The sequence below is a fragment of the Triticum aestivum genome, chromosome 6A (genome assembly GCF_018294505.1).
Source record: "Triticum aestivum cultivar Chinese Spring chromosome 6A, IWGSC CS RefSeq v2.1, whole genome shotgun sequence".
Lineage (NCBI taxonomy): Eukaryota > Viridiplantae > Streptophyta > Magnoliopsida > Poales > Poaceae > Triticum > Triticum aestivum.
Genome location: NC_057809.1, coordinates 591,325,525 through 591,397,613, shown reverse-complemented (window position 1 = coordinate 591,397,613; position 72,089 = coordinate 591,325,525). Strand labels below are relative to the sequence as shown.

At 44.6% G+C, this 72,089-nt stretch overlaps 2 protein-coding genes across 3 annotated transcripts; one reads left to right on the top strand and one right to left on the bottom strand.

Moving 5' to 3' along the window:
- The first annotated feature begins 44,419 nt into the window (after positions 1-44,419).
- On the top strand, positions 44,420-48,707 carry LOC123128772 (DEAD-box ATP-dependent RNA helicase 1). Of its 2 annotated transcripts, none has more exons than XR_006463414.1 (9): positions 44,420-44,881; positions 45,208-45,442; positions 45,653-45,907; positions 46,414-46,565; positions 46,666-46,843; positions 46,961-47,148; positions 47,417-47,580; positions 47,992-48,097; positions 48,222-48,315. XR_006463414.1 is itself a non-coding variant. In XM_044548869.1 (9 exons), exons 1-9 carry the CDS (start codon positions 44,742-44,744, stop codon positions 48,341-48,343), a joined length of 1,581 nt encoding a protein of 526 aa, XP_044404804.1. In that variant the 5' UTR covers positions 44,431-44,741; the 3' UTR covers positions 48,344-48,707. The 2 variants fall into 2 exon arrangements, 1 of the variants encoding a protein (XP_044404804.1); XM_044548869.1 differs by having other exon boundaries at positions 44,431-44,881; positions 47,417-47,621; positions 48,222-48,707.
- Positions 48,708-49,270: 563 nt separating this feature from the next.
- LOC123128771 (transcription factor LRL3) lies at positions 49,271-53,076 on the bottom strand. Its single transcript, XM_044548868.1, has 6 exons — positions 52,476-53,076; positions 52,266-52,376; positions 51,896-51,961; positions 50,861-50,926; positions 50,663-50,731; positions 49,271-49,817 (listed from the first exon to the last, which is right to left on the bottom strand). The coding sequence occupies exons 1-6, from the start codon at positions 52,884-52,886 to the stop codon at positions 49,473-49,475; spliced, it is 1,068 nt and encodes a 355-aa protein (XP_044404803.1). The 5' UTR covers positions 52,887-53,076; the 3' UTR covers positions 49,271-49,472.
- Positions 53,077-72,089: the final 19,013 nt, after the last annotated feature.

Sequence of the window (72,089 nt, the reverse complement as noted above, 5' to 3'; positions counted from 1 at the left end):
TCAGTCTGGGGATGGTAGGCTGTACTGAAGGCCAGTTGAGTTCCCAGAGCCTGTTGTAAATGATCCCAGAATCTCGAGACGAACTGAGTGCCTCTGTCGGATATTATAGTCTTCGGGACTCCATGCAGACAAACTATACGGGAGAGATAAATCCTGGCGAGCCTCTGAGTGTTGTAGGTTGTCTTCACTGGAATGAAATGTGCCACCTTGGTTAATCTATCGGTGATGACCCATATGGCATCATTCCCGTGTCGTGGACCGAGGTAGTCCGACAATGAAATCCATCCCTATTTCATCCCATTTCCACTCAGGTATTTTGTTTGGTTGCAGTAGTCCGGCTGGTTTTGATGCTCAACTTTTATGCGTTGACAAGAATCGCAACATGCAACGAATGTGGCTATGTCCCTCTTCATACCGTGCCACCAAAATCTTTCCTGAATATCCTTATACATTTTGGTTCCTCCAGGGTGGATCGAATATGGGGCGGTGTGGGCTTCAGCTAGAATTTGCTGTTTGAGTTCCTCTATGTTTGGCACGCAGAGTCTGTCCCCGTACCATAATATTCCTCCATCGTCTATGACGAACTCCGAGGCCTTGCCCATACTCACCTTTCTTTTAATTCCTTCAATGCTGGGGTGACCAGGCTGAGCTTCTTTAATTCTCTCCACAAGGTCGGGCTGTATTTCCAAGTTTGATATGGTGCCTTCCGCGATCATTAACATGTTGAGTTTGGCAAATTCTTGTTGGAATTCAGGTCTCAAGCTTTGCAGACTGTTTTCGTCGGAGCTGGGGTTCCGACTAAGAGCATCGGCCACTACATTTGCTTTTCCTGGATGATAGTGGATACCAACATCATAATCCTTTACCAATTCCAACCAGCGTCGTTGCCGTAAGTTTAGTTCTGGCTGTGTGAAAATATATTTGAGACTTTTATGGTCCGTGTATATTTCACATCGATTTCCAAGTAAGAAATGCCTCCATTCCTTGAGTGCATGAATGACTGCTGCCATTTCTAAGTCATGAGTGGGATAATTTTCCTCATGCTTGCGAAGTTGCCTTGAAGCGTATGCGACAACCTTGCCTTCTTGCATCAACACGCACCCGAGGCCTTTTCGGGATGCGTCACAATATACTTCAAAATTCTTGTGTATGTCTGGCACAATTAATACCGGTGCTGTCGTTAATTTCCGTTTTAGCTCTTGGAAACTTTTCTCGCAGGCTTCTGTCCATTCAAACTTCTTGTCCTTCTTGAGTAACTGCGTCATTGGCTTGGCTAGGGTGGAGAATCCTTCAATAAATCTGCGGTAATATCCTGCCATTCCCAAGAAACTTCGTATGTCCGTTACGCTGGCTGGTGACTTCCAGCCAAGTATGGCCCTGACTTTCTCCGGGTCCACTGCGATACCGTCTTGGGTCAGCACGTGGCCTAGAAAGCCTACTTGTCTTAGCCAAAATTCGCACTTGCTGAACTTGGCATACAATTGATGTTTCCTGAGTTCTCCTAGCACAATCCTGAGATGTTCCGCGTGCTCTTCTGGTGTCTTGGAGTATATCAGAATATCGTCGATAAATACCACAACGAACTTGTCCATAAACTTCATAAATACTTTGTTCATGAGGTGAACAAAATATGCGGGGGCGTTCGTTAATCCAAAAGGCATAACTGTGAACTCATATAGTCCATATCTGGAGGTGAAGGCTGTTTTGGGGATATCTTCTGTTCGCACTTTTAATTGATGGTATCCTGACCTTAAGTCAATCTTTGAGAATACCTTGGCCTGAGCGAGCTGATCAAATAAATCATTTATCCGCGGCATCGGGTATTTGTTCTTGACTGTGACCATGTTAAGTGCTCGGTAGTCTATGCACAATCTCAGTGTTCCATCCTTCTTTTTGGCAAATAAAATTGGTGATCCCCAAGGTGAGGAGCTGGCTCGAATGTATCCCTTGTCCAGTAATTCCTTTATTTGTTTCTTCAACTCAATCAACTCGGATGGTGCCATTCTGTATGGTTTCTTGTATATGGGGGTGGTTCCTGGTGCTAGCTCAATGCTGAATTCTATCTCTCGGTCTGGTGGCATGCCTGGTAGTTCTTCGGGAAATACGTCTGGAAATTCACATACTACTGGAACCTTGTTTAGCTCAGAAACGTCCACCTTATTCAATCTCGGTTGCCGGGGTATTTTTCTTTCTTTGGCTGATACTCTTATTGTCTTCCCGTGGTGGTGTGTGAGAATTACGGTCCGGTTGAAACAGTCAATAAAACCTTTGTTGGTTGTTAACCAGTCCATCCCTAGGATGACATCCAGTCCTTTATTTTCCAATACAATAAGATTGGCGTGAAACTTCAATCCTTCAAACTCAATAACCACATCCTGACAGTAATTCTGAGTGACTTGCTGAATCCCAGGGGACTTGATGATCATGGATTTCTCCAAAGGAAGCATCGAAAAATTATTTTGCAAAGCAAAACTTTTCGAAATGAAAGAGTGAGAAGCTCCAGAATCAAACAAAACCATTGCAGGTATTGTGTTGACAGGAAACGTACCGAGTACGATATCCGGAGCATTTTGTGCTTCTTCTTTGGTCACGTGGTTTAGATGACCCTTCCTGTGGTTGTTGTTGGGGTTGAAATTGTTGCGCTTGGGCGCTGAATTATTGCCACCGTTGTTTGGCTTCGGGGTCGAGTTCCTTGGCTTGGGGCACTGTTTGGCATAGTGCCCTTCTTCTCCACAAGCGTAGCAAGTAACGCCTGGGCGATATGTGAACTCCTTGTCCCTTGCATGGAAATTCTTGGTTGGGCGTGAGACGTTTGTCGTAGGTTTGTGTGTCCCACCTTTCTGAAAATCTGTCTTGCTTCGGTGGTTGCGCGCAAGAGTAGTCTGGTCTCTTTTTCGCTTGCGGAAATCCTCCAAGCTACGTCTCTCATTTTCCAGAGTAATGGCTTTGTCCACTAGTGTCTTAAAATCTGGAAAAGTGTGCACGACCAGTTGGCATTTAAGCGCGGGCGCCAGACCGTCAAGGAATTTCTCCATCTTCTTGCTTTCAGTCATACGTTCTTCATTGGCGTAGCGAGACAATAGAGTAAATTGACCGTTGTATTCTGACACTGTCATGTTCCTTTGTTTGAGGTCATCGAACTCTTTCTTCTTGATTTTCATAATACTCTTAGGAATGTGTGCACCACGGAAACCTTCCTTGAAATCATCCCAGGTTATATCATTTTCGTTGGGGTGCATGTGCAGAAAATTCTCCCACCATGATGCAGCTGCTCCTGTGAGATAGTGCGGAGCATATAGTACTTTCTCGAGGTCTGAACATTTTGCAATAATTAATTTTCTCTCCATATCTCGAAGCCAATCCTCGGCTTCAAGAGGCTTGTCAGTATGAGAAAATGTTTGGGGACGTGTCTTCTGTAGCTCAGATAACTTGGAATGCTGCTGATACTGTCCATGGTGATTTCCCATGTTGATGACTTGGTTCATCATTTCCCGATGTTGTTGCTGACTCTGCTCATAAAGGCGACACATTTGTGAAAGTGCTGATTCACTGTCCTGTTGGCTTGACTGTCCCTGTGCGAACTTGTTGCTGGGTTGTGTATCATAATTTTCCTCTGGTGGAGTTGGCATGGAGCGAGTCCAAGGACGAGACATTTTTCACTCTGGGGATATATTTTGTAAAACCCATAAGAAAAGCGAAAAGAGTCGCAAAAACAATTCCATAAATGCACAAAGCTGGCAAATAAATTAAATAACCAAGCTTACTTAAGAAAAACAAATCGATTTGCGCGCGGAGAAGGACTGCTCATTACATATCTTACACGCGGGCGGTAATTATACAATACATCACTCAGGATATGCGTACATAATCTTGACATGTTATTTATGGCTAGTGCACTCCTCCAGATCCTACATGATGCGCAAACAGGCTACTTCTCACAACCTATGTACAAATAAACATATCATACAAAGCGGTACATTGCATGGCGGCTAAGCGTACTCAGGCGGAGATGTTGACGACCTCCTTTGCCCTGCCGAGGGTGAGGCGTAGCGAGGCTGGGGACTCGACTTCCTCCTCGCTAATAGGCTCCATACGTGTAGTGTTGCGCCGAGTAGATGGAGCGGGTGCCAGGGGCGGAACAACACGAACAGGAGTGGGCGCGCAGGGTGGTGCAGTGCGCGCTGGAGTGGGCGCAATGACTTGGTTGAATTCTTCGGTAGAAGGCAGGCGACGAGTAGGTGCATAAGATGCTGAGGACGAGACAAAAGTCAGTGGCGGTGCGGTGGGTAGGAGCTCCCTCCTGTTGGCGGCACAGCCATGGACTGAGTCCATGCGGGCAGCTACGAAGTCGTCCACCAGGTTGTCGAAGGCTGCCTCCAGGGCCCAGAGATACTCAATAAGCATCTCAAAAGCCTCGTCTCGTTCTCCTCTGGGGCAGGAGAATGCGTAGTGACAGGTGTAAGGCACATGGCATGGAAGATAACGGTAACGACGAGTCTTCATCACGGGGAGGACATCCCTGAGACGAGCTATCGCCTCGCGGGCTGCCATCTGCATAGCATGCCTCTCCGTAGGCATGGCTCTTCCCAAGAACCGGAAGCGGCGTAACTCACCACGCCCTCCATTGAACTGCACCGCGGCCTGGTGCATGGTCAGACTGTCGTTGACTCGGTGCTGGCAGAGTGTGAAGACTGGGCGCACAGATGGCCCCATCGCGACCTGAACGATGAAGGAGAGAAGCTTGACGAACCCATCGGGCACGTTGGCGAAGGTCTGAGACTCGCAGCTGTTGTCGGCCATCTACAAAAGTAGGCAAAAATTCTGAATGGTCAGATCATAAATTTATGCTGACTGTCAGAAAATGACTACAATTGCAAAAAAAAATATAAATAGGCTCTATCATGCTAATAACCAATTAGCGATCGCACCTAGTGGCTTCCTACAGTCAGCCTGGCTCTGGTACCAAGCTTGTCACGACCGGTTTTCCAATAAAAATGTTTATTGAGAAACCAATCTTTTGAGTCCAGTATGAGAAAAATCCTCCTTACCGGTAGACAAATTCTTGATACAATAAGCCAGTAGCATAAAATATATTACAGGGTCGAGCTACGGTTGCTCAACCAAATTATTACAAGCACGCCAATAATTATACATAATGGCGGACATGACACAGTGGTGTGGAGGCATACTACTGACTCGAGGATAGGGTGGTGGTGGAAAAACACAGCGGGGAGTGAGATACATGACTCTAAAACTGGCATCTCATCGAGCGTCGAGGTGAGGCTCGATGAATTTATTTGGTAGCGGAAGCGGATATAATACAGTGACCAAATCCAGGCTCGGACGAGACTGACTGGGATTCCTCTAGGCGTCGGACTCGCTATCAAATTCTTCATCCATGAGATCGCCTTCGTCAGCATCTGGCCAAATCAACAAGCCAGGTGAGTACTTGAAAGTACTCGCAAGACAGTTCGGACGTAAGATATAACAAATGCATGCATGGATGCGTCATGATTAATTTTAACAGTGGCACATTAATTCGTAAAAACAAGACAGGTGAAAAGGGGGTCGGCGGTAGTCCGCTCGAAAACCCAACAAAATAACTGTAAACCCAATCGGGTGTCTGAAGCGACACCTCGATAGGAAGATAAATAAATAACACACGCCGCAGTCGGGCATCTAGGCGACACCACATAAAGGGCTTTTAAAAGAAATGCCACAGTCGGGCGTCTGAGCGACGCCACATAAAGGGCTTTAAAAGAATTGCCACAGTCGGGCGTCTGAGCGACGTCACATAAAGGGCTTTAAAAGAAATGCCACAGTCGGGCGTCTGAGCGACGCCACATAAAGGGCTTTAAAAGAAATGCCACAGTCGGGACGTCTGAGCGACATCACATAAAGGGCTTTAAAAGAAAATGCCACAGTCGGACGTCTGAGCGACATCACAGAAAGGGCTTTCATTGAAAGTAAATATAACAATGCCACAGTCGGACGTCTGAGCGACATCACAGAAAGGGCTTTTATTGAAAGTAAATAATAACAATGCCACAGTCGGACGTCTGAGCGACATCACAGAAAGGGCTTTTAATGAAAGTAAATAATACTCATAATCAATATTCAATTCATGAAGATAAACGGGTTAGTCCATCCACAGGAATAAACATTTAACCGGACTTAGCACTCATGTGATTCACCGGAGTCTCTGTCATCAAAACTGACATTTGTCAGGATAAGATAATACCGAACTTGGACATGGAATAGATGATTCAAAGGAATATATGACTCTGCAGAGTTTGTACGAAAATTTTTCCCACAGCCAACGGATTTCCGTAGTCACGAAGGACTAGTTCCGTTTACGGTATTTCGGAAGAAAACACAGCTAACCAGTACACACCCATCCTACCTCTCGATGCTAGGAATCACCCTAGACATCGTCCAAGAAAAACTTTTGAGACGGGGAGATCACAATCTCGAATAGCATGGGATCAAATTTATATACGCGCGCTCTAAGGGGTGCCCCCCTCTCGGTCCCAACCGGAAACACCCATGCCCCCTGACCGGATGACTGGCTTTAATCCAGGGCCATGGAACCATCATCACGGCCTCTCCTTTTTGGTGTGTACCAGGAAAGCGGTTTACAACTTACTAAGCCATATTCCTTGCGGAAAACATGTGGTAGTACAGGGAAGGAAGAATGGAAGGAACTGGAATGATACGGGTTGACACTGAAGTCATATAGCCTGGCATAAGACTGGCATGCTACAACACTGCCATCTTACCCATCCTCATGCCAACACATGGCCATGCATACTCACATCCATCCACTCATGGATTTTCGAAACTCACTTGCCTCATCGTTGCATGTAACATGACATTCGTCGGTATGTTCATCAACATGCCATAAACTACTTAATGCAAACATGCCAAAACAATCATCATATCAAAAGTTCAAACATGCTTGCCTGGTTCAGAGTAGTCGGAGCCTAGCTCGGTGAAGTTCGCGGTCCCGTCACCTCCTTCGGTATCTATGGTATAAAGGAAATATACGCGCTATCGTGAATACCGTGAGGTGCACAAAATTATGCCAAATATTTTTCAAATAAATATGATAAAAAAACTAGACAAAAATTTGAAGAGGACAGAAAAAGAATCACTCAAAAATTCCTTTCTGTTAAAAAGTTATAAGGGTTTTAACCCAAGGACCCATCTGTAATGAAACAGAAAACTTCCAGGGGCTAACTTATAAAAACAGAAAACGATTCGATAAAGAATACGCCGGCCCAGAGGGGTGACGTACTTTGGCAGAAGACGTTTTCAGAAAACGTTTCACTTAGAAAGGACAGAGAGGCTGACAGGCGGGTCCCGCCCGTCAGGTTTGAATATTCAAACGGGGCGGCAGAGCTCGACGGTGCCTGATAGCCGCGGTGGTCACCGGCGGCGATCCACGACGAGGCAGGGAGATCGGAGGGTACCTCCGTGTTCAGGGCGCCATTCCGCGTCGGTTGGTGGTGGTGGTGGTCGCCGGCGAGTACCACGTCGACGGCGAGTCTTGCTCCGGCGGACGGCGGTTCGGGTGGTCGAGGGCCTCGTCGGAGAGAGCTGCGAAGGCCAAATTGACGCTGGGGTTAGCTCACTGGGTGCGAGAGGAGGCTATAGACGAGATTAGGGCGCCGGGGACGGCCTCACCGGAGCGAATCGAGCTGGTGGCCGAGGCAGATCGGTGCGGCCGGAGTTGGGGGAGGAGACCTCCTCGAGGTCCTCCTGGTGGCTTGGCAGGGTCCTGGAGAGCTGCAGTGAAGGTGTGTGCTCGTGAGCGAGCTCGGGGTCCTTTTTATAGGCGATCCGAGGCGGTGGCCGTGAACGGGGATCTCCGGCAAAGGTTACGGCGGCGCAGAGCTTGGTCGGGGAGGTTTAGGGAGTTGGGCGTCATCGTGGAGGTCCACCGGTTCCATTTGGGTGCTAAACGAGCTTGGATTGGGTGCTTTGGGCGAGCTCGACGGAATGGGGCGGCGCGGGCCCGTCGGCGGCAGGGAGCACGTTCCGTGCTTGCCGGGCCACGGCGACGGTGCCACGGGCGTGCGCTGGCATGGCAGGGACACGCGGAGAGCCAGGGGACGTTGGGCGGCGCCGGGTGGCGTGGCGAGCGGGCTCGGGCCCTCGCTGGCCGCCACGGGAGGCGCAGCCACAACAGAAGCTTCCAATGCCGGCGAGGCTCGTCGCCACCGACGCCAGGAATTGGCCAAGCGTGCGTGCGGTGCTCTGGCCAGGGAGGAGAGGCCGTGCGCAACGCGCCAGGGGGCACTGGTGATGGATGACAAGTCACTGACGAAAAACGACATCGACTGAATTCTGAAAATCTGAATTTTTCTGAAAGTCTACGGAAACAGTGCCGGCCAAGGTGTTCGACGAAATGATTTTGGCATCTAGGGATTTTCCTTGAGCTGAAACTTGGTGGGGTGGCCTCTCATTGCACCAGGAGGCTGCCTTAATTTTGTGGAATTTTTGGAGAAGTGTAGATATGAATTTCACCAAATTTGCAAATCTGGTCCAAACTTGCAGTGAGTGAAATTTGAAATTTTTGAAAAGAAGAAGAGTGGATCAAGATGGTTCTAGGTTGTGGGTACTAAAGACAATCCAGGGGAGTTGGTTTGAGGATAAAAACTCAAAGGCAATGAGGTACTTGCTTTGAAAATCACTTAAGCTCAAAATAATTGGCAGAAATGATTTGAGAGATAAAATAATTGAAATAAAATCCAAAACTTGTTTGGACTTGTTGAGACAGAGAATTTAGATTGCTCAAAGGTGGAGGGAGGGATTTTGAGAAGATTTACTATAGGAGACATGGTAAAACCATGGGTGGTTTCAAGATAAGAAAAACCTAAAAATTCATAGAGTTCTTTTTATAAGAAAAAGAATAATCTCCAAAAATATACTTTGAGAAGGGAACCATTAGAGAAAGAGTTTTTAAATGATCAAACACCATAGTTTGAAGAGGATACAAAAATAAAATTCCTTGCCAAAGAAGTTTTTAAGAGGAAGGTTTTCTGGAAAAAAATTAAATGGCCTCTTTTCAAAAACCAACAAAGTTTTTGCTGAAAGACCAAATAAAAATTTTGGAGTGTCACATGTTCCTAGAGAAAACTAAGTTGAAAGATATTAGTAGCAATGATGCGGATTGGATTCGTGGTCTGAGGTTTATCCTCATTGCCGGACAGAAGAATTATGTCCTTGATGCACCGCTAGGTGACAAACCTATTGCAGGAGCAGATTCAGATGTTATGAACATTTGGCTAGCTCAATATGATGACTACTTGATAGTTTAGTGCACCATGCTTAACGGCTTAGAATCGGGACTTCAAAGACGTTTTGAACGTCATGGACCATATGAGATGTTCCAGGAGTTGAAGTTAATATTTCAAGCAAATACCCGAGTTGAGAGATATGAAGTCTCCAACACGTTCTATGGCTAAAAGACGGAGGAGAATAGCTCAAGTAGTGAGCATGTGCTCAGATTGTCTGGGTACTACAATCGCTTGCATCAAGTGGGAGTTAATCTTCCAGATAAAATAGTAATTGACAGAATTCTCTAGTCACCATCACCAAGTTAGTAGAACTTCGTGATGAACTATAGTATGCAAGGGATGATGAAAATGATTCCCGAGCTTTTCATGATGATGAAATCGATGAAGGTAGAAATCAAGAAAGAACATCAAGTGTTGATGATTAACAAGACCACTAGTTTCAAGAAAAGGGCAAAGGGAAAGAAAGGGAACTTCAAGAAGAATGGCAAACAAGTTACTTCTCAAGTGAAGAAGCCCAAGTCTGGTCCTAAGCCTGAGACTAAGTGCTTCTACTGCAAAGGGACTGGTCACTGGAAGTGGAACTGCCCCAAGTATTTGGTGGATAAAAAGGATGGCAAAGTGAACAAAAGTATATTTGATATACAGATTATTGATGTGTATTTTACTAGTGTTCGTAGCAATCCCTCGGTATCTGATACTAGTTCAATTGCTAAGAGTAGTAACTCGAAACGGGAGTTGCAAAATAAACAGAGACTAGTTAAGGGTGAAATGACGGTGTGTGTTGGAAGTGGTTCCAAGATCGATATGATCATCATCGCACACTCCCTATACTTTCGGGATTAGTGTTGAACCTAAATAAATGTTATTTGGTGTTTGCGTTGAGCATAAATATGATTGGATCATGTTTATTGCAATACGGTTATTCATGAAAATTAGAGAATAATTGTTGTTCTGTTTACATGAATAAAACCTTCTATGGTCATACACCCAATAAAAATGGTTTGCTGGATCTCGATCGTGGTGATACACATTTTCATAATATTGAAGCAAAAAGATGCAAAGTTAATAATGATAGTGCAACTTATTTGTGGCACTGCCGTTTAGGTCATATTGGTGTAAAGCGCATGAAGAAAATCCATGCTGATGGGCTTTTGGAATCACTTGATTATGAATCAGTTGATGCTTGCGAACCATGCCTCATGGGCAAGATGACTAAGACTCTGTTCTCCGGAACAATGGAGCGAGCAACAAACTTGATTGGAAATAATACATACTGATGTATGCAGTCCAATGAGTGTTGAGGCTCGCGGCGGGTATCATTATTTTCTGATCTTCACAGATGATTTGAGAAGATATGGGTATATCTACTTGATGAAACACAAGTCTGAAACATTTGAAAAGTTCAAAGAATTTCAGAGTGAAGTGGAGAATCATCGTAACAAAAATAAAAGTTTCTACGATATGATCGTAGAAGTAAAATATTTGAGTTACGAGTTTGGCCTTCAGTTAAAACAATGTGAAGTAGTTTCACTACTCACGCCACCTGGAACACCACAGTGTAATGGTGTGTCCGAACGCCATAACCGTACTTTATTAGATATGGTGCGATCTATGATGTCTCTTACCGATCTACCACTATCGTTTTGGGGTTATGCATTAGAGACAGCTGCATTCACGTTAAATAGGGCACCATCGAAATCCGTTGAGACGATGCCTTATGAACTGTGGTTTGGCAAGAAACCAAAGTTGTCGTTTCTGAAAGTTTGGGGCTGCGATGCTTATGTGAAAAAGCTTCAACCTGATAAGCTCGAACCCAAATCGGAGAAATGTGTCTTCATAGGATACCCAAAGGAGACTGTTGGGTACACCATCTATCACAGATCCGAAGGCAATATATTCGTTGCTTTGAATGGATCCTTTCTAGAAAAGGAGTTTTTCTCGAAAGAAGTGAGTGGGAGGAAAGTAGAACTTGATGAGGTAACTGTACCTACTCCCTTATTGGAAAGTAGTTCATCACAGAAATCTGTTCCTGTGACTACTACACCGATTAGTGAGGAAGCTAATGATGATGATCATGTAACTTCAGATCAAGTTACTACCGAACCTCGTAGGTAAAGCAGAGTGAGATCCGCACCAGAGTGGTACGATAATCCTGTTCTGGAGGTCATGTTACTTGACCATGACGAGCCTATGAACTATGAGGAAGCGATGATGATCCCAGATTCCGTGAAATGGCTTCAGGCCATGAAATCTGAGATGAGATCCATGTATGAGAACAAAGTATGGACTTTGATTGACTTGCCCAATGATCAGCGAGCCATTGAGATTAAATGGATCTTCAAGAGGAAGATGGACGCTGATAGTAGTGTTACTATCTACAAAGCTAGAATTGTCGCAAAAAGGTGTTCGACAAGTTCAAGGTGTTGACTACGATGAGAGTTTCTCACTCGTATCTATGTTTAAGTCTATCCGAATCATGTTAGCAATTGCCGCATTTTATGAAATCTAGCAAATGGATAAACAAAACTGCATTCCTTAATGGATTTATTAAAGAAGAGTTGTATATGATGCAACCAGAAGGTTTTGTCAATCCTAAAGGTGCTAACAAAATATGCAAGCTCCAGCGATCCATCTATGGACTGGTGCAAGCATCTCGGAGTTGGAATATACGGTTTGATAAGTTGATCAAAGCATATAGTTTTATACAGACTTGCGGTGAAGCCTGTATTTACAAGAAAGTGAGTGGGAGCACTACAACATTTTTGATAAGTATATGTGAATGACATATTGTTGATCGGAGATAATGTAGAATTATTCTGCAAAGCATAAAGGAATGTTTGAAAGGAGTTTTTCAAAGAAAGACCTCGGTGAAGCTGCTTACATATTGAGCATCAAGATCTATAGAGATAGATCAAGACGCTTGATAAGTTTTTCAATGAGTACATACCTTGACAAGATTTTGAAGAAGTTCAAAATGGAATAGTCAAAGAAGGAGTTCTTGCCTGTGTTACAAGGTGTGAAGTTGAGTAAGACTCAAAACCCGACCACGGCAGAAGATAGAGAGAGAATGAAAGTCATTCCCTGTGCCTCAGCCATAGGTTCTATAAAGTATGCCATGTTGTGTACCAGATCAATTGTATACACTACACTGTGTTTAGCAAGGGAGTACAATAGTGATCTAGGAGTAGATCACTGGACAACGGTCAAAATTATCCTTAGTGGAATAAGGATATGTTTCTCGATTATGGAGGTGACAAAAGGTTCGTCATAAAGGGTTACGTCGATACAAGTTTTGACACTGATCCAGATGATTCTAAGTCTCAATCTGGATACATATTGAAAGTGGGAGAAATTAGCTAGAGTAGCTCCGTGCAGAGCATTGTTGACATAGAAATTTGCAAAATACGTAAGGATCTGAATGTGGCAGACCCGTTACCTAAACTTCTCTCACAAGCAAAACATGATCACACCTTAGTACGCTTTGGGTGTTAATAACATAGCGATGTGAACTAGATTATTGACTCTAGTAAACCCTTTGGGTGTTGGTCACATGTCGATGTGAACTATGGGTGTTAATCACATGGTGATGTGAACTATTGATGTTAAATCACATGGCGATGTGAACTAGATTATTGACTCTAGTGCAAGTGGGAGACTGAAGGAAATATGCCCTAGAGGCAATAATAAAGTTATTATTTATTTCGTTATATCATGATAAATGTTTATTATTCATGCTAGAATTGTATTAACCGGAAACATAATACATGTGTGAATACATAGACAAACAGAGTGTCACTAGTATGCCTCTACTTGACTAGCTCGTTGATCAAAGATGGTTATGTTTCCTAACCATAGACATGAGTTGTCATTTGATTAACGGGATCACATCATTAGGAGAATGATGTGATTGACTTGACCCATTCCATTAGCTTAGCACTTGATCATTTAGTTTGTTGCTATTGCTTTCTTCATGACTTATACATGTTCCTATGACTATGAGATTATGCAACTCCCGTTTACCGGAGGAACACTTTGTGTGCCACCGAACGTCACAACGTAACTGGCTGATTATAAAGGTGCTCTACAGGTGTCTCCAAAGGTACTTGTTGGGTTGGCGTATTTCGAGATTAGGATTTGTCACTCCGATTGTCGGAGAGGTATCTCTGGGCCCTCTCGGTAATGCACATCACCTAAGCCTTGCAAGCAATGCAACTAAAGATTTATTTGTGAGATGATGTATTACGGAACGAGTAAAGAGACTTGCCGGTAACGAGATTGAACTAGGTATTGAGATACCGACGATTGAATCTCGGGCAAGTAACATACCGATGACAAAGGGAACAACGTATGTTGTTATGCGGTCTGACCGATAAAGATCTTCGTAGAATATGTAGGAGCCAATATGGGCATCCAGGTCCTGCTATTGGTTATTGACAAGAGATGTGTCTCGGTCATGTCTACATAGTTCTCAAACCCGTAGGGTCCGCACGCTTAACGTTCATTGACGATATAGTACTATGAGTTATGTATGTTGGTGACTGAATGTTGTTTGGAGTTGTGGATGAGATCATGGACATGACGAGGAACTCCGGAATGGTACGGAGATAAAGTTTGATATATGGGATAGTAGTGTTTGATCTCCGGAAGGGTTCCGGAATTCACCGGAAGGGGTTCCGGATGTTTCCCGAAATGTTTGGGCACGAGAACACTTTATCTGGGCCAAAGGGGAAAGCCCACAAGGCTTTTGGAAAGTGCAAAAGGAAGTTTTGCAGAGACCAGAGGCTAGACGCCAGGAACCCTGGCGTCTAGGGGGTAGACGTTGGGAACCCTGGTGTCTAGCCCTGGAGTCCGAGAAGGACTCTTGCCTTTCGGGTGAAACCGACTTCGAGGAGGCTTTTACTCCAAGTTTCGACCCCAGGACTCAACATATAAATAGAGGGGTAGGGATAGCACCAAAGACAGATCAAGAAACACCAAGCCGTGTGCCGGCAACCCCGTCCCCTCTAGTTTATCCTCCGTCATAGTTTTCGTAGTGCTTAGGCAAAGCCCTGCGGAGATTGTTCTTCACCAACACCGTCACCACGCCGTCGTGCTGCCGGAACTCATCTACTACTTCGCCCCTCTTGCTGGATCGAGAAGGCGAGGACGTCACCGAGCCGAATGTGTGCAGAACTCGGAGGTGTCGTGCTTTCGGTGCTTGGATCGGTCGGATTGTGAAGACGTACGACTATATCAACCGCGTTGATATAACGCTTCCGCTTACGGTCTACGAGGGTACGTAGACAACACTCTCCCCTCTCATTGCTATGCATCACCATGATCTTGTGTGTGCGTAGGAAATTTTTTGAAATTACTACATTCCCCAACATTTAGATCCCGCATGGAGTCAACCTATAAAAAATAAGTATCCTGCGAGAGGTAGAGCAGCTTACTGCTTTGGCTTGGCGCTTTGCGCTGAATCCATGATCCTCAGTAATGGGAGGGGGGACCTCGGCGCTTTTGAACAACACCCTCCAGGCATCTTCGTGAGTTGTGTCGAAAAGCCTATTCAGAGTTCGGTGCCGCACTGGGTCGAACTCCCACAAGTTGAACTCCCGTTGTTGGCACGGGAGAATCCGGAGGTGGAGCATGACCTGGACCATGTTGACAAGTTTGAGCTTCTTGTTCACCATGTTTTCAATACATGTTTGGAGTCCGGTCAGCTCTTCCGAACTACCCCAGGACAGGCCCTTCTCTTTCCAGGAGGTGAGCCGCGTGGGGATGCCAGATCGGAACTCAGGGGCCGCTGCCCATACAGGGTCGCGCGGCTCGGTGATGTAGAACCACCCCGATTGCCACCCCTTTATGGTTTCCACAAAGGAGCCCTCGAGCCATGTTACGTTGGGCATCTTGCCCACCATGGCGCCTTCGCACTCCGCCTGGCGGCCTCCCACCACCTTCGGCTTGACGTTGAAGGTCTTCAACCATAAGCCGAAGTGGGGCTTGATGCGGAAGAAGGCCTCGCACACGACGATAATCGCCGAGATGTTGAGGATGAAGTTTGGGGCCAGATCGTGGAAATCTAGGCCGTAATAGAACATGAGCCCCCGGACGAATGGATGGAGAGGGAATCCTAGTCCACGGAGGAAATGGGTGAGGAATACTACCCTCTCATGAGGGCTGGGGGTGGGGATGAGCTGCCCCTCATCTGGGAGCCGGTGCGCGATGTCGTCGGGCAGGTATCCGGCTCTCCTCAGTTTCTTGATGTCTCCCTCCGTAATGGAGGAGACCATCCACTTGCCTCCCGCTCTGGACATGGTTGGAGAAGGTTGAGGTGGGAAGTGTGGACTTGGGCGCTAGAGCTTGAGTGTGCGAAAACGGATGAGCAAAGGAGGAAGAAGGCGTGGATAGGAAGGTGAATCCTTATCCTTTTATATGGGCGGATGAAACTGAGCGTTCCCACTTGCCTGGTAAAACTCGCTTATCCCCCAAGCGCCATAATTGATGGCGCGTTTGGGTTACCCACGCCCGTATTGATGAGAATCTCGTAATAAGGGGACATGATCTCTGCTTTGACAAGACGTGTCGAAAAACTACCTCGCGTTATGTGCGGGGCTGGTTAAAGGGAACAGTTCGAATAATCACCGGGCCATGACATAATGTCATGCTGCCAAAACAAGTCAACAAATTGGATTTGCAAAAATATTATTCTCTCCATAGCGGTATGTGGAACTTATTTTGCAGGGTCGGACACTATCCTCGTTTTCAAGTTCTTCTGTGATGTATTCGGAGAAGGAACCCGCCTTGCAATGCCGAAGACAATACTGCGCGTCGGACACATCGTCATTGAAGCCTGGTTCAGGGGCTACTCAGGGAGTCCTGGATTAGGGGGTCTTCAGACAGCCAGACTATCTCTATTGGCCGGACTGTTAGACTGTGAAGATACAAGATTGAAGACTTCGTCTCGTGTCCGGATGGGACTCTACTTGGCGTGGAAGGCAAGCTAGGCAATACGGATATGGATATCTCCTCCTTTGTAACCGACCTTGTGTAACCCTAACCCTCTCCGGTGTCTATATAAACCGAAGAGGTTTTAGTCCGTAGGACAAGAACCACAACATACAATCATACCATAGGCTAGTTTCTAGGGTTTAACCTCTCTGATCTCGTGGTAGATCTACTCTTGTACTACCCATATCATCAATATTAATCAAGCAGGATGTAGGGTTTTACCTCCATCAAGAGGGCCCGAACCTGGGTAAAACATCGTGTCCCCTGCCTCCTGTTACCATCCGGCCTAGACGCACAGTTCGGGACCCCCTACCCTAGATCCGCCGGTTTTGACACCAACACCCGCCCTCGACTTTTAAATAGTATACAGTATACTAATTTTGTATCCATGGATTGCGCCCGCGCCATGGAGCAAAGCGTCTAGAAAACGGAGGAGAGACGGTGGTCTTGCAATAGAGAAGAGGGAGAGGCGAGATGGTGGTTTTGGAATAGAGATGATGGAGAGGAGACGAGGTGGTTTTGCAATGGAGAAGATCGGAAGAGGGAGAGGCGAGACGGTGGTTTTGGAATGGAGATAATGGAGAGGAGAGGAGGTGGTTTTGCAATGGAGAAGAGGGAGAGGAGCGTGCGGCAGTGATTTAGGACTGGACGAGAGGGCCGGCACGCTGTGACTGGATCAAAATCAAAATCAATTTACCCTTCAATTAAGAAAGCGACCCCACATTAACTAGTCTCCCTTTTATTCTGGGTCATAATTCACCATGTTTTTCGCAAATAAAATATATGTTATACGTTGCAAAAATAATATAATTTGAAAGTACATTCAGATACGAACCAAATGATACAATTTTTGGTGACATGCATTCACATTTTGCTTGTCAAATATAGTACGTGGTCAAACTTTGACCCAAAATACGCAAAACAACAAAAAAATACTTCCAAGACCAGCACCGTTGTTCTCCTCTTAAACCACCGCCGCTCCTCTCCTGTTCCAATCTAAATGCAGCGCCGCTCCTCTCCTCTCCTCTTCCATTTCAAAACCACCGCCCCTCCTCTCATGTTCCAGTCCAAAACCAGCGTCGCTCCTCTCCCGTTCTAATCCAAAACCAGCGCTGCTCCTCTCCTCTTCCATTCAAAAACTACCGCCGGCGAGTGAAGGTGTTGTGGAGAAGTAGATCGATGGAGGAGTACAACTGATACGTGAGGATCGTAGACGGCGACCCTGTGAAGCTAGCTAGGATGTTGGAGATACAGTCTTGGTTTGACAACAAGGACCAACTAGCGGCGACGGCGACATCCATGGACAAATATCTGCAACAGAGCGAAAATGCGGCGATACTCCCGGAGGGAGTCATGCCGGAGTACATAGAGCTGCTCCTCTGGGCCATGGAGCAAACAGATTCACCGAATCCGATCGTGAGGGAGCGGTGGTGGGAGTATCGATCGCAGATGGAGCATCCACCAGAGATTGAAGGATCGAGCATCTACAGGGTGCCGTTTGTGAGGGTGTCCTGCTAGAGCGAGCCGGTGGAGTCTTCGTCGACCGAACCCAACTGCAAGAGGAGAAAAGCAGTTGGCCTGACGACGCTTCCCCGCCATCGTCTCCCTCGTCGTTCGCATCGTCTCACGGGGCGGCTGTCTGCCGCCGAGGAATAGGAGGGGGCTGCCCCCCCAGCCCAATAGTCGGGCAGGTTGTGAATTGTCAGGAGGAGCTTAGGGTTGTCAGTATTTGCAGGTTGTGAATTGTGTTTTGTGTTGTGTATTTTGAGAGTATTCAGATATGAATGTCTTTTGAATTTCAGATTTGCAGTATTGAGCATATGAAGTATTTTATGAATTCTAGAGATCTATTTTTAGCACTTAAAAATGTAGTTTCATAGGAGTATAAAAGTGCAGACAATGTGATTCTCAGATAAGAAACTGCAAGTTTTAGTTTCAGATAAGAAACTGCAAGTTCAGTTTCAGATAAGAAACTGCAACTTTTAGAGGCAGAGCATTTATATTAACACGGCCTTTTCAAACAGGGTTAACATCATGTTGGAAGTTTTATTCATGGTCGAAAATGAAACTACCAGCCAGTTAACATCATGCTGATCAACATTCATGCATAGCACATCTTCATATGATGCACGGTCAAAATGCCCACACAATGTCGAGTGTGCAAAACACAGAGAAAACGAGGGACGAAGTTTTGGCAAGTGTTGGATGTGGTTTTGTGCTGCCGCGTCTAGGCTTTCATTTTTAACATGCGCAGCCCACGACCTCGGATGGGAGGTCCATAGGCCTATTTGTATTTTCTTAGGGCCATCATGTATCGACCGGCCTATGGACCTCCCATCCGAGGTTTTATTTTTGGCAGCCCAATTTATGTATTCTTTATAAGAAAACGTAGAGGTCTGTTCTATTTTTCTATATAAGAATAGGAACACCAGGTCCAACTTATGTTTCCCTTCTAACTATATTATATATATTTAAATTATTTTATATGTTGACTGTTTAGTTCATATAATTGGCAAATAGATGACCGCTCTCGCGATCCCCTTCGCCCCCGCCACCACCTCGACCCTCGCCGCCACCCCCGCCACTACCTCCACCCTCGCCGCCACCATAGATCTCGCCCCCCCCCCCACCTCCTGACTCCGGGCGTGCGTGCCCCCCTCAGCAAGTCCGCTCGCGCGCCCCATGGAGTCGCCGGCCAGATCCACGGGGGAATGGCTGGAAGACAGGCAGATGTATAAGATGCATCTCCCACATGTCTACAAATCCTTCCCGCGGGTGCTCCAGCCGCTCAACTTCGTTGCGCCGGCGGTGCTGTGGGAGACTCGAGGGAGGAGATGGAGGGAGCGGGCGATGCGGATCCGTGACGACGCTCTCTCCTGGACCCAGTGCACGCGCGAATGGAGGGAAGCAGAGGAGGAAGCTGCGAGGGAGGAAGCCAAGGAGGGACCGAATCCGTTCTCTAACTCACGCAGGTATGCTCGGATGTGCAAGGATCATGTGGATTGGGAGCTGCTGAATCTAGCCATGCGGATCTACTTCAAAGGAGATTTCTCGGAGAAGCACAGGATGCCCTACCCCAGGGAGCCGCCGATTGCGTTCGTTCGATGGCGAAAGGAGAAGTGAATTCAGGAGATCCACGTTGTGTTGTGAGATGGGAATGCTTGACTGGACTCATGCCCACCAGCATGCCACCGGAGCCGGAGCAGGTGGATCCCATACCTTACCTCTCCCCAAAACCTGCAGAAGATTGAAATTAGGCTTGCAATCTGCTTCAATTGAGTTGTCTGGTGGTTATTTCTGCTTCCTAAGAGATAACATCTGGCTGGAGGATGAGAAGGAACCAGGAACTTCGATGAATTTCCCCTATCACAATGGGGGGGAGCGCTGGTTGGGCAGTGGTACGGCCCACCTCCGTCCCAAATGGAGGCACAATCTGGGCAGGCTCTTGTAATTGCCCAAGATCAATCTGTTGGTGGTTCTGACTCTCAGATCAGTGGGAAATCTCAAGGCAAGAATCAGCAAAAGAAGAGACAGGACATCCAGAAAACTGCTCCTGCCCCTGCTTTGGGCCTTATGGCATACTCTGAGGTGATCTACTACAATTGTGGGGAACTAGGGCATCATTTGGATAAATGTGTCAAGCCCAAGAGTTGTTTTATATGCAAAATGGTTACCCATAAAGTTGAGAATTGCCCTGTCAGGAGGAAAACCCACAGTTCTGCTAGATATGTTGGAAGTGCTGCTCCAGGATTAGGGTTCTACCACATAGACCCACCTGATGAAAATGCTCAGTATCATGGCTCCCTGAAGAATGTGGGGATTATTCTGGTAGAAGCTAGTGAAGTGACCAAGCAGGAACTTGCCACTGGGTTTGCAGACATTTACAAAACCAACTGGCCCTGGCCAATCAATGCCCTAGATGAGTGGACATTCTTGGTCAAATTCCCTCCTGAAATAGATGTAGTTCAAGTTGTTGGATACCCCTGTTTTGCTCTAAAAAGACAATGTTGAAGTGTGGAAAGGCAGGATTGAGGCTGAAGAGGACCTCCAGGAAACTTGGATCAAGATCAGGAAATTGAACCCCCAAGTGGTGTGACTGGACTATGCTGGATCAAATCACTTCCACTCTGGGGGGTCTTACTGGATGTGGATTGGCAGCATAATTTCAAGTCATTATATGAAGCTGTTAGGGTCAAAATCTTATGTAAATATCCCTCCAAAATCCCTGCTGAAAGGCTTTTTGGAGTTGGGAACAAAATCTACAGGCTACTCATTGAGGTGGAGTCCTTAACCCCCACTGAAATTGGCACCTCCACCAACCTCTTTGCTGGTACATATGTCTCTACAGCTGAAACTGGTAACAATCTTACTGAAGATGCTGAATCCAACAGGAGCTCTAGATCTGAATCAGATAAAGGATCTGCTGCCAATTCTGGGGCCCCTAACATCAGAGGACAGTCTTTTGGCCACAATCAGATGCTTGGAGAAACTACACCCACTTCAGTCCTCAAGACACACCTCCCTGATTCTCCATACACTCCTCAGCTCAGCATCCAGGAAAAGATCTTGAATTATGTGCTTGATGAGACTGATGGATTCAACCTCCTCAGGGAAATGGAGCTCTGGAAGATGATGATCTGATGGAATTAGAAGGTTCTGTAGATCTACAAGAGGATCAAGAGGCACTTGTTGAAACAACTGAACTCCCAGACAATTTGGACTCAAAATACAACTCTGACTTCCCTGCCCTTCCTAAGGAGAAGCACCTTCCCAAATGGGGTCCTTTTCAAGCCACCAGAACCAGTGCCAGGGTAGCTGATGACAAGGGAACCATTATTGAAAAGGCTCAACAGCTCAAAGAGGTTCAGAACCTGGAAGTGCTAAAACCCCAGGGTATGAAACACACTTCCTTCTCCAACTTTAATGATCCTTCCTTCAATGCCATTGCTGCTAAGATTGGTGTAGATGTTACTTCTCTTAATGATGGCATTGAATGCTCTTCCTTTATTTACCCTCACCAAAACAGATCTGAAGGCTCTGTTTGTGAGAATTTTTCTCTAGATGGTAGTTCTAGTTTAGACTGCGTTGACCCCCCTACTGAGCCAAGTGAGGGTCTCTGTTCTCTTATTTGTAGACATAAACAGGGCAAGCACCCTAGGAACAACATTTCTCCATGAATGGTCTATTCTAGAATATTAGAGGTATTGCTGCTCCTGGTAGGAAATCCCTTATTATTAACACCATTAACAAAACCCATGCTACCATCCTTGGGTTCCAGGAAACTAAGAAAGAGGATTTTTCCTCTTCTTTTCTTAAATCTCTCATTAGCAACAGAGATTTTGACTGTCATGTTCTTCCATCCAAAGGATCTGCTGGAGGCATCCTGATGGGAATAGATTTAAGCATTTTTGAGGATGTTACTTGGTCACACCTAGACTTTTCTGTTAGTTGTTTAGTTAATTTGAAAACTACTGGTCAAACTTTTAGGATTATCACTATTTATGGCTCTCCTTATGAGGAAGGCAAATAAACTTTTATTTCTAAACTTCATACCTTATTTATAGATACTCACATTCCCACCCTGATTGGAGGGGATTTTAATTTAGTTAGGAATGCTGCAAATAAAATCAATGGTTCCATTAATCATAAATGGAGTGACTGCTTCAATGCCTGGATTGAGATCTGGAGCTTGCTTGAAATTAAACTTTCTTCTAGGAAATTTACCTGGGCCAATAATCAAGTAGACTTGATTATGTCCACCATTGACAGAATTTTCTGTGACACAGAATTAGATAGTTTCTTTCCCCTTTCTAGTTGTAGAGCTCTGCCCAAATGTGGTAGTGACCACACTCCTTTGCTCTGGGACTCTGGTCTTAACCAAACTCCAAAGAGCAATAGTTTTAAATTTGAAAAGTGGTGGTTGCTTAAAGAAGATTTTACTAAGCTAGTCAGGAAAATCTGGAATGAGCCTACTGGGAGCAGCTGCCCCCTAGAAAATTGGCAGATCAAAATCAGGAGATTTAGAAGAACTATCAAAGGATGGAACTCCAATGAGGAAGCTAATCTTAGAAGATACAAAAGGCTTCCCCTCCTTGAGTTTGATTCTCTAGATATTAAGGCAGAAACCACTGACCTCTCTGAGGCTGAGACTAATAGATTAAACTTTGTCCATGGAGAGCTCAAGAAAATTTGGCTTCAAGAAGAAATCAAAGCCAAACAAAGGTCTAGAGATAGGAACATTAAGGAGGGTGATAGAAATACTACTTACTTCCATGCAGTAGCTAACCAGAGGAGGAGGAAAACCCTCATTCACTCCCTTGATGGCCCTAATGGCCCTGTTACTGAGCTAGATGAGATGCTGAAAGTGGCTAGTGACTTCTACAAAGACCTATTTAAGAAAGAAAACCCTTCTGGGTTCTGAAAAAGTCTCTCCTGCTGAAAATGAGCTGCTAGAAGCCCCTTTTTCAGAGACAGAGGTGAAGGAAGCCATTTTTAGCTCTTATCCTGATGGGGCTCCTAGTCCTGATGGGATTCCCTTCTTGTTTTACCAGCATTTTTGGGACTTGGTGAAAAATGATCTCTTAGATCTTTTCCAAGCCTTTCATAGAGGAGAGTTGGACATATACAGGCTCAACTTTGCTATGCTCTCTCTTATTCCTAAAGAGCCTGAGGCCACCTCTATGAAGAAATTCAGGCCTATCAGCCTGATTAACTGTAGTTTTAAGATTTTCTCTAAAGTCCTCACCACTAGGCTCTCTAAAGTCCTGTAGAGGTTGATTGCTAGCAATCAATCTGCATTTCTGAAAGGGAGATACATTTTAGAGAGTGTTGTTACTGCTCATGAAGTTCTTCATTTAGTCCACTCAGGAGGTGATAAAGAACTTGTCCTTAAATTGGATTATGAGAAAGCCTTCGATAAAGTTGACCTTGAATTCCTTATGAAACTCCTGGAGCTTAGAGGTTTTGGGGGTAAATGGACTAGTTGGATCCAGCAACTTACTCATGGGCGGTCTGTTGGGGTCAAGTTAAATAACTGTGAAAGTGATTTTTTTTCCTTGCTGGTAAAGGCCTTAGGCAAGGTGACCCCATCTCCCCGCTTTTGTTTAATTTAGTAGTGGACGTTCTTACTAAAATGCTGAGCAAAGCTGCTGATCATAGTCTAATTGCAGGGCTCTGTCCTGAGGTCTGCCCTGGTGGCATCATCTGCCTTCAATATGCAGATGATATCATCCTTTTCTTAGACAATGACTCCACACATGCTAGCAATCTGAAAACTATTCTAACCTGTTTTGAACAAGTCTCAGGCATGAGAATCAACTACTCTAAAAGTGAACTCATCCCTATCAACATGGATGATCAAGAGTTAGCTGACTTCATCTCTATTCTAGTCTGTAATAAAGGTAACTTCCCCATTAAGTACCTAGGTATCCCTCTCCACTATGGTAAACTGAGGAGAGAGAATATCCAACCCCTTCTGGATAAAATAATTAAAAGGATTGTTGGGTGGAGGGGCAAACTTCTCTCTTACTGAGGTAGATTGATCCTCATACAAGCTTGTTTGGCTAGCATTCCAGTGTATCTCCTCTCCTTCTTCAAGTTCCCTAAATGGGCAGTGAAACTCATCAATTCTCAGATGTCTCATTCCTTGTGGAAGGATTTTGAGGGAAATAGGAAGCTACACCTTGCTAACTGGGCCCTAGTCTCTATGAAAAATATTTTGGAGGCCTAGGCATACCTAACCTCCAAGAAATTAACATCTGTCTTCTAGGGTCTTGGATTAAAAGATTCTATGAGGAAGACCTGAAACCCTGGAAGCTTCTTATTGCCCATAAATACCTAGGAAATAAACCTAATATTTTTGTCCCTTCCTCCAACCCTAAGACCTCTAGATTATGGAAAGGATTAAAATCCATTATGCATGCTGTGAAATTTGGCTACAGATGGAATATATGGGATGGCAGCAGAACCAGGTTCTGGGAAGATACTTGGTTTGGCACATCCCCCCTGGCAGTCCAATTTTTGCCTATTTACTCTATCTGCAATGAGCTTAACAAAAGTGTCAATGAATTTTGGGACAGTCAATGCCTAAAACTCTGTTTTAGAAGGAACTTTAGTGATAGTCTCATGGAACAATGGTTCCAGTTGGAGGAAATTGCCAAAAGCATTATCTTTATTGCCGAGCTGGATGCCCTGATTTGGCAGCTGGACAATAAGGGGAAGTATTCCTCCAGCTCCCTCTATCATGTTATCAACTTTAGAGGGGTTCAACCCGTGTTTATCCCTACTGTCTGGAAATTTAGAGTTCCCCCTAAAATTCATGTATTTCTCTGGCTTCTCTCCAAAAACAAATTGATGACTAGGGATAACCTTAGGAAGAGACACATCATCAAACCCCTTGATTGTGTTTACTGCTTGGAACAAGAGTCTTGTTCTCACCTATTTTTTGAATGTATAGTTGCTAAACATCTCTGGACCCACATTGAGGAATATTTCTCTAGTCAGATTGGCTCATCCTTCAAATCTGTCGCCAGATTCTGGATTGCTACCAAAAAGTGCTCAGTTTTAAATAGTGTTAGCTTAGTTGTCCTTTGGTGCCTCTGGAAATATAGAAATGCTATGATTTTTAGTAACACCTCCTGGATTTCCATTCCGCAGGTCTTGAGGTTGATCAGGAACATGGTGAGGAACTGGGCGATTCTCTCCTCCGGATCGGACAAGGACAAGTTGATGAGCTTCGTGGAAACCCTAACAAGATCCCTCCAGAAACCGTTGGCGATCACTTGTGGCTGAACAAGACTCGACCTGCTCTGGGGCTGGACCCGTGGGCTCGTCTCAAGATCTCTGATGAAGATGATGGGCACCTGGCGCCGAAAAAGAGGGACATCCACCATGCTACGCCTTCCAGCACGGTGTCTCCGCTTGCTTACTGGTCCCGCAGGCTGACACGGCCCCTCGGCTGAAGACCATGAAGGGTTCGCTGGACCCTCCTTGTGTCATTTGAGTGCTCTATCCGCTCTGCCTTTGGCACCGCTCGGGTGATTTGTGTTATTCAGAGAACTTGTTCATCCACCCCCCCTAGTTTGTAGCTTTTCTACCTTTGCTTTCGAACTGCTCTTTGAGCTGCTGTATCAGAATATGTTGTGGTTTCGTTCTCAGCAATGGAACCGGGGAGATGCTCCCTGTTTTTCTAAAAACATTATTTTATATGTTATTATATATTATTTTATTGTCATCATATATTTAACAGATACTTACATATGTAAGAAAACAATATCCCACATCTTATTAACTTATAAAAATAATTTCTTAACAAATAAAATCCTGGATTGTTTTGGCACGAAAATCCTAGTGATTGTGTACAAAAGCTTGGCAAGATTTAAGGACGAATGTAATAATATCACTTATTATTTAAATATATTTATAACAAAATTCTCAGCCCCTTTTTATTTTTTGATAACATTACTGGCCCAACCCAACATTATAATTAGAATCATCTCAGCAAAATCGCGTATTTCGAGAAAGTGCAAATAGCATGTAATTTTTTAGGAAATAAAATAAATGGGTCGCATGGACGCTACATTATTTGTTCACCCAGCCCAGCTAATGACTGTATCTTCAATCTCTCATCTTCTTCCTCCAGCGCCGCCGGGACCACCTCCCGCCTCCTACTGCTAGCAGCTCTGCTTAGCACGCTTCGCTATGAAGCGCTACTCCACCGTTGGCCAGGCCATCCCTCCACCCCTCCACACCCCCTGTTCTTCTCCACCGACTGCCGAACCACACCGCACTAGAACCAGTTAACCCTCGTACACCTCTCCATCTGCGACTCTACTCCCGCGTCTTCCCATCTCCGGCTCGTTGCTGTCCGGGGCCTCGCCGTCGTCCACCACCTTGGATGCGCTCGGCACGGCGTGGTCAACGTGGTCAACAAACGACACCATCGGAAGTAGACTGTGCGTGCAGAGGCTGACAGCTGGGTCCACGGCCGCACATAAGGAAATGCCTCCTTATTACGCGCAAAATAATGATTCCTCCACCTGACATCTGGGACCCACCGGAAGGGCCTCTGTATTTCGCGAAAATAACATGCCCCCTGCTGACATGTCGAACCCACCAGCTATCTTCACACGCAAGGAAGTGCCTCCTTATTACGCACAAAAAATGAATATTCCCCCTGCCAGCTGGAACCCAGCATAGTGGGAGGCTGACTTGTGGGCCTACCAAGTTGATGGGGACGGAGGGCTTTGTTAACTTAGTCAATATGAACGATTCTAGCTCTTGTTACCGTACGATGTTCATCCAACGGCCGTAGTGCTTCTTCAACCTCTGGTCTTCTTGCTCCAGCCGCTCAAACCAGCGCCGGTCGTGTCGCGTGCTCCTGCCTCCCGTGGCCGGCTGTGATGCCGCGGAGGCCTCACCGCCCCCTACTACTCCCACCGCTGGCTAGGCCATCTCTCTACTCACCCACACCCCCTGTTGTTCTGCGGCGACAGCAGCCTCACACCGCAGCCGAACCAGTGAACCCTCGTACTCCTCTTCGCGTGGGCATCCACTGCTGCATCTTCCCCGGCTCCGAGTCATCCCCTTCCTAGTCCTCGCCGTCATCCACCGCTGTCGTGCTCTTGGCGCGGCGTGGTCAACGTGGTCAAGGAACAACTTCCATCGGACGTGGACTGTACGTGGAGAGGCTGACAGCTGGGTCCACGGCCGCAGCAAGGAAGTGCCTCCTTATTACACGCAAAATAATGATTCCTCCACCTGACAGCGGGGACCCATCGGATGGGCCACCGTATTTCGCAAAAAAAAAACGTTTCCCATGACTGTTGGGACCCACCAGCTACATCTTCACACGCAAGGAAGTGCGTCCGGGTAAAAAAATGATTCACCCCCCTGACTGCTGGGACCCACCAGCTACATCTTCGCACGTAAGGAAGTGCGTCCGGGCAAAAAAAACGATTCGCCCACCTGACTGCTGGGACCCACCAGCTACATCTTTGCACGCAAGGAAGTGCCTGACAGTCGGACCCATCTGGTCGAAGCGTACGTAGCGTTGTCATTCTGGTCGCGAACCTGTACGTACATATATACTGGTGGATGTAGAGGCGTGCACGTGTCGTAGTAGAGGCGCGTACGTGTCGTAGTAGAGGCACGCATGTAGCATGTACATGTACGTACAGCGGCCAAGGTGCAAGAAAGAATATACGACCACATATGTGTACATACGGGCGGGGTCTCGAACGCCTACTCGCGCATATGTACGGACAGGGCTCGTGTACATGGCTGGGTCGGAACGGAGAAATAGCGTCATCGTCGTGTTCATGGGGAGGCAACGGAATGCGTCGTGTTCATGGGGAGGAAACGGAATGCGTCGTGTTCATCGGGAGGCAACGGAACGCGTGGGTGCCAACCGGCTGGGTCGGAACGGAATGCGTGGTCGTGTTCATCGGGAGGGCTTGGACGGAACAGGCGATGAAAACGAGGCCTGGCGTACCGCACAACGGAGGGAACGGACCTCCTACGTTCGGAACGGGGTCATGTTGATCGGGAGGGGCCTGGCGTACCGCAAAACGGAGGAAATGGACGTCCTACGGTTGAAATGGGGGTCCTGTTGATCGGGAGGGGTGTGGTGTACCGCAAAACGGAGGAAACAGACCTCCTACAGTCGAAACGGGGGTCCTGTTGATCGGGGGGTGTGGCGTACCGCAAAACGGATGAAACGGACCTCCTACGGTCGAAACGGGGGTCCTGTTCATCGGGAGGGGTGCGGCGTACCGCAAAACGGGACTCCACGGGATACTGTTCATCTCCACCGTCGACCTCCTCCAGCCTCCACGGGCTACCGTCGACCTCCTCCAGCCTCCACGGGCTCCTGTTCATCCAGCCTCCACCGCGCGCTACTCCACCAGCTACTGTTCAACCACCCCTCCACCGTCTACTGTTCATCTAGCCCTCCACACCATGGGGTCCTGTTCAACCACCCCTCCACGGGCACCCCTCCACCATCTACTGTTCATCAACCCTCCACCACACCACGGGGTCTTATTCATCCAGAGGCAACGCCACCGCTCACTGTTCATCCAACCCCCCCCCCCCCGCAACGCTTACTGTTCATCCTAGAGGCAACATCGATCGGCTTCAGTTAGCAGCAGTAGCGAAGGAATCGCTCGATCGGGTTCAGTTAACAGCCATCGATCGATCGCTCGGGTTTAGTAACGCGTAGCCTGTAGTGCAATCGCTCGGGTTCAGTTAGAGCCCAACGCCTCGCTCAGGTTCAGTTAGAGCCAACGCCTCGCACACATGCGCGTACGTGTACGAGAGAAACGTGCATCGCTCGGCCCCCGACCTCCCACCGTAACCGGGAACTCCTCGAAATTTTCCTCGCCCTCGCTTCTACCATGGTTTTTTCCGTCATGGATGGCCCAAAGAATGTCATGCAGCTACGTCTCCGGCCCGCCCAGGACGAAAAGCCCATTTTCTGTCATGAATTTTTGTCATAGAAGTAGGAGCCCACCACATCTATGATGATACCGGGTTTTGTCACAATTATCGTCATAGAAGTGTCATATGTATGACAGAAAAAAAATTCGTTCGGCCCAAAATGTCACGGATGTGTCTTTTTTTGTAGTGTGCATAGCAACGAGAGGGGACAGTGTTGTCTACGTACCCTCGTAGACCGTTCACGGAAGCGTTATATCAACGCGGTTGATGTAGTCGTACATCTTCACGATCCGACCGATCCAAGTACCGAAAGCACGGAACCTTCGAGTTCTACACACGTTCGGCTCAGTGACGTCCTCGCCTTCTCGATCCAGCAACAGGGGCGAAGTAGTAGATGAGTTCCAACAACACGATGGCGTGGTGACGGTGTTGGTGAAGAACAATCTCCGCAGGGCTTCGCCTAAGCACTAGGAAAACTATGACGGAGGATAAACTAGAGGGGACGGGGTAGCCGGCACACGGCTTGGTGTTTCTTGATGTGTCTTGAGTGCTAGCCCTACCCCTCTATTTATATGTTGAGCCTTGGGGTCAAAACTTGGAGTAAAAGCCTCCACAAAGTCGGTTTCACCCAAAAGGCAAGAATCCTTCTCGGACTCCAGGGCCAGACGCCAGGGTTCCCAGCGTCTAGACCCAGACGCCAAGGACCCTGGCATCTGGCCCCTGGACTCCGCAAAACATCCTTTTGCGCTTTCCAAAAACCTTGTGGGCTTTCCCCTTTGGCCCAAATAAAGTGTTCTCGTACCCAAACATTTCGGGAAACATCCGGAACCCCTTCCGGTGAATTCCGGAACCCTTCTGGAGTCCAAACACTATTATCCCATATATCAATCTTTATCTCCGGACCATTCCGGAGTTCCTCGTCATGTCCGTGATCTTATCCGGAACTCCGAACAACATTCGGTCACGAACATACATAACTCATAGTACTATATCGTCAACGAACGTTAAGCGTGCGGACCCTATGGGTTCGAGAACTATGTAGACATGACTGAGACACCTCTCTGGTCAATAACCAATAGCGGGACCTGGATGCCCATATTGGCTCCTACATATTCTACGAAGATCTTTATCGGTCAGACCGCATAACAACATACGTTGCTCCCTTTGTCATCGGTATGTTACTTGCCCGAGATTCGATCGTTGGTATCTCAATACGTAGTTCAATCTTGTTACTAGCAAGTCTCTTTACTCGTTCTGTAATACATCGTCCCGCAACTAACTCATTAGTTGCAATGCTTGCAAGGCTTATAGTGATGTGCATTACCAAGTGGACCCAGAGATACCTCTTTGACAATCGGAGTGACAAATCCTAATCTCGAAATACGCCAACCCAACAAGTAGCTTTGGAGACACCTGTAGAGCACCTTTATAATCACCCAGTTACGTTGTGACGTTTGGTAGCACACAAAGTGTTCCTCAGGTAAACGGGACTTCAATAATCTCATAGTCATAGGAACATGTATAAGTCATGAAGAAAGCAATAGCAGAATACTAAATGATCGAGTGCTAAGCTAACAGAATGGGTCAAGTCAATCACATCATTCTCCTAATGATGTGATCCCGTTAATCAAATGACAACTCATGTCAATGGCTAGGAAACATAACCATCTTTGATCAACGAGCTAGTCAAGTAGAGGCATACTGGTGACACTCTGTTTGTCTATGTATTCACACAAGTATTATATTTCCGGTTAATACAATTCTAGCATGAATAATAAACATTTATCATGAATTAAGGAAATAAATAATAACTTTATTATTGCCTCTAGGGCATATTTCCTTCAGTCTCCCACTTGCACTAGAGTCAATAATCTAGTTCACATCGACATGTGATTTAACACTAATAGTTCACATTACCATGTGATTAACACCCATAGTTCACATCCCCATGTGACCAACACTCAAAGGGTTTACTAGAGTCAATAATCTAGTTCGCATCATCATGTGATTAACACCCAAAGAGTACTAAGGTGTGATCATGTTTTGCTTGTGAGAGAAGTTTAGTCAACTGGTCTGCCACATTCAGATCCGTATGTACTTTGCAAATTTCTATGTCAACAATGCTCTGCACGGAGCTACTCTAGCTAATTTCTCCCACTTTCAATATGTATCCAGATTGATACTTAGAGTCATGTGGATCAGTGTCAAAACTTGCATCGACGTAACCTTTTACGATGAACCTTTTGTCACCTCCATTATCGATAAACATATCCTTATTCCACTAAGGATAATTTTGACCGATGTCCAGTGATCTACTCCTAGATCACTATTGTACTCCCTTGCCAAAAATAGTGTAGGGTATACAATAGAGCTGGTACATAGCATGGCATATTTTATAGAACCTATGGCCAAGGCATAGGGAATGACTTTCATTCTCTTTCTATCTTCTGTCGTGGTCGGGCTTTGAGTCTTACTCAATTTCACACCTTGTAACACAGGTAAGAACTCTTTCTTTGATTGTTCCATTTTGAACTACTTCAAAATCTTGTCAAGGTATGTACTCATTGAAAAACTTATCAAGCGTCTTGATCTATCTCTATAGATCTTGATGCTCAATATGTAAGCAGCTTCACAGAGGTCTTTCTTTGAAAAATCCTTTCAAACATTCCTTTATGCTTTGCAGAATAATTCTACATTATCTCCGATCAACAATATGTCATTCACATATACTTATCAAAAATGTTGTAGTGCTCCCACTCACTTTCTTGTAAATACAGGCTTCACCGCAAGTCTGTATAAAACTATATGCTTTGATCAACTTATCAAAGCGTATATTCCAACTCCGAGATGCTTGCACCAGTCCATAGATGGATCGCTGGAGCTTGCATATTTTGTTAGCACCTTTAGGATTGACAAAACCTTCTGGTTGCATCATATACAACTCTTCTTTAATAAATCCATTAAGGAATGCAGTTTTGTTTATCCATTTGCCAGATTTCATAAAATGCGGCAATTGTAACATGATTCAGACAGACTTAAGCATAGATACGAGTGAGAAACTCTCATCATAGTCAACACCTTGAACTTGTCAAAAAACCTTTTTGCGACAATTCTAGCTTTGTAGATAGTAACGCTACTATTAGCGTCCGTCTTCCTCTTGAAGATCCATTTAATCTCAATGGCTCGCTGATCATTGGGCAAGTCAATCAAAGTCCATACTTTTTTCTCATACATGGATCTCATCTCAGATTTCATGGCCTCAAGCCATTTTGTGGAATCTGGGCTCATCATCGCTTCCTCATAGTTCGTAGGTTCATCATGGTCAAGTAACATGACCTCCAGAACAGGATTACCGTACCACTCTGGTGCGGATCTCACTCTGGTTTACCTACGAGGTTCGGTAGTAACTTGATCTGAAATTACATGATCATCATCATTAGCTTCCTCATTAATTGGTGTAGTAGTCATAGGAACAGATTTATGATGAACTACTTTCCAATAAGGGAGTAGGTACAGTTACCTCATCAAGTTCTACTTTCCTCCCACTCACTTCTTTCGAGAGAAACTCCTTCTCTAGAAAGGATCCATTCTCAGCAATGAATATCTTGCCTTCGGGTCTGTGATAGAAGGTGTACCCAACATTTTCTTTTGGGTATACTATGAAGACGTACTTCTCCGATTTGGGTCTGAGCTTATCAGGTTGAAATTTTTTCACATAAGCATTGCAACCTCAAACTTTAAGAAATGACAGCTTAGGTTTCTTGCCAAACCATAGTTCATACGGTGTCGTCTCAACGGATTTAGATGGTGCCCTATTTAACGTGAATGTAGCTGTCTCTAATGCATAACCCCAAAACGATAGTGGAAAATTGGTAAGAGACATCATAGATCGCACCATATCTAATAAAGTACGGTTACGACGTTCGGACACACCATTACACTGTGGTGTTCCAGGTGGCGTGGGTAGTGAAACTATTTCACATTGTTTTAACTGAAGGCCAAACTCATAACTCAAATATTTTACTTCTGCGATCATATCGTAGAAACTTTTATTTTTGTTACGATGATTCTCCACTTCACTCTGAAATTCTTTGAACTTTTCAAATGTTTCAGATTTGTGTTTCATCAAGTAGATATACTCATATCTACTCAAATCATCTGTGAAGATCAGAAAATAATGATACCTGCCGCGAGCCTCAATATTCATCGGACCACATACATCAGTATGTATGATTTCCAACAAATCTGTTGCTCGCTCCATTGTTCCAAAGAACAGAGTCTTAGTCATCTTGCCCATGAGGCATGGTTCGCAAGCATCAACTAATTCATAATCAAGTGATTCCAAAAGCCCATCAGCATGAATTTTCTTCATGCGCTTTACACCAATATGACCTAAACGGCAGTGCCACAAATAAGTTGCACTAACATTATTAACTTTGCATCTTTTGGCTTCAATATTATGAAAATGTGTATCACCACGATCGAGATCCAACAAACCATTTTCATTGGGTATATGACCATAGAAGGCTTTATTCATGTAAATAGAACAACAATTATTCTTTAACTTACATGAATAACCGTATTGCAATAAACATGATCCAATCATATTCATGCTCAATGCAAACACTAAATAATATTTATTTTAGGTTTAACACTAATCCCGAAAGTATAGGGAGTGTGCGATAATGATCGTATCAATCTTGGAACCATTTCCAATACACATCATCACTTCACCCTTAACTAGTCTTTGTTCATTCTACAACTCCTGTTTCGAGTTACTATTCTTAGTAACTGAACTAGTATCAAATACTGAGGGGTTGCTATAAACACTAGTAAAGTACACATCAATAACATGTATATCAAATATACCTATGTTCACTTTGCCATCCTTCTTATCCGCCAATTACTTGGGGTAGTTCCGCTTCTAGTGACCAGTCCCTTTGCAGTAGAAGCACTCAGTTTCAGGCTTAGGTCCAGACTTGGTTTTTTTTTCACTTGAGCAGCAACTTGCTTGCCGTTCTTCTTGAAGTTCCCCTTTCTTCCCTTTGTCCCTTTACTTGAAACTAGTGGTTTTGTTTACCATCAACACTTGATGCTTTTCTTGATTTCTACCTTCGTCGATTTTAGCATCACGAAGAGCTTGGGAATCATTTCCGTTATCCCTTGCATATTATAGTTCATCATGAAGTTCTACTAACTTGGTGATGGTGACTAGAGAATTCTGTCAATCACTATTTTATCTGGAAGATTAACCCCCACTTGATTCAAGCAATTGTAGTACCCAGACAATCTGAACACATGCTCACTACTTGAGCTATTCTCCTCCATCTTTTAGCTATAGAACTTGTTGGAGACTTCATATCTCTCAACTCGGGTATTTGCTTGAAATATTAACTTCAACTCCTGGAACATCTCATATGATCCATGATGTTCAAAATGTCTTTGAAGTCCCGATTCTAAGCTGTTAAGCATGGTGCACTAAACTATCAAGTAGTCATCATATTGAGCTAGCCAAACGTTCATAACGTCTGCATCTGCTCCTGCAATAGGTCTGTCACCTAACGGTGCATCAAGGACATAATTCTTCTGTGCAGCAATGAGGATAATCTTCAGATCACGGATCCAATCCGCATCATTGCTACTAACATTTTTCAACTTAGTTTTCTCTAGGAGCATATCAAAAATAAAACAGGAGAGCTAAACGCGAGCTATTGATCTACAACATAGATATGCTAATACTACCAGGACTAAGTTCATGATAAATTAAAGTTCATTTAATCATATTACTTAAGAACTCCCACTTAGATAGACATCCCTCTAATCTTCTAAGTGATCACGTGATCCATATCAACTAAACCATGTCTGATCATCACGTGAGATGGTAGTTTCAATGATGAACATCACTGTGTTGATCATATCTACTATATGATTCACGCTCGACCTTTCAGTCTCAGTGTTCCGAGGCCATATCTGTTATATGCTAGGCTCGTCAAGTTTAACCTGAGTATTCTGCGTGTGCAACTGTTTTGCACCCGTTGTATTTGAACGTAGAGCCTATCACACCCTATCATCACGTGGTGTCTCAGCATGAAGAACTTTTGCAACGGTGCATACTCAGGGAGAACACTTGTACCTTGATAATTAGTGAGAGATCATCTTATAATGCTACCGTCGAACTAAGCAAAATAAGATGTATAAAAGATAAACATCACATGCAATCAAAATAAGTGATATGATATGGCCATCATCATCTTGTGCTTGTGATCTCCATCTCCGAAGCACCGTCATGATCACCATCGTCACCGGCGCGACACCTTGATCTCCATCGTAGCATCGTTGTCGTCTCGCCAACTTATGCTTCTACGACTATTGCTACCGCTTAGTGATAAAGTAAAGCATTTACAGGGCGATTGCATTGCATACAATAAAGCGACAACCATATGGCTCCTGCCAGTTGCCGATAACTCGGTTACAAAACATGATCATCTCATACAATACAATATATCATCATGTCTTGACCATATCACATCACAACATGCCCTGCAAAAACAAGTTAGACGTCCTCTACTTTGTTGTTGCAAGTTTTACGTGGCTGCTACAGGCTGAGACAAGAACCGTTCTTACCTACGCATCAAAACCACAACGATAGTTCGTCAAGTTAGTGATGTTTAACCTTCTCAAGGACCGGGCGTAGCCACACTCGGTTCAACTAAAGTTGGAGAAACTGACACCCGCCAGCCACCTATGCGCAAAGCACGTCGGTAGAACCAGTCTCGTGTAAGCGTACGCGTAATATCGGTCCGGGCCGCTTCATCCAACAATACCGCCGAACCAAAGTATGACATGTTGGTAAGCAGTATGACTTGTATCGCCCACAACTCACTTGTGTTCTACTCGTGCATATAACATGTACGCATAAAACCATGCTCTGATACCACTGTTGGGGAACGTAGTAGTTTCAAAAAAATTCCTACGCACACGCAGAATCATGGTGATGCATAGCAACAAGAGGGGAGAGTGTTGTCTACGTACCCTCGTAGACCGTTCGCGGAAGCGTTATATCAACGCGGTTGATGTAGTCGTACGTCTTCACGATCCGACCGATCCAAGTACCGAAAGCACGACATCTCCAAGTTCTGCACACGTTCGGCTCGGTGACGTTGTCGCCTTCTCCATCCAGCAAGAGGGGCGAAGTAGTAGATGAGTTCCGGCAACACGACGGCGTGGTGACGGTGTTGGTGAAGAACAATCTCCGCAGGGCTTCGCCTAAGCACTACGAAAACTATGACAGAGGATAAACTAGAGGGGACGGGGTAGCCGGCACACGACTTGGTGTTTCTTGATGTGTCTTGGGTGCTAGTCCTACCCCTCTATTTATATGTTGAGCCTTGGGGTCGAAACTAGGAGTAAAAGCCTCGACAAAGTCGGTTTCACCCGAAAGGCAAGAGTCCTTCTCGGACTCCAGGGCCAGACGCCAAGGTTCCGGCGTCTGGACCCAGACGCTAGGGACCCTAGCGTCTGGCCCCTGGACTCCGCAAAACTTCCTTTTGCGCTTTCCAAAAACCTCGTGGGCTTTCCCCTTTGGACCAAATAAAGTGTTCTCGTGCCCAAACATTTCGGGAAACATCCGGAACCCCTTCCGGCGAATTCCGGAACCCTTCCGGAGTCCAAACACTATTATCCCATATATCAATCTTTATCTTCGGACCATTCCGGAGTTCCTCGTCATGTCCGTGATATTATCCGGAACTCCTAACAACATTCGGTCACCAACATACATAACTCATAGTACTATATCGTCAATGAACGTTAAGCGTGCGAACCCTACGGGTTCGAGAACTATGTAGACATGACCGAGACACCTCTCTGGTCAATAACCAATAGCGGGACCTGGATGCCCATATTGACTCCTACATATTCTACGAAGATCTTTATCGGTCAGACCGCATAACAACATACGTTGTTCCCTTTGTCATCAGTATGTTACTTGCCCGAGATTCGGTCATCGGTATCTCAATACCTAGTTCAATCTCTGGCAAGTCTCTTTACTCATTCTGTAATACATCATCCCGCGTAGGCCCAGAGATACCTCTCCAACAATCGGAGTGACAAATCCTAATCTTGAAATACGCCAACCTAATAAGTACCTTTGGAGACACCTGTAGAGCACCTTTATAATCACCCAATTACGTTGTGACGTTTGGTAGCACACAAAGTGTTCCTTCGGTAAACGGGAGTTGCATAATCTCATAGTCATAGGAACATGTATAAGTCATGAAGAAAGCAATAGTAGAATACTAAACGATCGAGTGCTAAGCTAACGGAATGGGTCAAGTCAATCACATCATTCTCCTAATGATGTGATCCCGTTAATCAAATGACAACTCATGTCAATGGCTAGGAAACATAACCATCTTTGATCAACGAGCTAGTCAAGTAGAGACATATTAGTGACACTCTATTTGTCTATGTATTCACACAAGCATTATGTTTCCGGTTAATACAATTCTAGCATGAATAATAAACATTTATCATGAATTAAGGAAATAAATAATAACTTTATTATTGCCTCTAGGGCATATTTCCTTCATATACAAGATCTTAAGAATTAAGATTGATTACTCATTTACATATTTACTGATAAGCTATACAAATTACTTACGTAGAAGACAAAAATCATATGTTTATGAAATGGCGTAAGATTATTAACTAATTATCCCTTTTTATTATTGATTTTAGTTGCAATGACAAAGAGATCATGAGACTTTGACACTATTCATGTTATCTTCGTTTTTATTCTACTTCTTTAATTAAAAGACGTTGTACTCAGCACGATGTGCCTGCTATTTTAAAAATAATCTATATATCATGTCTCCTTTGCCCCCCCCCCCCATGTCAAATCCTGGCTAGGCTTTGGTGCGATTCTCCTATCATTGGGTTATAGATAGTTGCTAGAACAAAGATAGTTGCTTGAATGTATCTTTATGGGTAAATCTCAGACCATTTATGACTTATGGCTTTTGCATAACTAACAAGGTTATTGAGGGGGGGCAATTTTCCCATGTTGTTGCTTGTGTTTGGCCAAACGAATATTATCTTTTTGATCCTATGTTTATGCCCTTCCACCTGATTCATCTACACGTTCTACCGAATGGTCCTGCCAAAGACTGGGCTTAGCTCGGATCATTTTGCATTCACGATTTAGATACCAAGATTAGACCCTCTTTCCTGATTTGCTTCAACTTATTATATTCATAGTTTGTTTAAGTTTTTTGGGTTTGCCCTTTGTTTGTTGTCTATCACGTCATTCTCGAAGCTAATGCAATCATGGTGTTCTACTCGTGTGTCGATGTGTGCATGATTTCACTTGAGAAGTATGTAAACCAAAGTGAATCAACCATTCATGAACTCTATAGTTTGACTAGTTCAACAGGACCAACAATGCACGGACTCTTTGACAGTTGCAAAGCCAATCGCAACAATGAGCTAGGTTTTCAACTATGTAATGCTTGTGCAGTTGTAAGATGTGGAGCGTGGATGCTATGGATGACATTTATGTGACTAATATTTGTGGGGCATAAGTACTCACTATGTTTTATATAATATTTGATTATAAATTTCTATTCGACAAACTTCAGCATACCACAATTGCCAGAACCATCTACTACCATAAATTGGGTTGGATGCATAAAAGCCATTGCTAAGTGTTGATTACTGGACTAATCAGTAATTTTGGTGAATAATCAATAATCCATGGTGTCTTCTATGCCTATGCCTATCAAAATCTTACCCCATGTAGAGACATAAGAAATAATGCAAAGAGTTGGATTAGACAATTCCAAGGCATATAAGTACAATGGGAAATAAGTTGTTGATCCTTTGGGTGGAGAAGCCCAACACCTTATATAAGACTTTGGTGGTATACACTTATATAAGACTTTGGTGGTAGACACTGGCATGAAATCATTGGTTGTTTGGTAGGTGAATAGCTAATAACACTGTATCTATGAGGTTGGTCCTTGGGCGGGTCAACTGCTAAGAGAGATTTATCAATCCTTCAAATAAACCATGTATATCTTAGGCTTTTAAAAAGGAGTTGTATTGCCCCTCTGAACTTTGTACCGAGATCAACATGATGCACCTAGCCAACGTTGTTCATCATTACATAGTTTATGAAACAAAGTACAATAGTTGTCATTTCATCCTCGGATAGAATAAGCGCACTAACTAGAAACAACAATGCCAAGTTGTTGACCTCAAAGATACCGAAGCATAATAACAAGCTACGTTTTGACTTCAAAGAGAGAAAATATATTACACATAAATACATACACTGAGCACCCCTATGAAGCTATAAGAACCATCCCATCTAGATCTTCCAAAAGTATGAAGCCCTCCGAACTTCTCAAACTCGTCTCCTTGCCGGCAACACCAAAGATCTGCATGAATATATGCGCATAACCATCATCTCTACTGAGAAAACAACCACTTCTCATAAAAAAGGCAATATTTCACTTCACTCAAAATCTTGTCTACTAAGTAATGAATCAAATGGGAAGCCTAACATGCATTTTTTTAGCCATGTCAGCTGAAATGTTTTTTATCATATGACTGGGCTACTAGTATTTATAGTTACACATTTTATGTGTCGGCTTTAACATATGCTGAAAGCACAAACTTGTACAAGGCACACCTACCAAAGTAAAAAAATTGACAACTTTTTCTTCCACCTCTTCCTCGTATCGTAATCTAAGCAACCAACAATATTATCCCCAACATGTAGCCCCACGTGGAGCGGTGCCGATGTCCACCCCTCATAGTGTTGTCTTGCACGTGTTGGCTGCCTCCGCATGCTACCACGAGAACCATCCACTAGGGGATCCAAGCCGAGATGTCGCAAGCTATCACGAGACAAAGGCGGACACATGGGTTCTCCACTCTTCTAGGAGTTCGATGGAACGTGAGAGAGTTAAACACACCACGAGAGTCTCAACTTGTTCGGTGTGGTCACTTTGGTACCTAGACTTATAAGATACACAAAATCGAGCAATCAAATACGGTGCCTTCGTCCTTATGCACTGCCTATGTGGCGCGCCAACATGTCATAGGCGCACATGTCAGCAGCTGTGAGTAGAGAGTGAGCCGTGCGTGAATTTTTTTAAATCCTTATGATTTATTTAATCACATAGGAAAGCCCCTCTAATTAGAAACATGGTCCCACATGTCAGTACGGCAGAGAGAAATAACCGTAAAATAAATTGCATGTGAGGGATTTCAAACCTTGGACCTCCTGGTTCACTACCACATGAGTTGGCCACTCGGCTGAATTAAGCCCTATGGCCAATTATTATCTAGAAATCTATATGGATCTACTCCATGTATCACTTTGCAACTCCCTACTACGTATTTCACCTTTTTTTTCAGGTTCCTGTTTAGTTTTCATGATACATAAAATTCCCGATATAAAAATGTAATAATTATCAAAATGCAATCATCGTATATTTTAGATCTTTATTCTATTTTTATTATTGTGTACTTTGAAGAGGTAAACATGAAGTTTTTCTAACTTTATGTGAATTTAAACAGTTCAATGCATATTAAAAATTATTTTCTAAATTTATTTATCTTCATTCAGGACCAAAAGCACGCATAATTATTGTGTATCTTTAATGCATTTCCTAACTTCACAATTACTGAAAATATATATACCATTTTATTTTGAACACTATTGAACTTGTATTTAATTACTGTAGTATTGTGTGACAATAATAAAAATAGAATTGTATTCCGGCAAAAAAATCTACAAATGTATTAAAACATTTTACACAATAACTTTGTAATGCACATTGAACATTTTGACCATTATTTGAAATACATGTTGTCAATTTTTTTAGTGCATGACTAACATTTTCCAAAAACACATTTACAATTTTTGTAATACCCATGAAACCTTTTCCAAAATAAATGTTGACCTGTTTTTTAATTGCACTGACACTTTATTTAAGTTTTATGGTAGTTGTATTTTTTCTTGCATTTCATTTACAAATGGGAAAAATCAAAAAGAAAAATAAACATGGACATGAAGTTGGAAAAAATAAAAAATAAAACTTGTGTGGTCCCATAGGAGCACCATATATAAAAATATCGCTTGAGCAGGTACATAGGACGTGATATATAAAGTTCTAGCCATGATTTACTACTAAGTACCGGAGCGAACAACACAAGCAATCCTTCCGTTAACTATGAACTATGTAAGGCCGTGAGGGCAACGAGAAAGGCACCAATCACGGCAAAACTAAACAAGTGGGTTGTCGCCCTAGCAGATCAGCAAGTGCTCAATGTAGACGCCTCTTTTTCGGATGGTGATAACTTGCGATCATGTGGCGTGATCATCCGAGATTATAGGGGAAGTTTTATAAGAGCATCCACAACAAGTATTGAACACGTTGCGGACGTAGTCTCGGCTGAGGCTGATGCTCTTTATGAAGGGTTGAAACTTGCACTGAGTATTGGTGTCATAACATCTTGGTGAGATTGGATAATAGCATGGTGGGTGACACCCTGAAGCACAATGAAGGTCATTCCATGGTGGCTGCTCCTATTATTGATGCTTGTTTTTTTTACTGAGTTCGGAAAAGTTACTATTGAGTATTTCAATAGGGAGTCTGATGTAGTTGCTCATGAGCTAGCAAATTAGGGGCGTGTTAATCCTCTTCTGTATGGGATGATGAGCCCCCCAGCTTCATCGTTAAACTTTTAGCCGACAACGTGTCTATTATTTGAGTTTTAATAAAGCTAGCCTGAAAGCCTTTCCGTAAAAAAATTAAGTTTGGCCTGGTGGACAGCTTGTGTTCTTTTTTTTAGCCATGGACATCCTATTGAGACACGTGTTTCTAAATAGAGGGGCTTTCCTATGTAATTAAATAATTCATGGGGGTTTTCTACGTAATTAATAAGCTTGGGGGTTTTCAACAAAAAGTCATCACGCGTGAGCCACCATAGTGTCTTTTTTTGCAGGATTTAATTAAAGTTCAGGGAGTTTTCTAAAAAAACATCACATACAGCAGACGTCCGTTATTTGAGTTCTAATAAAGCTATAAGAGATGTGAACAGATTGTTTTCATAATTAACCTCTAAGAAATGTTCATAAGAATAACAATTTCTCTTTCTATATAACTATTTATTTGTGAGAAAAATGTTCACATCTGGCCACAATATTGTTCGACTACTGAAACAATGTCTCATTGCTCAAAATAAATGTTCACATTATTTATTTGCATATTTCGATAATAAATATTAACCTTTTATCGAGAAAATTTTCACTATAAAAAACTAGAATATCTTCACACAATTATTTTCTGTGGAAATAAATTGCCAATTGTTGTTTTTGTCAATTAAAAAAGGCACACATACATCTAAATTAACAAAGACAAATGACTCATGATACACACGTTGAGTGATTAATTCCGTTATGACACAACTCTTCTCTGGGCCACTCTCCGCCTTTGGCCCACCCCCGCCATGGCCCTGCACTACCTCCCCCCCCCCCCCGGCCCTCACATGCTTGGCCTCCTCTGGTATTCGAGCAACCTCCCATCTAGCTCGTCGCCTTCGGAAGTCCCTGTCATCCTCTCTTTCGTCGCATCAATTCTCTAATTCGTCCCGGGGGAGGTTTCGTACCGCCCCTCCCTATAGCCCGAAAGAAAATAACATGGTACAGCCATCATCGCTGACCAGGACGGTCACCACTGATGGGTCTCACTTCTATCCCAGCAACAACGACTTCACCGTTTTGTAACCATCACTATTGACAGGTGCCCTACGGAGCGCCGATGGGTGGTGAACTACATCACTGACCGACAACCCTAGGTCTGTAAGTGCTGACCTATAGTTTTTTGTACTAGTGTTGGTCGGCGACCGACTCTGACGATGGTGACGCTTGCATGTCCTAATTCTCCTTGGAGATGTCGTTGATGTCTTCTTCCCACCTTGAACGAGGGCTAAAACCCATTGTCTGATTCATCGGTCTGGATGGTGGGACATCATACGTCATTTATTTTACACAACCCTGCTAGTGTTTTGTCGCATGGCTAGCAGACTGGTAGTAGGTGTTGTTTTTGGGGATGACATTGAACGCAACTTGCCAGCTTGAAATTCTCCAACATAGGCTCATCTTGTACAGGATTTGATAGTTGCAGCCTACGGATTTTGTTCATGATACATATAACCTGTGGCTTTTCTTGGTGTATTTGGAGTGATTTTTATTTTATCTTTTTGGTTGGATGCATCCACATAGGACCTGCATTGTTTTATCTTTTTGGTTGGGTGCATTCGCAGGGGACTGGGGTGCGATAAAGCTTCCATTTTCTTAAAAAAAATCTACTAATGTCAATCATGGGTGGATGCATACAAGCCATTGTTAAGTGTAGATATCTTCATCATGCAAGTTGGGGTAAAAGTAAGCATGTCATCTCTGCCCGTACTCATCTAGCCAAGATGGCTCTTTCTTCAGATATGAAGTGAGATATTGGCTCACAGACTCTCCTGAACTAGGCAACACACTAGCGAAGGTTCCCTGAAATATTATGCCTTGCCATTTAGCATCTTGGTGTCTTGGAGCTCAGCGTCTATGTTGCTCCTTGAGAACGACATTGTGATCACCTGCTTGCTTTCTATCGCCCTTATTTACGAATCATACTCGTGAGAATCGATCTCTTTGAATCCCCGTTCCATCCTAGTCAAGGAAGTAACTAGCACACCATGCATTCTCAAGAGGGCACGAGAAGTGTGGTGCATGAGACTGCCAGAGCATGAAGGCATTATGCTCCATGAAGAGAGTATGCTGAGGGAAATTAGCTGATGCAGCGGCGTAGGAGGTAGATGCATGGAGCTGATTTCAACTAGTTCGTGCAAGTTGCAATTGTCGCGACCCATTCATAATTCCCGATGTCTCCTATACCTATGCAACTATGCCATCAAAATCATAACCCTAGTGTGCGGACTGCAGAGGCATAACACAATGGGATTGGACAGTTTAAAGACATAGACGTATAAATTATTGATCATTTGCTTAGATAAGTCTTGCTCCTTATACAAGACATGAGTGATAGGCATTGCCACATTGACATGAATTCATTCGTCCTTTAGTAGGTGAATAGCTAAGAGCACCTTGGCTATGAGCTTGGTCCATGAAGTCATGAGAATCGATCCTGTTAAGGGAATACCCAAGGAATTGACTGAAACGAAAAAAATACCGTTGACTTCTTCTAAACCATTGAATTGCCTCTGCAAGATTTCTCGTAGTCCTTTTCTTGAACTCGGGCACTTTTCAATCTCAGACTCGCCTAGTGCTAATATTTGTTTCTCTTTGCTCAAATAAATGTTTATGATTTTTTTCATGGTGACTATTTTTGGTAAAAATTGCTGGCTGCTGGTTACAAAATTGTCCGACTACTACAGAAATGTTCCATTAATTTGTTTCAAACAAATTGTTTGCTCCTGTTTTTCTCAAAGGCGCACGCGCACGTACAAAATCCGCATAAAAAAGAAGACCAACGTGCATGTTGAGCTATTTCTATTTTTCACGCTGCTGCTCCCCGTCGCCCTCCTTCGGTCCGTCGCCTGTCGCCAAGATCCGCAATCACTCGCGGCCCCGACGCTCTGGCCCGTCCTCGCGGCGTGGTTCCATCCTCCCACGCCGGTCGCCGGTCGCCTCTCTCCTGCCATCGCCTTCTCCCCTTGGTCTTTCCCCTTTTCACCGGCTCTTCAACCTCCACCTTTTTTTAGGGATCTTCAACCTCCACCTGAAAGAAAAGGACAGAAGTTTCTGTACAGCTTTGGGCTGGACGGCCCATCTCCCGGCCCGTCAGAGGCAGAGCCCGTCATCATCAGCACTCTGTTCCGCACTTCTGCTCCGCGCCCTAACTCGCCGCCTCTCCCTTCCCTCCTCCCCTATCGCCGCTCCTGCTCGCCGGCGGCGACTCCTCCCCCGTCTCCCTGGTTCGGCGGCCGATGGTGGCCATGAAGACGAAGGAGCAGGAGGACGAGGCGCCCGAGGAGCGCGTGCCGCACCTGCCGTGGATGCGGCACCCCGTCGACATCGACTCCTTCTCCGGCTGCCCCGTCACGAGCCTCCCGCGCCTCGACCCCAGGTACTACCATGCCACACCCCATGTCCGTGCTGTGCAGTATTTCTGCTCAGCAATGGCCTGCTGAATTTGTAGTGCCTGAGTCTTCAATTTGACAACGATGGCGCTGTTGCGCTTCACTGGATAGCTTCTTGTGCTGCTACTAGAATTTCTATTAGCATTGGCTGCACTACTTTTGTTCAATGTCATGTGCACTAGTTGTTTCACTTACTTTACATGTTCGATTTCGTCTACTTTGTTTAGCCGCATATTAATTTTGTGTCCTTTAACTCTGCACAAACGTCTTCGAAAATAGCATGTAACAGAGGGCTATGTTTACTGTTACACAGATTGGCGGAAGCGTTGCAGCGGATGGGAATCGAATCTTTTTTCCCGGTTCAGGTTTCGACATGGCTGGAAACCATTGGTCCTGGTGCTTTTCAGAGGGATATCTGTATTAACTCCCCGACTGGATCCGGCAAAACCCTTGCTTATGCCTTGCCTATTGTGCAAATGCTTTCTACCCGGAAAGTAAGGTGCTTGCGTGCTTTGGTTGTGCTGCCTACACGGGATTTAGCATTGCAGGTTTGTGACACTTATTTTACCTTCTACTTCTAGAAACTTGTGTACACTAGTCTATACTGTCAATATCTTATTCCAGCAATTTATCCATAGAAAAACTGATGCATGCTGTTCTACATCGTCAATAGCTATTCCAGCAATGTATTCCATTTAATATTATTCAGTTCATCATGACAAAATGGAAGTGTCTTCTGTTTGTTTGTTCCACTTCAGGTTAAAGAGGTTTTTGATGCTATTGCTCCTGTGGTGGGCTTGACAGTAGCATCAGCAGTTGGTCAATCGTCCATCGCGGATGAAATCTCAGATCTGATCAAGAAGTCCAAACAAGAACTTTACCCATCTCTTGATGATGAATATGTCGAAATGGAACCACAGACTAAAGTTGATATATTGGTGGCAACTCCTGGAAGATTGATGGATCATATCAACATGACAAAAGGTTTCAGTCTGGAGCATCTTCAATACCTGGTAGGTTTGTCGGCAACCATTTCTGTCTCCTCACACTATTCTCTACAATGGATGACTGAGTTCATATATGATGTGCTGATATGTCCTGTTATACATAGTTGAGGCAGTATTGTTTGTGTGCCGCAGTACCATGTAATGTCGAACAGTATGCTGGCAATTGGTTTGGACCAAAGTGCATATGATTTACTTTACCTGGCCTGTATCCAGATAGCAGCATATTTTGGCCCATTTTGGGATGACTAGAACAATTTTCCAGATTCACCACTTCATTTAGACACTTGCTATGGATGTCATTCAGAACCATGTGAGTGTTGCCTCTAGTTGCAACAAGTTTGGCATGTCCTGCTTGTGTTTTTTTTAAAGAATTATTCAGTCAACAGGCCCCCCTATTTGTGCAATTTTTATAGCATATGATGATATAAAACTTAGTCATAGCACTATACTTGTGCATATTAGTATTAGTGTTGCTTACTTGCTTTTGATTTATTTCAAACTTGCGGTTTCAGGTTGTTGATGAGACAGATAGGATGTTAAGAGAGGCATATCAGTCCTGGTTGCCAACAGTTATCCAGTTTACTCGCCCAACAAATCAAAATCATTTCCGGCATGACACTCCTGGACGAACTCTACTGCATCCATTGACCACCATTAGAAGATCGTAAGCCTTGTTCTACGATATCAATTCCTCATGTTATTCTTGTCCTCTTTTATCACTTTATGTTTCAATTGAGGACTTAATTCTACGCTATGGCATCTAGGGGTGTCGAGCGAGGGTTTAAAGGTAAATGCTATCCAAGACTGGCAAAGATAGTCTGCTCTGCTACACTGACCCAAGATCCCAGCAAACTTTCTCAACTTGAGCTGCATCATCCTTTGCTGTTGAATAGTGGGAAGAAGCGTTACAGAATTCCTACAAAGCTGGAGTCCTACAAGCTGGTTTGTCAGCTTTACTGATTGTTGCTTTTATCAATGCTTATGCCTGAAACACGAAGGGGTGTAAAAGGCTATTGTGAACTGTCCCATGCGTTCTTATTGTCCTTGCTGTTATTTCAGATCTGTACATCAAACATAAAACCGCTGTGTCTCATTGTTCTTCTCCAAGAGCTGCGTGGGGAGAAGTGCTTGGTTTTTACTAAATCTGTAGATGATAGTCACAGACTAAGCACTTTACTGGGATTTTTCGAAGACTTACCCTTTAAGTTTAGTGAATTCTCAAGTTTGCAGCGTGAATCTACTCGAAGGTAATTACTCATGTTTGTTTCCTGTTGTAAATCAGAGTTCATTTTCTTGCGCTGGTTGCAGACAGCCACAAAAATAAGTAACTACAAATAACCATCTCTGACTGAATATGCCTTATACAAGCTCCATGGATCATATTTGTTAGAGCATGTGTGTGCAAACATAAGAAAGCGGCATTACTCGTTAAGTTTGGTTATGTTGATGGTGGAATTATATTCTGACATGTCGAACTTAATCTCACCTTGTGATGTTAATAAAACTCTGCTGCAGGAAGACGTTGGCAGCCTTCAAGGAAGGGAAAATAGATGTTCTCATTGGCTCGGATATAATGGCTCGAGGAATACATATTGATGGTTTGAGATATGTTATCAACTATGAGATGCCGCAGTATGTGAAAACATACATCCACCGAGCAGGCCGAACTGCCAGGGCAGGTGAATCTGGTTCTTGCTTCACGTTTTTAAGGAAAAATGAGGTAATACGCTGTTTAACAATAATGATAATTAGTATTTGGTACAATGCTTGCTGTGGTTGATTGATTCCATGATAGTGTACATGATATGTCTATATGTGTAAATAATATGCTGATCTCATCCCTGTATTGCTGGCTAATTTGATTGCTGGGGAACAAACAAATTGAGTGTTTTGATGATATAGAATTTGCTGTAGATAACTGTTACTATCAGGTCTTCCTGATTTGGATCAGGACTTATGAACGAACTAATGATGAATCACCTTGATATTTGTTTTGGAATTAAAACAGACGTGTCTGCTACGAGATGTATAAATTAATCTCAGCATATTCTTCTCTAGTTACATAGGTTGCTGAGTCAAATGTCATGTAGGTTAAAAGATTTGACAAGATGCTGAAGAAGGCAGATGGTTCTAGCTGCATCCTTCGCTCGCTACCCGAGGAATCAATAGATAGCCTTCGCCCAGTTTTTGAGACCGGTGAGATAGCAGTCCTGTTTTAATCAGATTACTATGTTGATTTGCCATCACCCACGCCTTTGATGTTCTTCATTGATTCTAATATTGTCTCTGTTTTCTTTTTTCCTTGCTGGGCTGTTAAAAGCTCTGGAGAAACTGAAAGATAAATTGAAAGGGTCCACGGAACCAGAAGCATCGAAGAAATCCAACAAGTCGGGAGATAAAGTGCCGGGAGCTTTGAAAAGAAAGAGAGGCAAGCAAACATGAAGTGTGATAGATCACTCGGTGTTCTGAATTGTTTTCTGTAAACGTCTTAAATCCCCGGCTGGTACATATATTTGGGGAACTATACTATCCGAAGACGCAGTGCATTTCCCCCCTGTTTGCTTTTCTATATGTAGAACCTCTGTTACCCCTACTGATCAACACGGCGCGATTTGATGATGGACCGTGTAGTTTAGTGGGTTTGGCTGATTTAGTCTGAACATTTGTTGGTAAACCTGAAAATTCTAGGTGCACGTCACAGTAATTTTTCGTGTCTGTCCAACTGACCCCCACCTGCATTTCTGCAGAATTTTTTTTTGTTCCCCTTGTTCAAATGCTACAAGTCGAAGTTGCTTCTCCTTGTTCATCAGAGTTGTCAGTGGCATTTTTTTTTTTGGTTAACAAGCACGGTTGAAGATGCCCTAATATCTTCACCGGATCACGTAATTCACGCATCAAACATCATGGCTTAATATCTTGAGTTCTTGATGCTCTGAGGATGTTCTAATTAACCTTGTTACCACCTGCATCCCAGCCATTGGCACGTAAGCATTTCGCGCATGGCTTGACAGTAAACGCACTATAACTTAAGGTTATCTGACTGGCTGGCTGTCCGGGAAGAACAAAGCGCCTGAAACAGCATATGCTCCCCTGGCTCCCACACGATAGGTTATCTTCCAATTTGTTGACCAGCTTTGCATTTGTACCTTCTATGAAAAACAACTTTGCATTTGTACCGTTTGTTGTCTACTCAAAACTTTGGTATTTTTACGTTCAGAAAAGAAACTTTGATATTTTGGACTCGCGATAAATTTGATTCCTCTTCAGCTTTGTGCAACAAGACGAACGACAGCTCAGCAATAATCTTTGATATAAACAAGACTAGAGACTAGAGCAGCTCGATCATATCCCAAAAGGGAGAAAGAGATATTAGAAGAAAGGCTATTGCATATATAAATAATAAGAACAGGAAAAAGGTAGGGCTAAAGGTTGCATGATTGCACATCATTTCTTCTTCTTATGAACAGACATAAAGGCCAAGAGAAAAAGGGTGTAGAGCTGGCTGGCAATTCTAGCCCCAGAATTCAACCTTCTGAAGAACTGTCCCTGGCTGAAAGAACAGCCGACCACTTCACTGTCCACTGCCGTCCCCGATGGTCCGGGAGCCATCGGTGCCCATGCTGTTCACCAACTGAGGCGACGCAGGGCTACCGCCTTCGTGCAGGGGTCCTCCGGCATTACCAGCAGGGCGGGTGGCGGAGCGGAGCGACGATGAGGTTGCGGAGGAGATGACCGAGGCAAGGGAGATCGGCATCAGGCAGAGCCCCTTGCCCTGCAGGTACTGCATGGCAGTGCCCATGTCCTCCTCCATCAGCCTCGCCACCTGTTGCTCTGTCGCCCGCAAGGTGCTGCCACCATTGTCATCGTCGCCATTGCCGTCGCCGCTGCTGCTGGTCCCGTTTCCATTTCCGCTGCTCTGCAAGGTGGACTCAGGTTTTAGTACAGTGGCAATTGAGCGGATGACTCTTATAGAAAAGCCAATGCTTTCTTCAAAAAACAAGGAGAGTTAATCGGGTAGTTCATCGAGTTCGAGATGGTGGTTGACCTTGTAGTAGCTGGGGTATGTTAAGGAGCTGCCAATTGTCCTTAGTGGACAGTAGCTCCTACAGCCTAACTGCTTGATTGGTAGTTTGGTACATGGTGGTCACTTTTCAGGCGTGTTTTCCTTTTTCCCTCCAGTTCTTAAACCAGAAAGATTCTTCTGAACCTTTTTTTGTTGTGCTGGCATCCACTAATGCTTGATCTGTTCCTTAAGCAACAATCCTTTTGATTTGAATAATGTGGTGCAATTTTTATAGGCGTACTATATTAGTTTAGTTGCAGTAGCTCTTTACTGTGACTTTCAGTCCTCCGAATGCTGAATTTAGATTTTTTATAGGATTTTATATACCTAAATTCTACCGCGTGGACTTGAAGAGGGATCCACCCTAGACAAAAATAATCATCTTTTTCATATACAACCAAAAGCTAAGTGAGTCAGAATCAGCACACCAACTTGAAAATGACAGGATTATGAGTATCTATTCGTACCGGACCGATGGTCAAAAGGCTAACATTCCATATATATACACTTTGTGATCTAACAAACGTAATTAGCGGATTTTAGGGATCAGAACAAGTTGGCCCATGCAAGCAAGCTAGTGTTTGGCTCTAGGCTAACACTTACTAACTATGTACAAGTCGTTGTCAGTGATGTAGGATTCCTCCAAAAAACAATCACATATAAGCTTGTCAAAATGGAAGATCATGTCACATACGTACCTCTGATGACAAGCCAGCAACCAGAGGGCCAACTGCAGCAGCTCCGCCTAATCGGCTCATGCTGAGAACCTGCAAAAATGGGGCATCTGATCAGGGACCATGAGTTCCATCAAGGAGCAAGCTGACTAGCAACATTCAGAAACTTAGCGACTAGCTAGTAGTAACCCAGGCTAGGTGCAGAAAAGCCGAATTATGTACCTTGACTTGAAGCTGGAGGAACTTGACATAATCAATGATCTCGTCGAGCATCGATGCCTTGTCGGTCTGCAACAAAATTCCATCTTGTTATTCCAGTTACAGTGACCTATGTCCGGTCTAGTTCGCATTGTGGCAGCTGCGTCATCTAAGACATGACAACTGATATAAGGTTTTATTCGAAAAAGCCAAGCAATCGACATTCGTTATCGCTCTAGATACCGTGAACAGTGAATAAAAGTTGTGCAAAAAAAGATATCACATGTGCCATTGGAAGCTCCGGGAGTATCAACCGTGGCAAGAAGCTGGAGCACTAGACAACACCCCTGTTCTGTAACCATCACAGAGTCCACGAAAGCGGGTTGTCTCAAAGTCTAAACATGTTTATGTTATATGGAACCCCCCATACATGATACATCTGTCATTCTCCTCATGATGCTCAATATTATAGTTCTAGGAACCTAGTGTTTAGTGAAATTTATCCTGAAGCCCCTAATTTAGTTTTCATTTCCCCTCAATTTGGTGTCGCTGTTTATCTACAATTGCACTAATTGGTACTAGCTGTGGCCTTGGCCCAGACTGATGATGGCAATAACAATTGTCAATCCCCTTGGCACCATGTCTGATCTCTCTTTTCCCTGCTGCTGCCTGCCTTACTAACCTATTACCACCAATCAGAAGTCACTAAATTACTAAGCCAGATCCTCCAACCAAGGACCGACATGTCAACCCTATCCTCTGGATTATTTGAGTGTAAATAACCATACAACTCCAACTACCATGCTTTCCAATTCCATCACGCACTTGCCATTTTACAATCACTTATACTACTGCAAAGATAGCATGGCATCACACGTTATACTAGTATGATACACCAGCTTTACTCTGTCTGCAGCAACGAATAATGCAGGAAACATGGATGCATTTTTCACCAGAATTCAGGGAAGGAAAGCTTCCTTGCTGCTTTGCTTTGCTCAAAGCAGAGAGCGTAAGGAAAAGGCAAAAGCGGGAGGAGGAAAGGCGGGACGTTTCCCTCACCTTGTTGGCGTTCGGGACCAGCTCCTGCAACGCCTTCATCCTCTCCGCTATCCTCTCCCTTCTGAGCTGCAGAGCAACACATGGAAAGAAAATGAGGAAAACCACACGGTTTCATTTCAGGTTCTTCTTGCTGCTGGTGCCAACATTTTGAGCAAAAATGCCAGTAATTGATGTGGAATTGTGAAGATTGTTGCTGGAACAGTGACAAATGCAAAATTTGTGCAGTGGGATTGCGAGAATGTGACAGGTCGGAGTGAAGTAAATGGTCCAGTGAATGTGGAGCTCGAGCAGCAGGAAGTCAAGAACAGTAGAGGATGTAGGACGTAATGATTGGGGGGAGAAGGGGAAGGTGGTGGCGTTGGTCGCGTACACGCTCGGCGATGCTGTGGGGGTCGGTGGCCTGCCCCCTCCTCGCCCGCTGCCGCTGCCGCGGCGGCGCCGCCGCCCCGCCCTGCGCCGCTGGCGGCGGCATTGAGCCGGCCTTCGATGCACGGGGGGAAAGAAGGCAGAGTTCTGTTAGTGCGACTGATGAAACACGGAACAAAGCCAAAGCTGGACGCGGCGGTGGTTCTTGGCTCACCTGCCCGAACGGCGGCTGCGCGGCGCCGGCGGCGTGCATTCCGGCGGCCCCGAACCCGTCGAACAGCGCCTGGTTAGCCCCCTGCAGGTCCTCCCGCGACCGGTCAGTGAACAGAGGCAGCGGCAGGAACCCCCCGCCGTCGAGGCCGTGGCGGGGAAGCATGGCCGGCGGCGGCTTGTCGTCCCCTCCGCCGCCGCTGATCTGGTTGTGGCGGAGGCGGGAGGCGAGGAGGGCGGACTCGTCGAACCCGGGGTCGCCGTCGTGCGGGGGCGCGCCGGCCGCCTGGAGCTCCCAGGGGGGCCTGACGGAGCCGAGCTCGGCCCAGGCCGTCGGCAGCGCGGACAGCATCTGCTCGAAGAAGTCGTCCTGCCCCTGCCCGCCGCCGTGCATTTCGCGGCCGGCGGGCTGCATGGGCTGGCTACTTGGTTCTCGGCTTGCGCGGAGGGAGGGGAGAGGGGAGGAGGAGGAGGGCGCGACGGTAAAGCCGGCGAGGAAAGGTGGTGGTGGTGGCGGCCTGGGCTGGGCTGGGTTGACGATTGCAGAGAGCGAGGCGACAAAGTTTATAAGCTCGCAGAGAGAGGGACGGCTCCGAGGAGTGTCGTCACGATTATGGCTACATGATATTTCTTTTTACTGTGAAACCACGTCATGCTTTTTGTTGTAAACTCTGTAAGGCTGTAACGCGAGTACTTCAGTCAGATTCCAGTCGGTTTCCGAAGGAGTCTATGTATGTATGTATGTATGTATGTATGTATGTATGTACGTATGTATGTATGTATGTATGTATGTATGTAGGAGAGGTTCAACGGTATGCTTCCAAATGTATGAATTTCCACGATTTTATCAGATATAATTCGGAATGCACCAGTTCTACTAGCTATGGGCTCATGGCATTATCCACGGTTCCCTGCTTCTTTGATTCGCAGGATAGGAAAAACACGTGATTGCAGTGACAAGTTCACTCAAGATTTTGTTTCCACCCAGGATTCCTTTGATTCTAAAGATTTTCATAGGAACTTTGGAGGATTAGAATACTTAGGAATTTTTTACATGTTGATTGTTTGATTTATAGGATTGAATTCTATAGGTCTTTTTTTTTTCTTCTAAGGATCCCTTTGTATCACATTCCATTGGAATTTAGCATCCACTCAAACCTTTTTGGAAGAATTCTTTGTTTTTCCTATAATGCAATCAAACAAATCAAACATCATGTAGGATTGAGATGAGGATGCCATTCTAATCTTGTAGTTTTCCTATTCTCGCAGTTTAAGGATCGTGCGGTGCGAATCAAAGGCTAATTTTTTTAAAATAATACATTTTTTTATTAATTTGCACAAATATTATGCTAAAAAATAATTTTCAAAAATAATACACCGTCGACCCACGGCAGGCCGACTGGGCCTAGTCAGCCCGCAGCAAGCCGAGTAGGCGCAGTGGGCCAGTAGCCGGCCGACAGCTGGCCCGCCTGACACGTGTCGGCCTCGGATTGGGCTGGCCACGTCGCGAGGGGGAGGAAGGGAGCTGTCGGCGCGGACGCGCCCCTATCAGCCTACCGCGGGCCGATCGGCCTGCTGCTGGCCGATAGGGTGCGGCCCCACAGCTGGCCCGGCTCCCCTGCGGCCTTATCCTCCCTTTCCTCCACGCTCCTCCGTTCTTCTTCTGTTCTTGCTTTCTCCTCTCTCTATACGAAAATGCCTCCAATTTCTACACCTAAATGACTCAGTTTTTTCCGGTTTTGGCACCGTGAATGGATTCAACTTAGTTAGGGCAGCCAAAAGAGGTCTCGATCTACTGATGGGGTAGCTCGTGGTGGTCTTGGTGAGCATTTTGGTGAAGGTGGCGGTGGTGAAGTTGAGGCAGTGTGGTGGAGGTGAAGCTCCGGCAGTTTGGTGGCTACCGTTCGTCGTTCGTCGTTCTTCGTTCACACGCACGTTTCAAGGGTATATTTCAACAAACATTTTATTTTCCGTAGGTATTTGTTAATATGTTTCGATATGGAATAAATTATGTGTGCGATTATTGTTATTTGCTCCGGTAGTATACGTAAATATATTTAGATGCCAACTAATTAGTTGTGTAAAAATGTGTAGTTGCTCCGGTAATATTCCGTACTATATGTGGATGTCAAGTATTTAGGAGTGTCAGTATTTGTAGTAGCTCCAAAAAAAAGGTCCGTAATATAGGCAGTCTAGTCAAATATATTAATCTGTCAATATTTGTAGTTGCTTCGGCAAATATTCGTAATATACTTGTAGGTGTGTGAATTGTATTAGTTGCTCCGTTAATATTCTGTAATATATAGCTAGCTAATATATAGACATGTCTAATATTTGTTAGTGGGGGTATTTTAAGTTGTTACTTAATACTTGTATTTCGTTGTTGGAAAAAAAATAGGTGAGCCGAGATGTCCGATGTAGTGAAGTTCAGATTTTGCTATGGTCCTGGTACTGTCCAAACAACTGAGATGGGAGCAGATCTGAGTGAATTTACTCACATAGATGTGCCAATGAGTGCACCTCAAACATGGTCTGTCAGTCAGTTGAAAGAATGGACTGCGGCAAGTTTAGGTCTTGATACTGAAACACACACCGTCGGTGTTCATGCATTGTGGACATGGTCAAGTTCAATAATTTACTTGTATTTGAGGCCAATAGACCGAGACTCCGATTGGGTACGGTGGTTACAAGGTTGTGAACGAAGGGGATGCAATCCTATTGCTTTAGTGCTTCCCGTCGTGAAGGAGGTCACTGCACATGAAGGCGAGGGTGGCTACGATCCTGGTCATAGCAGTGTAGGGAGGCAGTTATCTATGTCAAATGCTGAAGATGATGGTTACGAACAAGGACAGAGCAGTCAGGTAGAAGGAGGAAATGCTTATGGTTATCAAACAGGGCAGAGTAGTCAGGCTGAAGGAGGAAATGCCGATGGTGATTACAATGGCGAGGTGGATGCTGACGAGGTAGATGGGCACATGCAGGACCAGATGGAATAAGAAGACACCGATGTTTAAAGGGGTCATGCCGATGATTCTGTAGAGTCAGATGAAGAAGAAAATGCAGAGGAGGTCCCGAATCCTGCATCGTGGAATCATGACTTCTCATCTGCAATGACCGTGAATGATGGACATGATTCAACCTGGCAATATCACCAGAACAATATTTCGACGGGTGCTATGTATCCGAACAAGCAAGCCCTGAAGGATGCAATAATTAATTGGGCAATGTCGACGCAAAGGGTTTTCACAGCTCAGGTATCCAGTCAGAAATTCCTGACAATGGTATGCAAGAACGCAGATTGTCCCGCCAGGGTGCACGGCTTTCTCCCTAAGTATGGCACAAGTTGGGTGATAAGTGACTTAGTTAATCACAGTTGTCTTATTCCTTGCATCCCTCAGGATCATGCCAACCTTTCATCGACGCTTATTGCTCGGTTGTTTTACGATGAGATAGTGCAGGGCAAAGCTATGGAAGTGAAGGTAGTCCAGACAAAAGTCTTCGCCAGGTTCAAGTACATAATTTCTTATGGCAAGGCTTGGAGGGCTAAGCATGCGACGCTTGAGAGGATATTTGGTTCTTATTTTGATGCATATGACTCTGTTGTCCAGCTCCTCCACACCCTGCAGTAGCGGAATTTAGGCACCTATATCGATATCCAAGACATGTTCATGCCAGAGTTCCCAACTGTGAGGGTGTTGCATTGTCTCTTCTTCTCTTCCGGTGTATGCATCGAAGCTTTCAGGCATTGCCGACCGGTGATATGTTTTGACGGTACTTTTCTCACAGGCAAGTACAAGGGTCAGATCCTGACAGCCATAGGTCAATACGGCCAAAATCAAGTCGTCCCACTCGCATTTGCTTTTGTGGAGAGTGGGAACATTGAAAGTTGGACATGGTTCTTCAGGCAGTTGAAAATATCAGTTGTGAAGGAGAAGCCCAATGTGTGCATCCTTCATGACAGGCATGCAAGTATACTCAGTGCGATAAGGACACTGACAAACCCAGGCCCTGAGGAACAAGTTCCATGGCAGGACTTGCAGAGCTGTTGGTGCATGCGCCATCGGGGGGCTAATTTTTTCTCGCAGTTTAGAAATAAGAACCCGATGAATCTGTTCAAAAAACTCTGCAAGCAGAACCAGTTATGGAAGTACAATTTGATATGCGACAGACTTAATGTGTGCACGCAGAGACATGTGAGGGACAGGAAAGCTGCAAGAGATGCAGCAGTGAGGGCACATGTTGAAGCAGTAGCTGCACAGTTGGCAACAGGAACAACGGCCGTGGAAGAGGAGCCTGTTGGGCTATGTGACCTGACAGGCTTTGACCCACCTGGTACTAGGAGAAGGCTTGGGAGGTCGATTAAAACCTTTGAGCAGTGGATAGAGCATGAGCCTCTGGGGAGGTGGTCTTTGCTACATGACACACATGGAGCAAGGTACGGTGTCATGACAACGAACCTCGCGGAAACATACAACTTTGTCCTCAGAGGAAACCGGGCATTGCCACTTACAACCATCGTTGAGGGTATTTTCTATGGCACCGTGAAGTATTTCAGAGATAGACGTCAAAAAGCAGAGCAGCATATCTTCAAAAACCCGAATACACGGTACTGTGAAAGAGTCACGAAGTACATGGACAACAAGATGCAAAAAGCTAGGTCACACACTGTAGTCGCCATCGGTAATTAAGAAAGAAGGTTTGAGGTCCGCTTAGCCAACAACAAATTCGAATGTGCAAATGAGTTGAGGACGCATGAGGTGAAAATTGGTAATGAAGCCTGGCCAACGTGTGAGTGCACATGCAACAAACCGAAATTGCTTCACCTACCTTGCTCACATGTACTTGCTGCTTGCGGGCAGCTTGAAATGGACGCAATATCGTTTGTGTCTCCATTTTTTCTAAAAGAGTCTGTCCTCGATACACTACTAGGGAAAAGCCTATACACAGGATCTTACCAGCAGCGCGCTTTAAAATCAGGCGCTGCTACTAAGTAGCAGTAGCGCGGGTTTTTAACCCTCGCTACTACTAAGTTGATAGCAGTAGCGCTGGTTTTTTACCCTCGCTACTACTAAGCGGTCTCTACCGTGCCCCCCGGGACATGCCATAGTAGTAGCGCGGGTTTTTAACCCTCGCTACTACTAAGTTGATTGCAGTAGCGCTAGTTTTTACCCCTCGCTACTACTAAGCGGTCTCTACCGTGCCCCTGGGCCATGCCATAGTAGTAGCGAGGGTTATAAACCCACGCTACTACTAAGTTTTTACCCCTTGCTACTACTAAGAGGTCTCAACCATGCCCCTCCGGGACATGCCATAGTAGTAGCGAGGGGTAAAATCCCTCGCTACTACTAAAGGTCCCATTTTGAAACTCTACCCCCCCCCTCGTGGATCGCCTTTTCAGTTTTGTAAAAAGCAAAAGAAAATGATAAAAACTTCAAAAATTAAAATCCTTCGAGATGTAGTTATGTTACTACATCTACTAGTTAGGAAAATTTAAAAACTTAAATTTGGACATGTTTTGCAAAAGGTGTAGGGAAAATGTAAAACAGCTATAACTTTTGCATACGATGTTAGAAAAAAACGTATAATATATCAAAATGTTTCAAAAATTAAAATCCTTCGAGATGTAGTTATGTTACTACATCTACTAGTTAGGAAAATTTAAAAACTTAAATTTGTACATGTTTTGTAAAAAGTGTAGGGAAAATGTAAAATGGCTATAACTTTTGCATACGATGTCAGAAAAAACGTATAATATATCAAAATGTTCAGCACGAAAATCCGCATACGATGTAAATTGCCTATGACCTGTTTGCAAATTTTTAGAGTCCTCAAATTCTAAAAGGAAAAAAAGTTATGCTCAAATTTCAGTTTTTTTAATTTTGGTCAAATCTGGTCAAACTGTGGTCAAACTACTTATTCAAGAAGCATTAGTGTTACTAAATAATTATTCAAGAATATTAGTGTTACTAAATAATTATTTCAGTTTTTTGGAATTTTGGTCAAATCTGGTTTGTCAAACTTTGGTCAAAATGTGGTCAAACTCCTTATTCAAGAAATATTAGTGTTACTAAATAATTATTGTTTTTTAGAACAATAGTTTTAAACTCAAATAGTGAAATATGTGACTTCATGCTCAAGCTAAACTCCCGAGGGTTAATAGGATTGACATCTTACTATTGTCAGGAAAACAACAAGTGCAGACTTGGAATCGAGGGAGAATAGAACCCGGAAGTTAAGCGTGCTCAGGCTGGAGTAGTGAGAGGATGGGTGACCGTCCGGGAAGCTAGATGATTTGGAATGATGAGGAGTGATTAGAGATTAAATTGAGCAGCAATGAGGGTGGTTAGAGATTAGAGATTAAAATAATTCAGAAATTTGAAAATTCACGCAAAAAATTCGAAAAAAAATTCCGCGGGTTAGTAGTAGCGCGGGTTTTTACCCACGCTACTACTAACGGACGTAGTAGCGTTAGCTGTAGCGCCTTATTAGTAGCGCCGGCCCCCGCGCTGCTAATAGGCCCAAAATCGGCGCTGCTGCTAGGCTTTTCCCTAGTAGTGATACCTGGACAAGTGAGCTGATGGGTTTTCGATCAATGGGTAATTTCAACAGCGTCAACCCCGCTGAAAGGCGTTACATTCCAAACCCAGAGCATATGCGTACAAGTAGAGGCAGACGGTAGTGTCAGCGCATCCGGAATGATATGGATGAATCTGAAGCAGGAGGTTCGACTAGGCAATGCATTCTATGCAGTGAATTTGGCCATAGGGACACTAATTGTCCCACTTTCATCATTGGGCGTGGACGAGGTAACCGGGGAAGAAGAGGAGGTAGAGGCAGTAGAGGAGTAAGGGCGAGAGGAAGAAGCTAAGCTAGCAGTAGTATGTTCTGAATTTGTATTAAGTGTGGCACTATGTTCTGAATTTTTATTAAGTGTGCCACTATGTTCTGAATTTGTATTAAGTGTGACACTATGTTCTGAATTTGTATTAAGTGTGACACTATGTTATGAATTTGTATTAAGTGTGGCACTATGTTCTGAATTTTTATTAAGTGTGACACTATGCTATGAATTTTTATTAAGTGTGGCACTATGTTCTGAATTTTTATTAAGTGTGACACTATGTTATGAATTTGTATTTAGTGTGGCGCTATGTTCTGAATTTTTTATGTGCAGGAATGTCGGGAATGTGGTTGCTGAATGGGGACATTGATAGGGGTCATCATGGTGCGATATGGTATGAGCGCAAGTTTGAGCCTCTGGTCACTCGCACTCCTAAGGAAAACTGGATGATACACCCAGGATGGCTTCAGCGGCACGTGCTTTATTAATTTGCACACCGACATGCATATTAATGGGAGACACTAACTAAAATGTTCTCTGATGAAGGTTGAAATGGGCCGGCCTTTTACCTTTCGCACGTCTGGTTGAGTCTATCCCGGGTGAGAAACGCATCGCCATCGACGGGTCCTTGCTTAGCTGCTTAGTGGACCGTTGGATGCCAGAGACCCACATGTTTCACTTCCGATGGGGAGAGATGGCTCCTACACTGGAGGATGTGTCATTTTTGCTCAGACTACCGTTGGCAGGTCATGCCATAGGACCATTGGATGCAACGGCTGGTTGGGAGCGAGCTCTTACACAACGTTTTCATGGTGTTTTTTCGGATGCTCTGGATCCGGTATGGGAGCATCACAGACCTAAGTATGAGTGGTTGCTCAATTTCCGGGTAATTTCCCCTACCTCTTATCTTCAAGTTATCGTGCATACGATTTTACAGAAAATAGCTGCGGCTTACTAAAACTTTCTCTTTGCTTAATGCAGATCCAGAACTTCCGGGCGCCGTTGACTACAGAGCAGATCACTCGGAGCCTGGAGGCCTACTCAATGTGGCTTTTCGGCAAGGTGATGTTCACAGAGAACCATGTCACCACTATTAGCGTGCTCTACATCCCTATGGCACTCGAGATAGCGAGCGCTCAGACGGCGGATTAGATCATACAGAGGAGTTGGGGTTCGGCGGTCTTAGCGGCTACATACCAAGGTATGTGCAACGGTTGCCAGCTTACATCGAGAAAGCCAGCCCTTCTTGGATGCCCTCTATTCCTACAGCTATGGTCGTGGGAGAGGTTCTCTATAGAGCGACCGGATGTATGTGTTCGTGAGCCTATAGACGCCATGTTTGATGTTGACGGCATCGACATGCCTACTTTCGGTCTGTGTTGGATACGTCGCGAGGTATGCACCATGTTAAGTTTAATGCAACTTTTTTCCGCACAAGAGATAGTTCGATGCTAGCGGCTACTAACTTTTGTTTTCTGCAGAGACACTTTGCTAGTGATCAGACCAGGAAGGCATACACAACATTGAACGAGCAGTTCGATGCGTACACTGGGGTCATCTGGCAGCCCTACACAGAAGCAGCCATACAAGCGAGATACCCTGGTGGCATGTCTGTGCTATGCACAAGGGACCGAGATTACTGGATGACAAAATCAAAGATCATCTTTGATGTCTTCGTCGAGGAGATGGCACAACAGAGGGTTATGAGGCATTTTGGTCTTCTGCAGTTGGAGCTGCCTCCCCCTATAGAGAACCCAGTGCCAGCACACATCCACAGGTATTAACCAGTTTTTCAATGTTGCATTATCTTTCATAGTACTCCATTCGAAGCTTTAGGTAATTGTTGAACACACACCACAATTTTAGGACGACAAGGAAGGGCATGACCAGGACAACTGCTGACTGGCTAGTTAGACTAGAGCCGTATGTTATAGAATGGGAGACAGCAAACACACATCTATGGCATGAGAATCACAATTTTAGTCTCAATGAATTCAATCTCTATTTGTGACGCTACATGACCGGAACACGGTTACGCATCGTTGAGCACTCCCACCCAGAGGAGATACCAGATCCTACTCCATCGGATATGTACCCGAGCTATGACACTTCGGGCTCTAGGCAGTACGCGGTAAGATATATTTTCTTTAAGTAACGTTGTCACATACTTTGACGTGCAAGAGACAGACATTATTAATCGTCATGGAAATTTACAGGCTACCTTGACACACGAACTCTACGAGGACGTGACCACCTTTGGACGATCACTGTCGTCTGGACCTCTTCTTCAACACCGTCCAGTGCTACAGCCCTTCTTGGAATGAATTCAGAACAAGATACAGACTGTGTACGAGGCTATCACGTGCACCCGGAGAGCCGACGTTGTTCAGCACCGCCAGCAGCAGCCGCGTCACTCCATGCACCGACATCAACCACGTCCACGTCTAGCACATCAGACGACAACCAGGCCACCCCGTCCTCACCAACCTGGCAGTTCAATGTGGCAGCAACCACAGCACTATGGTCCCACGTCGAGCTTCGTGTTTTCTCCACAGCCACAACGGCACGGTCCCTCGTTGAGCTTCATGTTTTCTTCACAGCCACAACAGCACGGTCCCTCGTCGAGCTTCGTGTTTGAGCCAGAGTAGCCGTCACAACCAGCAGGTAAGTGTCTTCATATTTATTGTTTTCAATATTAATTGAGGCAACCTCATTCTTCATGACTAAACGTTCCATCGTGCAGGAGCCTACGGATATCATGCATCTATGTCGGCATCACATGATACGTGGGGGAGTGATCAACATCCTGAGGAGAACATACAGACTCAGATGTCGCAACACACAGTGGATGAACATGTATTCAACTCCTCCACCAGGCCCCACACAGGATACACATCATGACCAGGGAGAGTATGAAATTCCTCCTCGTAACATTAGGCCACCAAACATGTTGGGATGGACGCCGCTTCCAGATCCGCCTCCCCGCCATGCCAGACATCGTCACTGACGCTTCCATCTATCAGTAGAGACATGACCATCTACTTCTGTATGAGACTTATGTCTATTCTATGTATGAAACAAATGACTATGTACTTATGTATGAGACATATGCCTACTCTATTTTAGTACTCTGTTATCCGAACTACAACATCGTATTTAGATAGAACATAATGCTCGTACAACAAGACAGTATAAACAACTAGATATAACTACATCTAAATTAACGGTACGTGCGACTAAACTTACAACATACATCATAAAAACTACATGAAGTCATCATCATCATCATCCGTCGATGCAAAACTCTTGCCCTTCGAGGATGCAAAACTCTTACCCTTGGACGATGCAGAACTCTTGCCCTTCGAGGATGCAGTACTCTTGCCCTTGGACGATGCAAAACTCTTGCTCTTTGACGATGCAGAACCCGTAAGCGGCGGCATGAAGATATCATCTCCGTCCTCGCTCTCCTCACTCCATAAAAATGGATGCTTTTCTGCAGTCCTTCTGAAAGTTTCACTCTTCGGCTTGACTACCTTCTTCCACCTTGCATGCAACCTAAGAAGTTCTATATGTACCTCCTCATAGGTCCTTTCAGGCCACCCAGACATACGTAATTCGTGAGCCAACTCATTCATTATGGTGTCACTACCGGTGAGTTCGTCCCATGGAACTATCCTATTGTCCATCCTGAAACCGGTAGCTAGCCTCAGCAGAGTCCTTCTCATCTCAGGGTGAAAACTACGATCGAAAGGATAATGGGACATCTCAACTACACTACACTGGAATGCTTATCCTCCTCTGTCTGAAGGTGGTTTTATAGGTAGGGATGAGAAAATGGCGGGAAAGAACGACTGCGGTATGGCGGGAAAGGGTTGGCGGGAAACGGGTGGCAGGAAAGAGTTAGCGCGAACATATGGCGGGACAGAGCTGGCAGGAACATATGGTGGGAAACGGGTGGCCGGAAAATATTGCGGGGAAAGGGTTGCGCGAAATACGTCATAGTTTATAAAAAATCTGGGGATCCTTCGGGACAAAAATGGTGGCATGCACTAGTCGGCCCACAGCAGGCCAATTAGTCCCTGTCGGCCAACTGTAGACCAATTAGTCCTTGTCGGCCCACTGCTGGCCGACTGGACCTGAACTGGTGGCCGACAGGCCAATCGGCTAGCAGCAAACCGATAGGACCTCAGTCGGCCTAATGTGGGCTGACTAGGTCCACTCGACCTGCTGCGGGCCGACAGTGTATTATTTTTGAAAATTATTTTTTGGGCGTAATATTCATGCAAATTAATAAAAAATGTATTATTTAAAAAATTTAGCGAATCAAAGAGGCTCGAAAGTGTGTTTGATTGCATCATACGAAAACCGAATTTATTCACATGAGGTTGGAGTGGATGCATTTTCCTTTGAAAGTAGTACAATAGTTTCCTTAGGAAAAAAGTTATATCTAGGGCGCACCTAGATGTGCCCTTCTTATTTCACAATTGAGTGATTCAATCAAACGTAAAAGAGAAAAAGAAAAAGAAAATACCCGCAAGAATCTTAACATAAAAGCAATAACATATGACTTAGATGTGCAATACTTAAGGCACATCTGGATGTGCTTTAGCAAAATTGTAGGAAAAAGATCTTATATGATTCAATTGTATGAGTCAACCAAAGTAAGAAAATCTTAAGAATTCTAACCCTCCGCTGTTCTTTCCTACTTATATGGGATTCTTTGATTCGCATGATTCTCAAAACACAGTAATAGGAAAATATGATTGTAATGTCATGTCCTCTTGAATCCTATAGGATTAGACAACTACAAGTTTTCAGATGAAAAAGTGTTTGATACATAGGAAAAACAAAGCTACTCTACCCAGAGGTTTGGGTGAATGAAATATTTCCTCCAAAACATAGTACAATTGAATGCCAAGTAGAACTTCCTAAGGATTTTAATGATGTGAGTCAAACAACTAGCATAGGAAAAACTCATAAGGATCCAAATCCTCCAAAATTCCTATGAAATTCCTTTGAATAAATGGAGCCGGTGCCCCCATGTTTGGTTTTGGTAATTGATGACAATCTCTATGGACTAATGGTTGCCTTGAGTTATATTTGAAGGTTTTGTCCATAGGCTTTTCTTGGAGTACATGTGTTGGTTTCAAGGAGAGTTTGTGTCGACCAAGGTGCTATTCAAGGAATTACCTAAAGATTGGTCTTGTGAGAGGTCGATCAAGACTAAGTCAAAGAGTGAATCAAGTTGATCAACCCACAAAGCGTAGAAGATGTACCTAGAGGGGTCAAGTGATCCCATGGTATGGTAAGCATTGCCAATTACGCTTTGTGTACTAACCCATGGTCTTTGTGAGAGTTCTTGGTGGGGTTAGGTTGCGGTGTGCAAGTTCAAGTGGAGCATCACGAAGAGATCAAATGCTTGAAGCTTGCCGTCCTTTGTGGTGACAATGGACTTGTGAAGATGTGCGGAAGAGTGCTCACCCATAGTGGAGTATGGGGGAGCAATCAACTAGTCTTCATCGAGTCAAACACAATCAAGAAAGGTGGTCCAACTTGAGGGAGTCAAGATCGTCATCATCTAGCTCAAGTGGACCATGTGCAAGGCAAAGGTTTGCCCTCGATAGGTTTTCTATTTTACCGGTCTCATGATGGTAGTTGGGAGACCGAGTTATAGGATCAATTGCCGTACTATCAAGGGGGGCTCTCGATGAGTAGCTTGATCGTATCATTCGTAGAGAGCTCAAACCATTGCATCCTTGCATCATCTTTCTTGGTTCTTGTTTGGTTCTCTTTGTGAGTCTTAGATCTTTTGGTCATCTTGATGACAAGCTCGAGTTCATCGAAAATGGAGTTCACATGCATCTTCTATGATGTTTTCGATGTTGGAGGTTTTGCCGGTTCTTCTCGGTTGGAGGTTTCACTCCTCTATTTGTTAGGCATACCTCCCCTGCCTCATCTTACTGTGAATCTTGATATTATTTTCTATAAACTTAGTCAAAGTTAATAAAATTTGACTTTGACCAAACTTTATATGCAAACTAAAAAGAAACGGAGGGAGTATGAAATAGCAACGAGCATGTCCACTGTGCCCCACCTCACCCCAATTAAATACTGACATCCCGCCAACGTTCACTTCTGCAGCCGTCTAGCCTGCCAAGCCGGTCCCGCAAATGTTCACTTCCGCAGCCGTTTAGCCTGCTAAGTCGGTCCATCACTACAAGCCTGTACATGATTTCGTGGCCGTGGACTCCCAAACGGCCGTCCAGTTGAGATGTAATTCTGTCGTGGAATTGACACGGCAGATGTCCTAGAGCAAGGACTTAGCCGTAGGGCCATCGCACTAGGAAGCTTAAAGGGGTTAATCGGGACAAAGGACACACGGGAGAGTTTTTATACTAGTTCGGCCCCTTACGATGAAGGTAAAAGCCTACGTCTAGTTGGGATTGGTATTGCTGAGGTTTCGATCTCCAAGAGGCTCAACTCGCCGGCTTGGTTATCGACTTGGTTGTTTCTTGTTGCTAAACCGCCACCGGGTCATCCCCTTGTATACACGGGTTGACGCCTGGTGGCCTACAGAGTCCCGGCCGGCTCATAATCGTGTCCGGCTCGGTGACTTCCTTTACATGCCTTTCTTTACAAGTCTTTCCTTACATACGGCGGTTTACAGTATCAGGCCTTAAGCCGGCCCCAGGCCTTTGGGCCTTCTATACGTTTAGTAAACTATCATCTTGAATGTTTATCGGGCTTCTTATGTAACCCGCCATTAGGGCTGACCCGGCCCCTCCTGGGTGGGTCATACTAGTAGTAATATCCCCAACATTAGGCCCTAGGTTGACTTTGAACTTTGTTCTTTGTCAATCTTCAATACTTAGATGGAATTCATCCTCTGTCTGAAAACTTCTGTAACCCGCCGTGACGTCATCTTCTAAAAACACAAAAAACTTTCATGATGTCATCTTCCAACGGATCTTTTATTTTTTAATGCCTTCCGAGAATCGAGGCGTCCGTTTAGTTGGATAATCATTATTTGGGTCTTCTTGATTTTCGCGCCCGCCTGTTCGCGTACTCCCTTATAAATAGGCACGACCTAGGTCCTTTTCATTCTCCCCCTTCGGTTGTCTTCCTCCTCTCGCTGTTTCACTGCTGCTCGAGCTCTGCCACCGCCGCCGCCGCAGATCCCCTCGTCTTCTTCACCTCAGGCCGCTGCATCAACCTGATTTGACCAGAGAAAACGCGACGAACCTCCGCAGTAGCCCTGCATCTGTAAGTCCCTTTCCTTCTCTGCCTTAGATCTGTATTTCGGCTTCTCAAGTTCGTCGGTGTTCGTCGGTGTTCATCACAGACTCTTGGTAGATTTCACCTCCGATGCCCTTTCCTGATCATCTGATAGTGTAGAACTGTTGCGGTAGCTGTTTGGCATTCATTTTTGATAGTAGTAGATCTCTTTCTCCTGTATAGATGCTTTGTTAGCTGATAAACTCATCTGTACTGGATTTTTAGGTCTAGAATATTTTCTTTTTGGGACAGCCATTTGATCCAAAATAGTAATGATAGCTTGGTGAAACTTGTTTTTGCCAACACTTAGCTGAATCTACTTTCTGAGAAAATCTGTAGTCGTGGCGGCTTACCACTCCGGCTTTCTTTTCCTTATATGTCATTAGCCCTTAGTTTAAGCCGCCGTTACTTGTTTTACAACTTCAACCTTTTGCCGTAAATTGAAACGGCATGTTGTTGTTCCTTTTCCAGTCCCTTGCACATCATGCCGTCAAAGACACCCACCATCTGCAATTGGGTCCCCTCAACCATAACTGAGGAGCGTATAAAAGATTTCTTCCTCATTGGATTTCTGCCCTCAAGAAACATCATGTCTTATCGTGCTCCTGACCCGGAAGAAGAACGACCCAATCCAAAAGACGGCGAAGTGATCGTCTTTACTGATCACATGAACCGGGGCTTCTCACCGCCCGACTCAAAAATTTTCAGAGAAGTTCTTGACTTTTTCAAACTCCATCCTCAGGATATCGGGCCCAATTCCATATCCAATATTTGTAACTTCCAAGTGCTCTGTGAGGTATATCTTCAGCAAGAGCCGACTATGGAACTATTTAGAGAGTACTTCTATCTGAACTAGCAGAACGAGTGCACCAATGGCCTTAGCTTAGAACTTGGAGGCATCTCAATTCAGCACCGATAGGGTGTGGTTTTCCCTCTCATAGTTTTACCAAGTCACCCAAAGGACTGGAATCAAACTTGGTTTTATTGTCAGGACATCTCACCCGCCAACGAGAAGCCACTGCCGGGTTACCGCCCCGATCGTCTTGACACCAAGTTCGCCCTGCCAGATAAACTTACCGTTGCTGAACGCAAGAAGCTGCTTCCATCTATCAGAAGAATCAATAGTTTGTTGGGGAATGGCTTAACCGGAGTCGATCTAACCTGCAGCTGGATCTCATGGCGGATTATTCCATTAAGCCGTCGTTCAAAGTTGATGTATGAATATGGTGGACGACTCTCTCCGTCATACCCCGGTTCAACTAACTGAGGAGGACGTTGTCGCAATGTCAAATGTTCTGGTGAATGTGAAGTATGAAGATTGCAGTGTTGTTGGGTTAAATCCCTTCTGTAAATTTAACCCGGTACCAGAAGTAAGGATATTCTGATCTTTTTTCCTTTGTATTTTGTCCAGCCGTATTGTTTATCACTGATCCTTCCTCTTGTCTTTGTAGGCCAACTCTGACTTTTGGAAAGTGAAATATGATCACGAAGCTGCCAGGAAGGCGAAACTTGCCGCCATGAACACCAAGAAATCGACCCGGAGAACAAAGAAGAAGAAGAAAACCACTGTTGAAGATTTAATGAAACTTGATGACACGTCTGACCCGGAGGTAGGCCTTGATTCCCTTGGCCAACTTTTTAACAATCTTATTGACACTGATCCTTACCAGGATGACACTGGGGCCAGTCAGGCCAGGGAAGCAGAGGTAACTATCATTTCCTCCGACTCGGAGCCCTTAGCAAGACACAAAGTTCGACGAGTGATCCATAAAGTAAGGTTTTCTAAACCCTTAGCTCACTTGGATCCCAACTTTCATTTGAAAAAGCAGCAACATGAAAGCCGCCGTGAAGTTGAGATTGAAGATGAACCGGCTGTCGTCCTTCAACAGACCCCTCGAAAACGCCCGACCGAGGTTTACTTATTACTGTCCTTAACTTGTTTTAATGAATCCTGCTCCTTGTATTTCTTTTAACTCCTTTCTTTTACCTTTTCAGGAGGTGTCTCGTTCCTCAGGCGACTCATCACAAACACAATTTCCGGCTTTCAAGACTGCTCCTGGGTAATCAGAAATCCTCTTTTCTTCCGGGTTGATCAATTGTATCTTGATGCTGATTATCCTGCAATATTTTTTCCTTAGCGGCCAGGCTAAATCCAAGAAGGCGAAGGCAGCAAAACCGGCGGAAGACCCGCCAATACTAGCATCTGACCCGGCTAAGCCGCCTTCTCCATTAACTGACGCCCCAGAAGACCCGCCTATTGTCAATGAAGCAAATCCTCCGGAGCCGTCCCTTGACAAAGCCACTATGAAGCCTTCTACAGCTGGACCGTCAAGCTCAACCGACCCGCCGTCTCCACGTGTTCAAGATGTTCAAATTACTGGGAGCCGCTTTGTTGAGCCGGGGAACCCAACGGTGTTGGCTCGGTGCACAGCAAAGCAAGAAGCATTGGAGAGGCAGAAGGTTCAATTTGATGTTGCCAATTATGACCGTCTCAATGCCAGTGATATCTTATCCGGCTATCTCAGTCATGTACACTCCAGTCATGAGTCTGAGATCGAGATGGTCAAGCAGCTTTAGTTGAAGTATGAGGTATGTTGTTTCTGGTTTACTAATATTCCTTCAGCCCCCAAGTCTTCAGATTATGAGAGAAACAGAATAACATGTAGGCTTAAAGTATAGTCCGGGACTTTTACCTCTGAATCTTTGCCTGATATTGATAGAAACAAAAACTTCACCTATAGTCCCCAAGGACCGGTTTATTTTGACCATCAATGAATCAGTACTTTAGAATTTAAAATCGTCTTCAAAATACTTAATCCTCCGGTTTAACCTTGATAAATTTGCTGAACTGCGTACATTAGCCCCCAAGTGCCAAGTGCTGTTACTTTGTAAGGGACTTGGGACTTTAAATATGTTTGTAGAGTCGTAAAAGTTTGATTTGGCATACATTAGCCCCCAAGTGTCAAGTGGTTTACTCGTAAAGTACTTTGAGACTTGAATCTTGAATTTGGATATTTGAATTTGAAACCAAGTCTTGACTTATCCGGACGTTTCACAGAATGCCTTGTCGGAATTGAACTCTCAATTGTCGGACGCAAAGACCCGGCTAGCAAGTCAAGAGTCCGAAATCAAATCTTCCACTTCCAAACTGCAAATGAGCCTTTCTGCAACGGAAAATTTGAAGACCAGCTTTGCTACCAAGGAGAAGGCTTGGGAAAATGAGAAAACACTTCTGACCCGATGAGCTGAGACAGCCGAAACAGCTCTGAAAGAAATTTCAACAGAGCTGAACAGTTTGAAGGGCCGGGTGTCTCAGATGGTCGCTGCTATCTTTGGTAAGCTGCCTGATTTGACCTTTCGTATAATTTTTGCCAAACCGGAATATGATCCGCCAACTTACTCTGTTAAAAATATATGCAGGTCCGCGAAGTAAAAATCTAAGCCAAGACCCGTTGATTAAACTGAAGGCAGTATACACCTTGGTTGAACAATTGTATATTGGTGCACAACGGGATCTGGCCGCTATCTCTCCTACAAATCAAGGACCCAACCGACTTAGCGATTTCCTGAAGAAGCTGTCCATCCTTCCTGCTAGATTCCAAGAAGTAAAACGCTCCTGCGCGTGAGCCGGAGCTTTGACTGCCCTAAGCCGCTCCAAGGCTTGGGTGCCAGACCTAGACCCGGCGGACATAGCAAGAGGTTACCCTACTGTGAAGGAGGACGGGTCTCCGTTTGATCAGGATGATTTCATAGCGTTTGTACGTGAAGTCCGGCCTCAGGCGACTAGTCTTGGAGATGACACCAATGTTGACAAGTACCAGCCGGGTTTTGATAGTGAAAATAAGAAGATGGCCACTCCTTCATACAAAGTAGCAGATCTGATCCCACTAGTGAGATAAGATACTTTTGCCTCAGAAATTGACCCGGCCGGCTTGATTGATGACGAAGCTGAATTTGTCGCCATGAATGGCTTTGATTGGTCAAAATCCAACTTCCAGCAAACAGAAGGTGGTGAACCGGCGAGGGAGGGACGATGATCATCTTCATAGGCTTATAAAGCCTTGTAATAACTTAGTTGCTAAAACACCGCATGTTTGCTTATGCCGTCGTGCATAAAATACTTCTATGTGAATCTGCTTCCAGATGTCAATGTATGCATCATTTAATGTTTGTCTCTGCGATATTTGAACTCTATTCCTGTGAATACAAGAGAAAGACTGGCAAGGCGGTTTAGAACCAAACGGGCTTAAACACCCTAATTTATAGCCAATATATTTATCTCAATAAAAAAGACAAATATAAAGAAAGGATAAGGGTTAATACAAATTCTTGAGTTAACGCAGTGGGTAAGCGCGTATAAGTAAGAATCATACCTTGTCCTTGTTGATCTTTAGATCACCGGTTTAATAATCCGGGTGGTGAACTTGATAATTCAATATGTATGAAAAGTTAATACTTCTTGAATACTCAATGATCATCATATCTTAGTAGCTCGTACCTTTGGATACTTGAGCCACCGGCTTGAATAACCTGGGCGGTTATGTTGTCCAATAATTGAGCCGGTGAAGAAAACCAAGCTAGCTTATTTGTAATATTGAAACAATAAAAGCTAAAAGGCAAACAACAGATAATAAACATAATTTTAAATCTGTATTCAAGAGGCTGAGGGTTTCTGATTCGAATACGATCAGTAAACCGGACCAAAGGGGTTAAGCTAAGGTTCGAATATGACCATATAGCCCCCAGTGGCTTTGGCATTGCGCCGATCAAGAGGGTACCGACAGCTATGTTCTCTTTGGTTCGAATACGACCTATGTTTGAATAGGAAGCCCCCAAATGACCTTGAGAGGTTTTTAACGACCCTGATTCGAATACGATCCAAGTCGGACTCAAAAGGGGTTAAGCTATGATTCAGATACGATCAAGAAGCCCCCAAGTGAGTTTGGCCTTGAGCTGATCAAGAGGGTTACGACAGCTATGTTCTCTTTGGTTCACATACGGCCTATGTTTGAACGGGAAGCCCCCAAATGACCACGAGATTTGCAACTAGATTCGGATACGATCATAAGCTGGACCAAAAAGGTTAAACTTGATTCAAATATGATCAGCTCCTTAATAGTCATTTGTAAGTAATAAATAATAAAGATGTATAGTATGTGAAAAGAAAAGAGACCGATGGTCTTACTTTATTGCTTATCATAGTATATACAATGTGAATGTATGTACATGTTGAGAGCCGGTGGCTCAGGTGTAATACGGCCGAAGTTGAGCAATATTCCATGGCCGGCGAGTCTCCTCTTCCGACTTACGTGAGTCTGCATGCTCTCGAACATCAATAAGGTAGTATGACCCATTGTGTAAATTTTTACTGACCACAAAGGGTCCTTCCCAAGGCGGGGATAACTTGTGTGCATCTGAAAGATCCTGGACGAGTCGGAGCACCAAGTCGCCTTCCTGAAAAGTCATGGACTTAACCCGGCGGCTATGATAACGATGCAGGTC

What these genes read in the sequence shown, in the direction of transcription:
- LOC123128772 (XM_044548869.1), top strand. Translation starts at nt 44,742, where the DNA reads ATGGTGGCCATGAAGACGAAGGAGCAGGAGGACGAGGCGCCCGAGGAG. An exon ending in TGGAGCATCTTCAATACCTG is followed by an intron (nt 45,908 to 46,413) that starts GTAGGTTTGTCG and finishes TTGCGGTTTCAG; the next exon opens with GTTGTTGATGAGACAGATAG. An exon ending in AGCTGGAGTCCTACAAGCTG is followed by an intron (nt 46,844 to 46,960) that starts GTTTGTCAGCTT and finishes CTGTTATTTCAG; the next exon opens with ATCTGTACATCAAACATAAA.
- LOC123128771 (XM_044548868.1), bottom strand. Translation starts at nt 52,886, where the DNA reads ATGCAGCCCGCCGGCCGCGAAATGCACGGCGGCGGGCAGGGGCAGGAC. An exon ending in TGGTCCCGAACGCCAACAAG is followed by an intron (nt 50,927 to 51,895) that starts GTGAGGGAAACG and finishes ATTTTGTTGCAG; the next exon opens with ACCGACAAGGCATCGATGCT. An exon ending in TTGCTGGCTTGTCATCAGAG is followed by an intron (nt 49,818 to 50,662) that starts GTACGTATGTGA and finishes TCCACCTTGCAG; the next exon opens with AGCAGCGGAAATGGAAACGG.